This window comes from Phaseolus vulgaris, chromosome 1, assembly GCF_000499845.2.
Source record: "Phaseolus vulgaris cultivar G19833 chromosome 1, P. vulgaris v2.0, whole genome shotgun sequence".
In the NCBI taxonomy this organism is placed as follows: domain Eukaryota; kingdom Viridiplantae; phylum Streptophyta; class Magnoliopsida; order Fabales; family Fabaceae; genus Phaseolus; species Phaseolus vulgaris.
Window position 1 is genome coordinate 21,686,055 of NC_023759.2, and position 72,089 is coordinate 21,758,143.

General features: G+C 34.1%; 3 protein-coding genes across 3 annotated transcripts; 1 reads left to right on the plus strand and 2 right to left on the minus strand.

Moving 5' to 3' along the window:
- Positions 1–10,930: 10,930 nt before the first annotated feature.
- Positions 10,931–16,930, minus strand: LOC137813778 (protein DETOXIFICATION 21-like). Its single transcript, XM_068616201.1, has 8 exons — positions 16,519–16,930; positions 12,576–13,117; positions 12,318–12,404; positions 12,087–12,143; positions 11,755–11,993; positions 11,499–11,617; positions 11,334–11,420; positions 10,931–11,233 (listed from the first exon to the last, which is right to left on the minus strand). The coding sequence occupies exons 1-8, from the start codon at positions 16,768–16,770 to the stop codon at positions 11,156–11,158; spliced, it is 1,461 nt and encodes a 486-aa protein (XP_068472302.1). The 5' UTR covers positions 16,771–16,930; the 3' UTR covers positions 10,931–11,155.
- A 16,724-nt stretch (positions 16,931–33,654) lies between these two features.
- On the minus strand, positions 33,655–34,857 carry LOC137815685 (uncharacterized). The gene has a single exon (XM_068618797.1). It carries the CDS (start codon positions 34,855–34,857, stop codon positions 33,655–33,657), a length of 1,203 nt encoding a protein of 400 aa, XP_068474898.1.
- A 3,440-nt stretch (positions 34,858–38,297) lies between these two features.
- Positions 38,298–39,011, plus strand: LOC137815686 (uncharacterized). The gene has a single exon (XM_068618799.1). The coding sequence runs from the start codon at positions 38,298–38,300 to the stop codon at positions 39,009–39,011; it is 714 nt and encodes a 237-aa protein (XP_068474900.1).
- Positions 39,012–72,089: the final 33,078 nt, after the last annotated feature.

Below are 72,089 nucleotides of genomic sequence, written 5' to 3' on the forward strand. Positions count from 1 at the left end.
AATATTAACTTTTTAAAATAATATACTATTAATACATTTTCTTTATAAAAATCATAAAGTTATTTTAGTTGATTTTAAATAATTAAAATTGCATATTAATTTTATTAATATATTCAATGATTAACATTTTTTAATATCATTTATTTAAAGTTAAAAAAATATTTTTTACATCTACTTTTTAAATTAAAAACCCTAAATAAAAATTAAATAATTAAATAAATTATAAATATTAAAAGTATTTGTATTTATCAAAGAAAAATTAAATACATTTATATTTGAATTTGAATTAAAACTAAAATAATAATAATCATTATTTATTTATTTTTATAAAAATTATATAAAATAATATTATTTATAAGATAATATTTCCATAAAACTTAATTATTATTTTTTTGAAATATCTATATTTATTAAACACAAATTAAATAATTAAATTAATTACAAATATTAAAATATTTATATCCATTGAGGAAGAATTAAATGTAGAACATGGAAGCTTTGATGAACCAAATCTGTGATGAAGGCTTGATGGTTTGCTGCTTTGATTGAAGCTTAGCTCTAGGGTGTTTAGAATTCTTGTAAAGATCATCCTTAATCTTATGCACAAGCTGAATCAATCTGTTTTTAAAGAGAAAAATGTTTTTAAAGAGAAAAATGTTTTTCTAAGCAAAGAGAAAAACAACCGGTTGAATTCACGATATAATCGATTGTTTTACACTTAGCTTGTTTGAAGGTTTTCAAAATTGTTTTTGACTTGGTTGACTAACTGTCAAAACCAATTCAACTGGTTAAAATGACATTTCAACTGGTTGATTGTCACATTTCTTAACAGCTTTTTAAAAACCTGTTAAATCTGTTTTCGGTTGAATTAAAACTGATTTGGCTCATGATTAACTGCCTAAATCGGCTAGATTTAAGAGTTATAAATATGGTTTCTCTTTGTATTTGATCCTGCCTGTTGACCGGAACGCTGGAAACTGCCTCGTCAAAGGATCGACGTGTGCACCGCTTCGAACCTCCGTTCCTCTTCGAGATCCACCTCAAGAACCTGCACAGAAACAGAGCGGCGCCGCTGCGGCCGATCGCACTCCAACGCCCAAGTCAGTGACGGTATCACCAAATACTAAGAGAACAAGAACCGTGCAAATCCTCTCTCACAGTAAGCTCTATCACTCGCAAGCGTAAAGAGTATAATCTGAACGTGCGTACCTCAGAAAGTTCGTTAAGAACTCTTATATACCTGGTGGCTTTCTCTCTCCTGGCAGTTACAGACTTGGACACGTGGCTCGCATCCAACTGTACACGTGCCATCATCTAGAGGCTCCTTGACTTGGCGCTGCTTCTACTCTCATTTTGGCTAAGTTACCTACGCATGGTACTGCCCAGTGCATAGCTAACTTGGGAGTGCGATCTCTACTGGAACTGGCGAGTTAGGGGCCTTCATACACCTTCCCTGTGGTCTCGCCGGCCGCCTTCATAATCTGCTTCTCCTTCATCTTTGGCGATGTGCTTGCTCTGGCGATCTCCAATGACTAGGTCGCCTGAATCTACATCTGGCGACTTCATCTTTAACCTGGTGATCGGAACACGCCAATTTAACAACTGGCGACTACACGAGCCCCCCGACTTCCTTCCCTTCTGCCACCCTGGCGCCTTGCCAACACGCCTATACTGTAGCAGGATGCCACGTCATCACTCCCGACTACCAGGGCGGTACAGTATTCAAAAAATACAGAAAGTGAGATTGAAAACATTTTTTAGAAGAGTTTTGATTCAAAGTTTTGCAAGATTGCCTAAAGGTTGTGCATTGGTTCAAGAACTGATCTTAAGAGCTTTGTGATTCCTGAAATACAAGGTGTAACTTGTTCCTTTCTGATTCTTGTAATTGTTTATTTTCTATACTTGTAAAGATTGTAAACCTGTAAGGTGAGAGGGTGCTGTTGTTAGAATGTATGGCTTTAAACTAGAGGGGGGTTGAATGGTTTAAAGAGGGTTTTCACAAACTTTTGAGTCTAGAATGAAAACACTTCGAGAATAACTTGATTAAGAAATCAGTTTGCTAAAACACAAAGCAAATAAGCACAGCACCAAAAAAATAATCAGTTGTTTCACAGAAACAATCGGTTGTTTATACCAGTTCACAAATATAAAAACTGAATTTAAAGAGATTAAGGATAGAGAGAATGCACACAGAGGTTTATACTGGTTCACTCTAAACCCAGAGCTACATCCTGTCTTCCCAGAAACCACTAGGGAATCCACTAAGCAATCAACCATAGATTACTTACAACACAACCAAAAAAGTGACCTTGATCCCCTCAAGACACACACTTCCTTTGGTTCAGCACAACACCACTAAGACTGTTGATCTTGATCCCCTCAAGAACACACAACACTTCTCAACTATACACACAGAGTTTCTTTCAAAGGTACAAAGGATTACACTTGCTACAGAACAAATCTGAAATCAATACAAGATGAAAATCCTATCTCACACTCTTTGATCAATGCAATCTCTAAGCAATTCTCAACTTTTCAAAATCTCAATCTGTGAAAAACTCAAATCTGTTTTTCTGTATTAAATCAACGTTGTTGTTTGTTACAAAATCTTAACAATCTATTCATTGCATTTAAAGATTGATCAAAGCATTAAAAACTAGAGCGTAAACAGTTAGAAAAACATTTAATGCTCAGTCAAAGCACAAAACAGTTTTCTGTTATGGTCCCAAAACAAACAATCGGTTGTTTCCACGAATCAATCGGTTGTTTTGGTTTGACAGCAAGTCAACCATCAAAAACAGTTTTCAACCTTTCTAAAAACACCTAAGTATAAAACAATCGGTTGTTTCGATAAAACAACAAGTTGTTTTTCACTTAGTTTGAAAAACACATTTCAATTAAAAGGTTTGAGAGTGTTTATACTTTGGATTCAATCAAGAGTGGATTTACATATAAATTGTACCCTAGATCCTATCTAAAGACAACTCAGCAACAGCAAGCACATCCAGCCTTTCATCAACCTTCAAAGGGTTTGGATTCTTCAAAGCTTGAACACACTTGGTTCAACAATCTCCCCCTATTTAATGAAGACAAATCTCTGGTGCTTATGTTAGATCTGATTGAATCTGAAGCAGTTTCTGCAAGACACAGTTTAAGCAAAGCACAATACTTCTGGTATAGGATTAGAATAAAAACAGTATATCAGAGCATTATATCAGAGCAGGATAAACCAGCAGAAATAAAAAGGCTTACTTAAACATCCATACACATTATAGAGTTTTGTAGAAATAAGGATAACGAAAACAACACACGGCATAAATCTCCCCCTATTTGTCTTCACAAATAGACAAAAAGAAGAGATAGAAAGATAAAAGTTTTAGATAATACAGATTGAAATAGCAGAAGAAGAAATAATGATACAAGCTCAAAAAACAATCAGTTGTTCCGTGATATCAACCGGTTGTTTTTCCTCTAATCTTCGTTTCCATACTGGAGTTCAAAGATTTGATTCTGAACAACTTCTATTTGTTCATCCAAGGTCATAAGACGTGTGTTCATGTTGTTGAACCTGTTATCTATGCTCTGGAAGTTGCTTACACACAAATCATTGAGATTTCTCTTATTCTCCGCAAATCCATCAAGCCTATTGACCATGTATCTTTCAAAAGAAGACATGGATGGCATTTCATCTCCCTGATTCCCTGCACTGGTTCCAGCACCTTGATATGTTTCAGGTTGCTCTTCATGGTGAAAATCCATGTCAGCAGCATGTTTTTCTTCATCAAGATCAGCTGCAACACTTGATGAGGCACCATGGTCACCATCTTTGCTCACCCATTTGCCACCTATTTTGGTGAATCCCATCTTGCTAAGAGAGCTATTGTTCATCTCTTGAGTTGATTTAACCAACTCAGATGACTCATCTTCCAGATTCACTTCAAAATACAACAAAAATTTAGAAATCAAAACAGCATATGGATAGTGATAATCACTTAACCTTATGGCCTTTTGCATGTGTTCCTTGATGATGTGGATCCAATTGATTCTGATCTTCTTCATTATGCAGTAGATATACACAAGGTCCTCTTATATAAGAACAAAATGATTGCTCCCCCTTGGAGTAAGAATCCAAGTGACAATAAGGGCTAGCAACCTTTCATCAAGCTTTAGGCCTCCAACCGAACAGGTCCTCACTTGAGCATTTTGATTCTTCAAGCAGCTCTTGTAGTATTGGACTTTATTGAAATCCTCTACTACTCCAAGGTTTCCCTTGTTGATTCTATGGCCAGCATACTTCAGACCCGCAACTGCAGTCCACACATCATAGGTGATCTCCATATCAACCCCTTTCACATGAGATACAAGGTTGTTTCCCTCAAACTTGAGATTGGTGTCGAACACCCTAATCAAATCTGGGTAGATGTTCCCCTTCATCTCCAAGAACTTTCTGAGTGATTGATCTTTGAGCAGCCTCCTCACATTATCTAGCTTTTGGCTTTTCAGCCAATCAAAAGAAACAACTTTGGGGTTATTTATCACTTTTGTGCTAGTTTCAAACCTATACCTTTCAATGAGCTCATTGTCTCCAGAAAACCATCCTTCTAATCTCCCTCCAGACCTCACTGCTCTGGTTTTAACTCTCTTGGAAGTAGGAGGAGTTGATTCCATGACAGCAGAAAAAGGAGTAGAGAAAACTCACACAAGAAGAGCAAGAGATGTCGCAAGAGATGGCTCAATTGGTTGTTCTTGTGAGAGAGAGCAGCTGCAACAGATTTTTAAAGCACAAACAGAACCAAACAGCATTCAAGGACGTGAGTGGGTTTCAGATTTTCAGAGAGAAAAGACTTGACCAGGCCTGCACAGAAAACGTCAGAAAAAGCAAAAAATCACATGGTCATCACATGTGATCTTTGACTAGTCATAAAAGCTCTTAAATTTTCAAGATTTTGGAATATATTCCTTTATGACATGTTGTAACTTCTTTCTGAACGTGATCAGCTTTCAACACTACTTCATTGACCAATGATTCTTTCATAAATGTGATCTGCAACAGACAGAAATTCAAAAAGAATTAAATCCATTCTTTTCACAGTGTTGTAAGACACAAAACAATCAGTTGTTTCGAGGAAACAATTGGTTGTTTTTCTGCAGCAGTAAAAAAACTGATTTTTGAATTTTTAAACATGGGCAGAAAGGATTCAAAACAAATATATTTGAACATTTTAAAAGATATAAATAAGCATGATTATGAACTTTGAACAGGAATAGAGAATAGAGATAAGGAAGGTTTTATCCTTTGTGATGTTCCTTCAATGAGCCTTATGCTTTTTATCAAGAAGCCTCTTTTGACCATTGAGAGCCTTTGGACAGATACAGAACATTGATTCAGCTTCAAAGTTAAACTTTTTCTTCCAAGAACTTGATCAGATGACTCAGTCCCTCCTATTTCTTTAGATTTCCTGCATAAACATAAATTCAAGCGCCAAGGTTTGGTCCCCTTACAAATGTGGGTCCATTTGGTTTCTTTTTCTCTTTTGAAACCTCACAACCTTTAGGAATCCATTCCATGAAGCCTCTGGGAACTGAAAACTTTCTTATTTTGCAGAATCTAACCGAATAGCCCTTTTCATGCAGTAAAAGCATGTAACAACCGGTTGTTTCGACTTAACAATCGGTTGTTTTACTAGCTTTCTTGAAAAAAAAATTAAAAACTTATCTTGTTTGTTTTGTGGATTAAAACCTAAACCAGCCTTTCCAAAAACACAGTTTTGAGATGCCAAGACATTCTCAAAGTTGGATTTTCCTTTAGAAAGTTTATCCACAGTACTTACAAGATAATGCACTTTCTTTTCAAGGTTTTCATAATTTTCACAAATGAGAGTGTCACACTTGCAAGAAGAGTTTTTGAAATGTGTTTCAAAAAATTTAAAATCCCTTTTTGATTTTTCCAGCTCTTCTTCAAGTGCCTTCACTCTCTTTTCAAGCCAGCTGTTAAGATCTTTCAATCGGTTTTTGAAAGAACCAATCGATTAGCTTCATCATGTGTTTCTTGAAAAGCTTCAAGCAATTCACTATAATTTTGTTCATTTAAAGAAGCACATGAACTTACATCACATGAGCTGCAAGATTCATCATCTCCTTCAGCAATCAAACATATGTTTGCTCTTTCTTCTTCACTTGATGATGAACTTGATGAGGATACTTCATTCTCATCCCAAGCTATGTAGGCTCTTTTTGTTTTGCCCTTCTTTTCCTTGTAGCTAGACTTTTTCTCCTTGCCTTCTTTGTTTGGGCAATCTGCCTTTATGTGCCCTAGCTCACCACAACCAAAACAAGTATAGTTATTGGAATTAAGATAATTGGATTTTTTGTTTCCATACCTTTCTTTGTTGTTATCTTTGTTGCGGTTCCTTTTCAAGAATTTGCTAAACTTTCTTGATAGCAAACTAAGGTTCTCTTCATCACTATCATCACTGGATTCTTGCTTGCCTTTGTGCTTGATAGCTTTCAAGACAATACTCCTCACATGCTTGTCTTCGCTTTCTTGAACATTGAGTCGATTCATCTCTAACTCATGTTCCCTAAGCTTGCCAAACAAAGAAGCCATACTCAATGATGTTAGATCTTTAGATTCAGATATTGTAGTTACCTTAGGTTGCCAAGATCTATCAAGACATTTGAGAATCTTGATGTTTAGTTTTTCCTTTTCAAAAATCTTGTCAAGGCTAATGAGATAATTGATGATGTGTGTGAATCTTTTCTGGACTTCAGCAATTGTTTCACCCTTGATCATTATGAACATGTCATACTCTTGGATTAGAGTATGCTTTCTAGCTCTCTTCACCTCATTGGTACCTTCATGAGTTACCTCCAAGGTGTCCCACATTTCTTTTGCTGATTTGCATTGAGAGACCTTGAAAAACTCATCTGAATTCAAGGCAGAGGTTATTATGTTTTTAGCAATGCAATCAAATTTGGCCTTCTTGCTTTCAGAATCAATCTATTGAGACCAAGGCTTTTAATGGAAGATCCATCTTTTTCAAATTTTGGGACAAAAGGGTCATTTTCAATTGCATCCCAAATACCTTTGCCAAGTGATTCCACAAAGATTTTCATTATGACTTTCCAAAATTCATAGTTCAAACCACAAAACAGAGGTGGTCTGTTGATTGAAGCACCTTCTCCAAAAGGTAGTCTATCAGCCATAAAAAAACAGTTTTAGGATCACTCTTGAATAAATTTCAAAAACCAAGCTTTTGATGCCAATTGTTAGAATGTATGGCTTTAAACTAGAGGGGGTGAATGGTTTAAATAGGGTTTTCGCAAACTTTTGAGTCTAGAATGAAAACACTTCGAGAATATTTGATTAAGAAGTTGTTTATACCAGTTCACAGATATAAAAACTGAATTTAAAGAGATTAAGGATAAAAATTCATATGTAATGTGGGCGTCAGAAATTTACCTACGGATAATGTGTCATTGAGTAATATCCACTGACTCCAAGTCTGTAATGTTAGAACTAAACTGCAACAGGTGGACTCGAAGCCAAGTCCATTGAGGAATGTCTATAGAAGCTTTAACCATTACACCACTTAAGTTTTGTTGTGATGTTATGATTATTATTATACTTATGAGTATAATTATCAATATTAATATAATTAATAAAATAAAAATTAATAACAATATTCATATATTTAATATATTATTATTATTAATATTGTTAAATATTCTTAATATTATTAAATATTCTTAATATTATTAAATATTCTTAATATTAATAAATATTCTTAAAATTATTATATATTCTTAGTATTATTAACTATTATTAAATATTATTATTATTAATATTATTAAATACTATTAATACTATTAAATACTATTAATATTATTAAATACTATTAATACTATTAAATACTATTAATATTATTAAATACTATTAATACTATTAAATACTATTAATATTATTAAATACTATTAATACTATTAAATACTATTAATATTATTAAATACTATTAATACTATTAAATACTATTAATATTATTAAATACTATTAATACTATTAAATACTATTAATATTATTAAATACTATTAATACTATTAAATACTATTAATATTATTAAATACTATTAATACTATTAAATACTATTAATATTATTAAATACTATTAATACTATTAAATACTATTAATATTATTAAATACTATTAATACTATTAAACTATTAATATTATTAAATACTATTAATACTATTAAATACTATTAATATTATTAAATACTATTAATACTATTAAATACTATTAATATTATTAAATACTATTAATACTATTAAATACTATTAATATTATTAAATACTATTAATACTATTAAATACTATTAATATTATTAAATACTATTAATACTATTAAATACTATTAATACTATTAAATACTATTAATACTATTAAATACTATTAATACTATTAAATACTATTAATACTATTAAATACTATTAATACTATTAAATACTATTAATACTATTAAATACTATTAATACTATTAAATACTATTAATACTATTAAATATTATTAAATATTATTAAATATTATTAATATTATTAAATATTATTAATATTATTAGATATAATTAATATTATGAATTATGATTTTATAGTTCTTCGTATTATATTAATATTTTTAATATTATGTATATAATTATTATGAAAATGGGTGGTAGGTAATAGAGATTCGTAGGTAATAGTGATTCGTGGGTAATAGTTGGTAGGTAATAGAGATCCATAAGTAAAAGTTGGTAGGTAATAAGATTTGTGGGTAATAGTTGGTAGGTAATAGAGATTCGTAGGTAAAAGTTGGTAGGTAATAAGAGCTGTGGGTAATAGTTGGTAGGTAATGCTGAATTTACCTACGGATTCAGAATCTGTGGGTAATGTCCGTAGGTAATACTGAATTTACCTACGGACTCAGATCCGTGGGTAAAAATCCATAGATAATACAAATTTTTTTTGTAGTGAACAAAAGAAGTGACCTTTATCCCCTCAAGACACACACTTCCTTTGGTTCAGCACAACACCACTAAGAATGCTGATCTTGATCCCCTCAAGAACACAACACTTTTCAGCTATACACACAGAGTTTCTTTCAAAGGTACAAAGGATTACACTTATTATAGAACAAATCTGAAATCAATACAAGATGAAAATCCTATCTCACACTCTTTGATCAATGCAATCTCTAAGCAATTCTCAACTTTTCAAAATCTCAATCTGTGAAAAACTCAAATTTGTTTTTCTGTATTAAATCAAAGTTGTTGTTTGTTACAAAATCTTAACAAACTATTCATTGCATTCAAAGATTGGTCAAAGCATTAAAAACTGGAGCGTAAACAGTTAGAAAAACATTTAATGCTCAATCAAAGCACAAAACAGTTTTATATTATGGTCCCAAAACAAACAATCGGTTGTTTCCACGAATCAATCGGTTGTTTTGGTTTGACAGCAAGTCAACCATCAAAAATAGTTTTCAACCTTTCTAAAAACACCTAAGTATAAAACAATCAGTTGTTTCGATAAAACAACAGGTTGTTTTTCACTTAGTTTGAAAAACACATTTCAATTAAAAGGTTTGAGAGTGCTTATACTTTTGATTCAATCAAGAGTGGATTTACATATAAATTCTACCCCAGATCCTATCTAAAGACAGCTCAGCAACAACAAGCACATCTAGTCTTTCATCAACCTTCAAAGGGTTTGGATTCTTCAAAGCTTGAACACACTTGGGTCAACAGCTCTGACTGTGGTTGTGTGAAAGGAAAAGAGGGTGAGTCTTCTTAGGTTATCAAAATCACCTCTTTGTGGTTTTGTGTGTTTGTAATCTACGATTACTAGTGAAATACCCAGCGGTTGTTCTTAAAACTGGCCCGCGTCTTTTTTAGGCCATTAATTCTAACATTAAAAGTATAAATATATTAGAATATCTATAGTATAAAATATTAATTTAATTTAAAATATTTTAAAAGAAACAAAAAAGACCTCAAAATAAATAAAAAATATTTTAAAATATATAAAAAAAAAGCAGTAAATCGACTGTAAAAAAGACAATATATCATTAATAAAATTTGGAATATTGAAATAAAAAGTTGGTTTGTATACAACCAAATTTTCACCTCTCAACCTTGTGTAGGTGGGAGGGGATGAACAAGGGAATAAAAGGTGTTGTAATAGTTGAAGAGAAGTACAGCTAAAACAAAATAACAACAATTCTATCCAAGCTTGAAAGCCCTTGGAATGTCCTTACAAATTATCTCAACACTTTATGGTATATTTTAGTAAATAAAGGGAAAAAAAGTTAATTGAATAAATAAAAATAAAAAAGTATATTAAAAAGTAGTCGCAGGCTGGAACTTCTGATAAGGGAAGATTAATTGAAATCATTTATTAAAGTTTTTTAAAATCATTTTTGAGTTTATAATATTATAGAAATCAACACATTGGAGTGAGTTAATTCATGAGTGGCATGTGGCTGTCATTTTTTTCAAGAAGTTGGAATGATTAATAGTAATAAGAATTGAGATTCTCGTTCTGATTTGGAATATTTATGTGTTTTAGCTGTCATGTGTCAATGCATTAACAATGTCATTGTCATTTTATGGTGTTTTTCTTCTCTAGTTATTTCTTACAAATGCTAAATCTGATTTATCACAACTTCAACATCCTTATATCCTTTACTTTAAAAATTTAAAAACTTGAAAAGTAAAATTATTTAAATTAGAAAAAATAAATGAAAAACGCTTTATAATGATACAAATCATGTGAGTTTTAATAAATTTATTTAATGAGTATTATTAGCTTTATATGATATCATATCAGTGAAAGAATACAAATTATGTGTAGACAAAGAAGTAAAAGTAGTAGTTGTAGTGATAGATAAATTCAAGGATCTTATCGAAGCAAATTGGCATTCTTACGAGTAAACAACATTTCAACAAAAAAGTACTACAAAACTGAATCCAAGGTTTTGGATTTAACCATCAATAGTAGTTAGATAACCCTAACCAATACCTTCATTTCCTTTATAATTGTAAAAACATTATTAACGATTTAAATTATATAAAATAGTGTTATCAATAAGTTTCTTATAACTAATACTGATGGTTAATATCACTACTAATTATTTGATGTAATTCTTTCAGGATCAGCACTCTCCTTCGACCACCTGTTAACTCGATGACGAGCTATAATTACCTGTGCAGTGACATAATGATTCATCCATCATGTGTATAATTACAAGTTCTTAGGAGACAATCTAGAATTAAGAATCATGAAGAGGTAATGAATCAAATACCTGGTCGTCCCAATTAGTTTTGTATGTTATTATAATTAACAGTAGAGTTTGGATAAATGTTCCGAACAACATTCCGATCCAAATACCCTACAAAAGATGAAATAAGTTTCGTTAAACAGATGAAACACCAATCAAATGCAGCATGAGAATGAGAACAATACCAACCTTGACTTGCAAATGGAGAATCTCACCAAGCACCATTCCAACAGGAATACCTATGACATAATAACACCCTATGTTCACATATGCTACAGAGCTTTGCCACCCTGCTCCAATAGCCACTCCTGTTCAAATCACACAATTTCAAAGTTCAAGATCAACCTTTTCTAACTTTTGCTTTTCTGTCCGTTTTCAGTATTCAATTTTGATTTTTTTTTCGTATGGGAACTCTAGTCTTAAACCAAATGTTGATGAAGAGAACCTGAGAGTACAGGTTGAACACTGTTGAGGAGAATGGAGATTGCCAACAAAGGTGACAAGTCCGCAACAGCATTGGCCACTTCTTCATTTGAGGTAAATATGTATGCAAGCTTTTCCCTTAAGAGTAAGAAAAATAAGAAGAGAAAGAATCCAATGGCTAACGATGTAAGCACTGACACGAGTATAGAGAACTTTGCAGCTTTGGAGCTTCCTTTCCCAAGCTCGTTTGCCACTCGAACACTGCAGATGAAGTTAATATTTCATGGTAAACAAACAACATAAGAATAAAGAGTGTTTGATCAGAACACAAGAAAGAGGAAAGAATATGATTACCTTGCAGCAGCCATGAAACCAAGTGATATCATCATTTCCCATCCAGAAATATTGAGGCTGCAAAAAATGAAAATTGATCTTAAGAAATCAAAGAGAAAAGCTTTTTCAATAATCCTTTATTATTATACAAAATACATAGAAATAACATTCCCCATTTGATGAGTATTAGCGTATCACTCGTAATTTCGTGAATTCAAATGAAGTAAATAATGCTTAATAGAAAATGGATACCATATAGATAGAGCATCAATTTGGACCTCTGCATCATTCAAGTTGCCCGTTAGAAGAACCAATATTGTGTTGTACCACAACTCAAGACTGTAAAACATTCCATAGCTTCAAATTAGGAAGACATATAAATGTTTACGATTATTTTTTCAGGATAAATTGTCTGACAGAAATGTAGGAACTTTGTTTTGAAAAATAAAACCTAGCAATCATGGCATTTGTAAAGAGCTTAACCCAGTAGTTCATAAGAAGAAAGCTCACCATAACATGACCCCAGATGAAAGGGAAAGCTTGACAACAGGCCAAAGATCTTTGAATGCTAAAAATGATAAACCTTTCCATGTATCAGAGCACCAACCACAGGTGATAAATATTACTTGACCAATGTTGGGAATCCAGGATGCCAAAATTGTTGAAAGCATTGCACCAGGAATTCCCAGCTTGAAATTCATTGTCAAAAGCCAAGAGAGTGAAACATGAGTGATTAATGAGAAAGCTGCCAAGAATGCAATGATGGTATTCCTGCTTTGAGATTGCAGAAACGTTTGGGTAGTGAAGGAAACAATAAAAGAAAATAAGATTGGAATTGACCAAAGAGAAATGGTTTCCGCCACTTCTGCTATGTTCTCATCTTGACCCAGGAGCTTCAAAATTGGGCTCGTGAATAAGAACAACGGAAGAAGACAGAAAGCAGTTGAGAATAAAACTATCCATGATCTTTGAAGATACACTCCCATCATATCAAATTCTTTTGCACCGAATGCTTGTCCACAAAGTGTTGACAATGCACTCGCCATTCCTAACTGCAATAGCCAGTTAACACACACAAATAACTGAAGTTATTATCATAAAAATTTATTTTGTAATTGCCATAACAATAAGGTTCCAAAACATTTTTGTTGAATATATTGCATTTGCAGCCAAACTGTTGTTGGGGGAAACACGTGAATATTTGAATATTGTCATAGCAGGTGGTCGCAACCTTCTGCTCAAACTTTTTAATGTACTATAATCCCATTTCAATAATTAATCTACTTGTTTTCGTTACAACTCCTGACTGACTAATTATAATGGTTAAAATCATTAAGGTTGTGATTTGGATTCGGTGAAGATTTGACTGAGTCAATTTGAAATGATTTGAAAGAAAAAATAAAGAAATTGAGGTTGTTTGAATTAAAGTAGGTTAGAGTGAATTTGTTAGAAAAGTTTATTTAAAATGTATAAAATATAAATTTACAAATTTATTCTTATTTTTAAAAATATTTGAATAATATATATATATATATATATATATATATATATATATTTAAGTTATTTAAAATATTTGATGTAAAAAAAATATTTATTTTTATTGAATAATTTTATATTTATTATAAATATATTTTAGCCCATTTTCTACTTCATGAGTTATGACCTAGAAGACATGGTTCCAGACGGGGATGATTTGGAGGTGATATTTGTTGTCACTATAGGGCGGAAGGTGCACAAAGTCTTAGTTGATCAGGGGAGCTAAGTTGATGTAATGTTTTGGGGAACGTTCACTAACTTGCAGTTATCCCCTAACCAGTTGAGGCCATACGATGGATGTTTGGTCGACTTCGCGGGAGATCAGGTAGAAGTGTGAGGGTAGGTTGAGGATGACCTTCTCCGATAAAAGCGGACGATTACCATCAAATACATCATTGTTAACGCGTCTTCTTCTTACAACTTGTTTTAGGGGCAACCTTCCCTGAATAGTTTGGGTGGGTAGCCTCAACAACCCATATGAAGATGAAGCTGCCTTCTCCTGAAGGAGGGGTGATTACCATAAAGTCCGATTAGAAGACGGCACGAAAATGCTACGAGAGTAGTTTGAAGAATCAAAGGAGAACTTACACAATCGTTATCCCGGCATGAGAGCCAGAATGTATTACGGAGGCAGATGTCGTCAATAAGAGATACATGGACCTACTGGAGAGGTTCAGGAAAGGGAGACGCAAGAGAACCTTTTGAAAAACGTGGCATAAAAGAAACAAAATGGACCACCAGGATCCGCACTTGTCACAGCAGATGCGCTCACCCTCCCTACACTCTACGTTTTTTACATTACCCTCGTATCTTTTGCTCATGTTACACCCATTTTCTCTTAACTCTAAGACGTAAATGGGTGGTGTGATAAGAGACCTCTTTTAGAAGCTCTTTTTTGGTCGAGGGACACAATAAACCGTAATCCATTGCAAAAATAGCTAGAACAAAAGCATAAACACAAATAAGATACAAGCATAGTTCAAGCCAAGCAGAGAAGACGAATTGACAAGAAATCACAGTTCAGGCAATGTAATCGGTAAGATGAATAAATATCTGCCAATAGAGATTAGTGGAGGAAAATACATTATATGATGATGGAGGAGAAAAAGTGCGAAAGAAAGAGAGGTTTTTAGAGCACGAGAGTTCCGGGGAGAAGAGAGATTGCGTAGCAAGTAAATGAGGTAGACATGGATTTTTAATTGTTTGAAAGAAGGAGATGAAGTGTTAATGCTTCCTAGTCGTTGATGCGCATGCCACGTGGATGTCTTAGATTTAATGTGGTGAAATGTTTTGTCAAGAAACGCTTCGATAACGCACCTCACCTACCCACTAGGAAAACGTCATGTTAGCCGCCAAATGCTGGTAAGCCTCTTCACCTAGTCGAACTTGACTCGAGCCTGGGGAACTTGTGTTTTGGACAGGAGTGCTCGAGACCTCAGTCTAAACATTTAGGTATGATCAGCTCAGTTTTGGACCCAAAAAACGGGTCATGAGTTCGACCCAGATATTAGTGGTCAGCTCAAAAAAAAATAATTAAAAATAGAGAGAACATTCAAATTGGTTATAATATATATGCTAATTAAATTTAAATAAAAGTTGTTGGGAATAAAGTAGCAAACACCCGAGATTAAAGGTGGCCTACGAGTAGAGTATTTTTTTGTTGTTAGCACTCGAAAATAAATATGCACGTAAGCAAAATGTTTATCTATTATGATTATATGCTTTCTGTTCAGTATATACACTCATCAGATAAAGCTATTGGAGGGATATCTATAAAAAGGGACTTGAGACCCGGGATAAAAGATACATTGTTTCTCCATACTTAAGACTGAAACAAAATATTTATTTTATATGTTCTCACTGACTTGATCGTCGGAGTGTGATCAACAAGTAGAGTTCCCTTTATCCTAGTAGAGTACCAAGTACCTCGAAGGACTAATTGGAGACAAGTCAAAAACGAAAATCGTTCCATTCGATCCAAACGGACGAGAACAATTACTAAAATATTAATAAACATATAAATGATAATAAAAAAATATAAATAATAAATTTATAAAATAATAACAATAATTAAGAAATTATAATTAATAATTAATAACGATCAAAATAATTAAAAATAAAATTAAAATTAATTTATAATATATTTTGTAATTATTAAAAATTTACATAATACAATTAAAAAGTTAAAATTACTGTTAATTTATTTGTATCAAATATTTAATAATATTATTAATAAAAATAAATAATAATTAATAATAATAATAATAAATATAGTTATTTATATAATAATATTATTATTATTAATTATAAAAGTAAATATATAAATTAATTAATTATTTTTATTATTCGTATATTTTTAAAGATAAAAATAAATTTATAAATTTACATTTTATTCATTTTAAAAAAATAAATTTTTTTACACAATTCACAAAATTAAATAAACTTTAAAAATCTACTATAACATAGATCAATCTAAGAAGGGAATTAATAATATTCTATTTAACTTTTGTCTAAACTTATGCAAAAACAAAAGATGGTTACTTACAATAAACTTCAGGTAAACTAAGAACATCTAAGAGTAGGCCCAGTAAATAAAATATAGAATTAGTTAAAATTCATTTTGAAATCAAAACTGTTTTTTTCTTAATATTCAAAACGAACAGAGTGATTATGTTACTGAAATATTAATTAAGTATCCATGTAGAAAAAATAGATAATTAGTGGCAGAGACAACATTTTATTTTGTTGTTTCATTTCCAAAATTAAGTACTTATGTGTAAAAGTATTCACTTCACACCTATCCCCTCTTTCTCTCTCCATCAAACATTTTTTCATCTCCGTTTTTGAAAATTTGTACTTTCAACTTTCAAGATCTATATCCACAACAGTTAGAAGAAGATTTAACCAAAAAACGTACCAGAATACCATTGGCAAAGCGTATGAGAACAGTGAAAACAAGAGCAAAAGCAGCGAGTTCTCTTGAACCAATATGACCAACATAAGCCTGGCTTATAATAGTGACACCAAAGCTTGAAAACCTAGTGAATATGGCTGGTGCTGCCACTGTCCACATCAACTTGCTCTCTTCCCACACCTTGTTCACCAACGATGATTCCTCTTCTGATGTTTTCTCTTTGATGAGCAACTTCTCCTCTTGATCTCCCTCCATTTCTTTGGTTTGGTTCAAGAGCTAGTGTAAGGAAGAACAAAGCCAAAGCCAAGGAGAGAGTGAATGAGTATAGCCTAGAACTTTTGGTTTTATATATAAAGTCTTCACGTGACTTCAATAAAAAAAAAAACAACAAACAACCGAGTGTCTGCTAAGTGCTAAGGTTTCAAAAATGGAACAAATATGAAAAAATAATAATTGTTTTAGAACATTTTTAGGTCTGACTTTTACTTTACAACTTTTTTAATAATAAAATATTATATTTAATTAATAAAATAAAAGCAAATAAAATTTTAAAATAAAATAATAATATTATTGATTCTTAAGTAAGAGTGTAAAAAAGTGATAGTATTAAATAGTATCGTCTTCCAATGCAAATACTTAAAGTTTGAGCAGATACTGCTTCACGTCGTTTTCAAGTCATAAATTTTACGTTACGTACGTGTTTGATATAGGCGCCACTGGAGCACATGCGACGTGTAAGCCATGTATGCATATAATTTTTTTTCTTTTTTACAATTTATATTATTGTTCAAAATTTACATTTATCTTACATCCATTTTTTATTATAAAATATTTTAAAAAAAATTGTAGGATAAATATAAAAAAGAGAGAGCAGTCTCGGTGTATAATCACTCTTTTTATACAACCCAAGTATACAATCGAAATGAATGGTAAAAACAAGGGAAGACGTGATAAAATTGAACTTCCCTATTTTGTTACAGTTTTATAATTTCATCCTTTAAGATGTTTAAATAACTTCTAATTAATTTAACGTTATCGAAGTCTTGTAAAGATTTAAAAAGCTGCTTTCTATGTAAAAGTGTGGTATATTTATTATTAAATTAAATATTTTCTTAATCATGAAGAAAAATAAAAATAATAGAGTTGGGTTGAATGGATAAGAAGGGTTTTACGTGGATCCCTAAGAACCTATTATTTTATCAAACTTCTCAGTTTGGTGTGATACAAACACAGGTAGAAAGAAAAAAATGAAAATATTTTAAAAGAACAGATGGGATATTTTTCATATACAGTAAAATATTTCCAAAAGTCTACTTAACAATAATTTAATAGTGTATTTTTATGTAATTATACAATAAATATTTTAGTTTTTTTATATAAATATCTATTATTAAATCATAATTTTTAATCAATTTTCTTTTAATAACTTTCTAATAATAATAATTAATAATATCACTAATGAAAATAAATAATTATTAACGATAAAATAAATATTAATAATGCAAAATAATTTTAAAATTAAATACACTAAAAAATATTTTTATTTTATTTCCCTTTTACTTCTTTTAATTAAATAATGTCTATTTTTATAATCTTTCATATTTATTTTTTAGCAAACCAACTTTTTTTATTCTTTTTTGTCATTCCATTTTTTAATTTTTTTGTTGCGCTCAAGCTTAGTTAATTTGGACAGAAGTAGGGGTTGGCAGGGTGGCTGGTCAGACTACAAATGTTGGAGGAAATGTGAGACACGCAAACAGTAAATTTTAGCTAATTTTTTAAAAGAATTTAAAGTGATAAGCAAAACCTGTCTTATGAATTTTTGGCCGAATTGCTAAAACAAAACGTCGTTTTATTATTTGTGTTTTTCTTTTTTTAGTTTGGTCTCTCGCTTTTTAAAATGAATTTTAGTACTTCATTTTGTTTTTTTTTTACAATACTCCTACTCAGCAAGTTTAAACAAAATGAAATTGTTTGATAAATTTTAAATTTGTGTTTAAATCTTAAACCTTACATCCTAAGAATTGAATTAAGATTCTAAGGTATTTGTTTGAAAATGGTGATTTGAAAAGGTGGAAGATTTTTCATTAAGGGTTTGACGAATAATGGTATTGGAATTAAGGTTCTTCGGTTTCTACCATTTAAGAAAAATTAGAAGAGAGATGATATGCAAGCAATTTTCATAGCCATTTTTTAATCAATGTTTTACATTTTATGTTCTTTTTTTTGTTAGTTGGGGCATCTTTCTGCAGAAGGAAGTGAGTGTGTATTAGTATTTCCTATTTGAATCAGCAGACGGAGAAGGGGGAGGAAGGAGAAGGGCGGGAAAGGAAAGAAGTGAATGAAAGGAGACTGAAAGTTGTTTGTCACACTCCACATTTATTATTATTTTTAAACTATCCACTGCACTTACAATAAAACATAAAAATATATAACTAAAATTATTAAAAAAATTAATTATACTAATAATTTTATAAAATTTATATAATTAATTATAATAATATAATTTAATTATATAATATAATAATAAAATAAATAATAATATTATAACTATATTATAACAAGATGTATTAATATTAATAATATAAATAATTAAATATTAAAATAACAATAATATTTAAAATTAATTTATAAAATAATAATATTAATTAAAATAATAATACAAATTAAATAAATTAATAATAATTAAATAAACTTATTAAATAATATTATTATTAATAATTTTTATTTTAATATTTTTATTTTTATCAAATATTATATTATTAATATAATATAATAAAAATAAGTATAGTTATTTATATAAAATAAATAAATTTTATAATAATTTTATTATTAATTATAAAAATAAAAAATAACTTAATTACTTTTTAAATATAAGAATAAATTTGTAAAAATAATAAGAAACTTGTATTTTTTTTTAAATTATTCAAAGAGAATAATATATAAAGTTTTAATTAAATCAAATCTACACAAAAATATTTTATATTTCATTATTCAAATATTTTTTTTTAAAATGATAAATTTGTAAACTTACATTTTATACCTTTAAAAATAATTCAAAATACTCTCACAACTATCAGATTACTCACCTATTTCAATAAATTTTCTTCTTACATCCACTCTAACATACCTCAATTCAAACACATCAAATTTTCTTTACACTTTTTTTCAAACCCTCACTCTTCCACTCCCTCACACCCTCAACTTTTCACTCTTTAATTCAAACAAAGCATGAGAGCAATCTTAGGAATGAGATGATAGAAATTGATAGAATTAACATCTAAAATATAAGCGATGGAGTGGTGATTTTTGTTAGTGAGAAAAGAGAAAGCCACATATACATCAGTGTTTTACCATTGTGCCCTCCCTTTTCTTCACTTTTTTTTCATTGATATCAGATTGTTGCCATGCATACACTGCCATGCACCATAGTGATTCCATTCAAAGATTCCCGACTTTGGCACATGTAATCTCTTTGACCAAGTTAAACGTGATGAATGCATGTCTAGATAGGTTAGGTCATAGATAACTTAGATGATTCACGAGACCTGTTATATAAGCATGCTTCTATGAAACACATGTTGCATTAACACACATCTGCATTCAAACATACATATGCATGCTTCAATGACCTTGGAGAGTTTCGTGAGTTAGTAGAGTGCGAACGACACTAAGTTGAAATTGCAACTTCGATATCAGGTTAGCCATGAGATGATTTTTTACGTTGCCTAATCGATTACCATTGAAAAATCATAGGACACTTAATCGGTTATGTCATGAGAAATAGTTGATAATCAATTAAGTAGAATACATAATCGATTATGTGCTATTTTTTAGAGTCTAATCGGTTATTTGTGGTGTGTTAAATTGAGCTTAATCGATTATGTTGTAAAACTTATGTACATAATCGATTAGGTTTGTTTTGTAATAGAAGGCATAATCAGTTATGGTGTTGAAAACTTTGACTATTCGATTAAGTTGTGTTTTTAAGGCATAGCATAATCCGTTATGTTCATAGTTTTTTTTCTTCAGATTTTGCAGGTTGTGTTTTTCTTGATTGTTCCTTTGTTTTTTAATAAAATGTGGTGTTTTCAGGTGTTTTGTTGGTGGAAATTGTTTAGGCAGAACTTCTTCTTCCTCCCTTGTTGTGTTCTTGTTCTTCTCTTCTCCAAGTATGTTTTTTTTTTCAATTTATATTTTGTTTATGTTTTAAATTCGTAATTTAAATTTATACTTTGTTTTTCTTTATTTATTATGTGTTTATTTATTATAAATTTAATTTTTTTAATTTATTTTACAGTTGTTTATGTGAATAAGTTTGTAATTTAGTTGAATATGTTTGTAGTTTAAGTTGAATGTGTTTTTAATTGATATGTTTTAAAAATTATTAGTTGATATATATTTAAATTTGAAGTTATATTTATGTATTGAAAGTTAGTTATAATTTAAATTAATTACATATTTGAATTTTGAGATGAAAATATTTCATTTCAAATTGAATAATTATATCAATAAATTAATTATCCGAGGTTAAAAATTGTTAGCTTATTTTTGTTATTTATTATCTATTTTTTTTAAAAAAAACATGATTAAATATAAGTTTTTTTCTTACATTATTTTAGATTACATATCTGAATACGTTTTTCGAAATTATTATTGGTAAAAATTAATTTTGTCTTATTAATCAAAATGAATAAAATACATTATTTAAAATTAAAAATATTAATATAGTAATTACATTTATGTATATCTTAAGATGTGTGATGGTGAAAAATCTATATGAATAAGAAGTTGTGCTATGAACAAGAAAATATTCCTATATATCACATAGGTGAAGTTCCATAATTACACAAAACCATGAGTGCAGTATAACAACAATAACTTTTCTCACCAAATGCTGCTCAACTAGTGCAATAGCAGTAGTTACTTATGAGGAATTATTTTCATTAGCTGAACTTGTAAGTGTAGTCAATAATAAGTGTCATAATTTTGTAATATTTCTTGAAAAAAGATAGGCACATAAGGACATAAGGACTTTAATTGTTAATAGAATTATAATTCAACCTCTAATTTAAGAATTTGAACCTTTTTACATATCTTTGGATTATATGATGAGTAGAAACGATTTATTCAAAATTTGTTTCAAAAATCTAGAGGAAGATGGAGACAAAAGGGCTAAAGGAGAATGGACAAGTTAAAGATAATATGAAAAGATAACATTGGGCTTTTTCTCGTGAAATTCTTCTAAGTAAACAATTTTTCGCTTAAGCGAGATGTCACTTAACCTAAACCCAATTAGGTTAAATAGAAGACGTGAGACAAAATCCTAGACATAATTGGGAGAAACTAAAGGAAGAAAACCCTAAAAAAGGTTGTTGTCAAGGAGAAACACTTTGGATATTCAGTTCTTTGGGATTGAAAGTAATTTGTTCAAAATCTTATGTATTGAGGTGATATTTATCTATAATATTCAGTTCTTGCTTGATGATTTGTATTATCATTTTATTCTTAAAGCTTGAAACTATTCATGATTCTGATCCTTAGATTTGATTGGAAAGTACTTCTAAGCATCTAACCTAAATGGTAATGCTTAACATATTTATAACATTTGTTCGTAATGATAAAAAGTTTTTATAAATATGCGAGAAATCAATATTTCAGAGTCTTTTTTAATAATTTTGTATGCGAAGAATCGATATGTGTACTGGACCAGAGCGCTTAGAGCTCAGTGCTCGCTGGTCGGAGCTCAGCATCTGCATTAGACAGGTCAGCTCGGCTTTTGGGCAAGTTGATGGTCCATGTGATTTGGCTCCAGATATGTGTGTTAACTCTCTTTTGTATACTTAATGTAACCCTTCGTGTGCAAGGCCTAGGCGGCCAGCAAGGGGTAGTAATGGACCTAGGGGTGCGCTTAATGCATATGGGTCTAGTACAAGTAAAACGTTCTCTCTAAACCTGAGCCCATGTGTGTTAGGGAACGATAAGCTAGGTTGCATGTATGATGTGTAGCGACACGCTGATGGTGCCTATGTGAAACAGATTGGACCCCTGATGCTAGTACATGAGTTGGTACCCTGGTGGTTATTTTGTTATGATTTTATGCACTCTAGTGAGGAAAAATTGTGTTCGATTGCGATACTAAGAGAATGTGCTCTTGAACATAATATTTTCCTATTGAGTACGCTTTCAGTTGAGATGAGATTCTCGTCATAGAAAGTTGTTACAAAAGGTAGGCTATCAAAGAGACTTGAGATCCCAGTTTAAAGGGAGGTTGTTTCTAAGACTGAAACTAGTTACTTCTTGTTTCTTATAATCCATGTACTAACTTGATCGTCGGAATGCAATCAACAGGTAGGGTCCCCTCTGTCTCAACGAAGCCGCATTCCAACGTAACAAAGGGAAGACTAGATTCTAACAAAGATAGACGAAGCTAGAGCTTGTCTTCGGAGTCAACCGGCAAGAACAATATGAATGACTTTTATATGTGTATCGATGTCAATAAAGATGAAATATTTGAAGTTAGAAGCACCATAAGTTTCTAATTTAACCGGTTGTTTAGTAAATAAAGTTGTTTTTGATTTTTTGAACTCAAATATGATTTATTTATATTCATTTACTTTGCATGAGGACAAGCAAGATTTTAGGTTGGGGGAGTTGATAAGTGTCATAATTCAGTAATATTTCATGCAAAAAGATAAACCCTTATGAGCTTCAATTGTTAATAGTGTTATAATTCAACCTCTAATTTAGGAATTTGAATATTTTTACATATTTTTGGATTATAAGATGAATAAGAATGATTTATTCCCAATTTTGTATTAATTTCATGAATCTAGGGGAAAATGGAGATAAAAGGACTAAAGGAGAATGGACAAGTTAAAGACAAGATGAAAATATAAAGTTGGGCTTTTTCTCGTGAAACTCTTTAAGCAGGCAATTTTTCGCTTGAGCGAGATGTCACTTAACCCAAGCCCAATTAGGTTAAATAGAAGGCGTGAGGAAAAAGTCTAGACATAATTGGGAGGAACCAAAGGAAGGAAACCTTAAAGAAGGCAACCGTTAAGGAGAAACGCTCTGGATCTTCTTTTCTTGCGGTCCATGCTTATAATGGAGAGTGGCTAATTATTTTCTTTACGGTTGGGAGTAATTTGTTCAAACTCTTATGTATTGAGGTGATATTTATCTATATTATTTAGTTCTTGATTGATGATTGATATTATCATTTTATTCTCAAAGCTTGAAATTATTCATGAGTTTGATCCTTAAATTTGACTGGAAAGTACTTCCAAGCATCTGACCTAAATGATAATGCTTAACATATTTAATACTAGGAAAAAATTTGAAATGTTAATTGCTTTATAACATTTGCTCGTAATGATAAGGAGTTTTTATAAATATGCGAGGAATCGATACTTAGGAGACTCTCTTAATAATTTTGTATGTGAGGAATTGATATGAATGATTTTTATATGTCTATCAATGTCAATCAAGATGGAATATTTTATGTTTAAAATTACATACGAGTGAGAAGGATTAACCCCATTCCCAATTTTCTTAATTGAAATCTTTTACTACTTTACTTTTCTTTTATTTAATTTTCATGCAAACTATTGTCATTATCAAATCAAATCAAATTATTGTACATATTCTTATACTTAGTGAATGCTATTATTAGGATTTTAAATAATGGTCCTTGTGGGTTCGATATCAATCCTTAAGGACAAATTATTACTTCTCACTCAGTACACTTACTGGAGTCTTTTCAGTATTGTATTGAGATTGTTTTTGTTGGAGTGTTTATTGTTGGTTGTTTTTGCAAGAGTTGATGAGGCAAAAATCTTCTTGAGTGATTAAAGAGTGGATAAGGCTAGATCCTCTTGAAGTAGTTCAAAAGTGGATAATGCATATATCCTCTTTGTTATCAAGAGTTGATTGAGGTTGATATTCTCTCGGTGTTTGTAATTGTTGTGTTGCTTTATTCAAACATTTGATTAGTAGGAACCAAATTTTTAAGGATGAAAAACTAAGGATTGAACTTGAATCTAAAACTATATATATATATGTGTGTGTGTGTTGTGTGATCTTTCTCTTGCTTTATCTCTTTCTTTGTATTGTTTTCTAATTCTTATATCAATTGGATTCTCAAATTAATTGCATAGTTGAAACTGTTTTAAAAGAAACTTAAATAAGAGAATTTTTTTATACTACAACCAATTCTTGTTTCAGTCTTGTTTCAACTAATAATTGCGTTCAATTTTTATATCTTAAAGAAGTTATAAATGAATTTCAAGATAGGAGATTTTTTTGAAAAAGATTTTAAAACCAATTCACCCCTCTCTTGGTTTAATGAAGTTATTCCTTATTTAATGACACAACACTCCTCTATTCCTCTTTTACATGAGGAATGGTTAGTTTTTGTCATCCAATTTATGTATGAGTACCTACAAAATAGATCTAGAGAACATACACTATCCATTGTACCATTGTAACCTCTCGCCTATTAGCCCCCTTATACTTTACTCCTGCTATATCAACCCAAATGATTATATCTTCATGTTCACTATACCTACATCAAACCTCATTTACTACATCTTCCTATTTTTAGTTTTTTCACACTAGCTTACCTATCTAGATCATATATGGACTTGTGCCCTAATGTTCATTTCTAACACACAACTTTCTACCCGTGCAACTTAAAAATTAATCCATCGTAGGATTATATGTTTTATTCGTTTATAGTAAGATCCTCCATTTAGCACTATGTCCTAATATTATTTTCCAACTCACTCCTTGTTATATGGTTTTCCTTACATAATCAAACAAGGTCTTACTATAGAAAGATGTATTTAACTACACAAGTCCTTATGACCCTTTAATTCTCTTGTATGCTATTTCAATTATTCCAAACACATAATTGGACATTGGTACCATATTGTCAATGAAAAGGTTGCATTAAGAATTTGTGACACATCCATACACAAGCGCTCAATTGGGCCATGTAAAACATCTCTTTTGCACCAACTTTCCCTTAACTAAATAACACATTGTTTCTTTAGTACCATATACTCCAAATAATAAATATCAACATAAACCTCCTAAACATGTTTCTTCTCTCACTAAGGCCTAATAAGTAAAAATGTTAAAATGGACTCGAGGTTAGTTAGAGCGTATTGTATTTATCCTACCCACCTCTCACACATGCTCCAAACTTTATGAGTTATCCTATAGAAAATGAAAAGGTGACTAATGTAAGAATTGATGGCTTAAACAAGAGAGGGGGGGGGGGGGTGAATTGTTTGTCAAAGATTTCACAAAGATTGATTAAGAATGAACCATTTTCAAACAATCACAGATAAGCAATTAAGGAAAGCAATCAACCAATGATTCAAAATTTTAACCGATTGAAATTGCGTTTTAATCGGTTGTTTATATCAGCAGCAAAAACAAAATTAACACAAACAGTTATAAGGAGATAGAGATAAAAATATTTACACAACAATTTTATACTGGTTCACTCAACCTTGAGCTACATCCAGTTCTCAGAACAACCTCTGAGTTTCACTAGTAATCAAATCCAGATTACACCAACACATCACAAAAAGGTGACCTTGTAAACCACAAGACCCACTCACCTTCTTTGCAACACCACACACCTCAAGTCAGAACACTCTCTACTTTCCAGGATTTCACACACTTTACAAGTTAATGAAAGTACAATTACAAAAATCTTGAAAGGGATAGAAAACACCTGAGTGTGAACATTATACTATCACTTAAAACTCCCCTACGTATAAGTTTTTCCTTTGTTGCCACCCTATATAGCAAGACCTTCTAAGCAAAGTGTTGTGGACATGGGAAAACCTTAATGTTGTAGAAGCTTTTTACATATCAATGTATTCCTCCCTATGATTGTCTTTGTAATTTTTCATATGAGGATTTGAGTGAGTGCCCTTTTGAATCGTCATCTAACCATTCCCAAGTGTTCTTCCTTTCAATAAAATTTTTCTTCCATTTTTTGATTAAAACCAATTCCTTCTCCTAGATAAGTTCCATACCCAATTACCATCACTACACCTCCCTAGCTCTGTAATTGTTGCTTCTTTACTGGTCAAGTTTAAGTATAGCCTAAGGAACCTATCTTTAAGTGGTATTTCTCCAATCCATTTATCCTCCCAAAATAATATATTAGCCTTTGATCCTAATTTTCACTATATATTTTCATCAAAATAACACCCAGCTTACACCCACGTACTTCTTTGAGGTCCTTCTATCACAAGATTCATATTTTGGTTGTGGTTGTGGTGTTTAGGTTTCTCTTACAGGAAGTTCTTTCTATTCTCTTAATGATTGGCTAACAAAGTGGGTATTTTGATGTGCTTGTGATGTTATAATAATGTGAGTTATAGCATTTTGTCTTGATGTCCTTGAGTAACTTGTTTAGTTTAAAGTCTAGACACTAGTTTAACAATATGAAATGCAAGTTATCCTTGTTCAATTGAGAAGTCTATATGGTGGTCTAGTAGTGTGAAATGTGAGTTATGTTTGTCAAAGATTTTCGCAAAGATTGATTAAGAATGAACCATTATCAAACAATCACAGATAAGCAATTAAGGAAAGCAATCAACCAATGATTCAAAATTTTAACCGATTGAAATTGCATTTTAATCGGTTGTTTATATCAGCAGTAAAAACAAAATTAACACAAACAATTATAAGGAGATAGAGATAGAGAGATTTACACAACAATTTTATACTGGTTCACTCAACCTTGAGCTACATCCAGTTCTCAGAACAACCTCTGAGTTTCACTAGTAATCAAATCCAGATTACACCAACACATCACAAAAAGGTGACCTTGAAAACCACAAGACCCACTCACCTTCTTTGCAACACCACACACCTCAAGTCAGAACACCCTCTACTTTCCAGGATTTCACACACTTTACAAGTTAATGAAAGTACAATTACAAGAATCTTGAAAGGGATATAAAACACCTGAGTGTGAACATTATACTATCACTTAAAACTCCCCTACGTATAAGTTTTTCCTTTGTTGCCACCCTATATAGCAAGACCCTCTAAGCAAAGTGTTGTGGAGATGGGAAAACCTTAATGCTGTAGAAGCTTTTTACATATCAATGTATTCCTCCTTATGATTGTCTTTGTAATTTTTCATATGAGGATTTGAGTGAGTGCCCTTTTGAATCGTCATCTAACCATTCCCAAGTGTTCTTCCTTTCAATAAAAGTTTTCTTCCATTTTTTTGATTCAAATCAATTCCTTCTCCTAGATAAGTTCCATACCCAATTACCATCACTACACCTCCCTAGCTCTCTAATTGTTGCTTCTTTACTGGTCAAGTTTAAGTATAGCCTAAAGAACCTGGTATTACTGTTCAATTGAGAAGTCTATATTTTTTTTTATCAGCAAAGAATGAATATAAATTAAAAGGATACAAAAGGGGTATCCCAACCCTTTTACACTTAACACAACATCCCACAAAGGGAAAATATGCAATGCTGATAATTACAGAAAACTAGAAGCCTTACACTAGTGATTGGCTCTATCGAACAACTAAAAAGGAAAACAACCAATAGCATGAAAGACCTCCAACGCTCCCTCATAGTATCTTCCTCTATGATTTCCTGTAACACGTTGTTGGATAATGATTCCACCCTATACAATCTTGCTTATGTTCACTTCACAAAACCAACTGGTGACCACGCTAGAGTGTAGGCACCTGGGTATATCTTCACGGCCAATTCCAATGTTTCGCACATCAAGACAAAAATAACAGCAACTCCCTGCTTCTGTTGTTCATCAGTTGCTGCTTTAAATTCGAACCAGTCAATTGGAAACCAACCATCAAGAACTCCAACACCAATGCAATCAACCAGCTTACTATTATCAGTGTATCAATTCTTCTTTTTCCTCTGCATTCCTTCAGGACCCATTGTTGCGTCATCCTTCTACCCTGCCCAACCCAAAGTTGGCATCACACCATATGCACCTTTCGTATACCCATGCTCCTACCTCGTATCCACTAAGTCTAGTATGGCCCTTGTATGCAACATGTGGTTACTCACCCTACTCCAGCCAGCACAAACCCCATCCATAGTGAACAAGCAAACTAATAAGCCACCTATCAGCAACAACGAACCCAAAATCTGTTCAGGTACTGTCCAACAACCGCCCCTGCATGGTTCAGTGTTGCTACAACAGGGTTGGTGATATGCATCAACTCTCCCTTAACACTCCTGCACCTCACCACGCTGCCACGTTCATGGTTTCAATTAGGTGGCATCCTCCAAGACCCATTAACCATCTAATCCAACGGAACTAGCATCCCACTTTAACACTTGCAGCCTTATCAGTACCCAACCTTTGCAACAACACGAAATTTTTATTCCTTCATTCCTTACGTATTGCCAAAGCTACAAAAGTAAAAGCACTTCCTTGTCGCTTCTTCACAGTGACTACAAAAGAACCCGAGCCAACGCAGCTTTGTCCAGTCTGTAATTCCACACCTGTAGCCAAGAATATGTATACCAGAACAGCAGTGATAAGGACCACCTTTTTTTTAGTAAGAAACCAGATACAAGCCTCCCAACACAGAGTAGACCAGCAACCATCTGATTGTTCACCGACCCCTTATCTTGGGATCCCTATTATTTATAACTCTTGATACAAAGCATTGGATTTTAGATCCAATATGTGAAAGAGTAGTTAAACCTGTGAGCTTTATTCTTCATCCAAAGCCACGATTTGAGTTGTGCTTGTTGTAATACCTCTTCTGCGTCTACTACACTTTGTTTGAAGACAACCGCATTCCTATGTTCCCAAATGCATCATACAAGAGCTGCCCAAATTCCTTTCCAAACCATATTTTGCTTTTTGTTAAGCTGAACCCGACAGAAGCTTTCAAAATGGTTGTTCAACACATTATGCTGAGCAGATAAGATGCCAATCCACCTATAACATAACTCCCACACCCGCACAACCACATCACTCTCCATAAAGAGGTGTTGACAAGATTCGACCTTGATTTGGCAAAGTACACAAAGGGTGGAATCCAGCGTCACTCCTCTCCTACTCAAGCATTCTCTAGTTGGTAGTCTATCCAGCAAGGCCCTCCATGCGGTAGTTAAGACATTGGGAAAGGCCTTAGCCTTCCACAACAACTGGAAAACTTCAACACTACGACCACTACCTCTCTTGGCTAAAGTCGCATAAGCTGATTTCACAGAAAAGCACCCCTGTTCGATATTCCCCCACACCCTAGTGTCTTGCTCTTCCTTTTTCATAGTAGTCCTAGAGATATACACTGCAAGATCCATTTCCATCACCGATTTCCACTCGAACCTGGCACGCCTCCACCTTAGATTCCATTTCTGTTCAGACCCTTCCCACACACCTACCTCTGCAACCTTCTGTCCCTGATTACTAGAAATTGAGAACAGTCTAGGGAAGACAGTTTTGAGATTAGTGTTCCCAACCCATACGTCCTCCCAAAATTTTTCTTTATCACCACAACCTAATCTCCACCCAATTTCTGTTTGGAACCAACCTTCTCCTCCTCCCTCCTTACACACTTTATCAAGATCCCTCCATCACCATGACTACAATTTTAGAGCTGATTGTGTGACCTGTCTTCCTTCTCCATATTTTGACTCTAGAATATCCTTCCATCTCCCTTCCTCCCACCTCCACCTCCACTTGGCTAGTAAAGCATAATTAAACTCACGAATGTCTGTAAGACCTAGCCCTCCCTCCTCTTTTGATTTACATATGACTTTCCAACTCACCCAAGAGATCGGTTTCTTCTCTTTCCCCCATCCCCATAAGAACCTTCTTTGAATACTGGTACTGTTCTTGCAGACCGATTCTGGTGCTCTGAATAAAGATAGGTAGTATAGAGGAACTGCTGTGAGAACCGATTTAATTACACAGATACGCCTTGCCAGTGATAGGTACCTCCCTCTCCATGTACTACCTTCCAGCTTTTTAATAACCGGTTCCCAAAATTTTTTCCTCCTTGGGTTGCCTCCCACCTCGAGCCCCAAATACTTAAACGGTACTACCATCTGAGCACAATTCAAAGTCTTTGTGTAACATAGGAGATTGTTTCTATGCACATTAATTCCAGCAAGCTTAGACTTGTGGAAATTATTCTTTAAGCCTGAGGCTAACTCAAACCCCCTGAGAATAGCCTTTAAGGTTACTACATTGCTGAATGAATCCTCACAGAGAAACAAAGTGTCATCAGCGAATTGAAGGATACTAATCTCCACCTCTTTTCTACCAATCTTAAGCCCAGAGAGGATGTTAGCCTTCTTAGCTTGCCTAACTAAATCGGCCAAGCCTTCGGCTACAATCAAGAAAAGAAAAGGAGCAAGCGGGTCACCTTGTCTCAGCCCTCTTTTTGGTTTGAATTCTTCTGTCGGGCTCCCATTAACTAGTACTGAGATAGACGCACTTTCCAAACAGCCTCTGATCCAACTAATCCACTTACTATGAAATCCCATCTTCTGTAACATATCATATAGGAACTCCCATTTAACCGAGTCATAAGCTTTTTCAAAATCCACTTTTAGGCACAGTCCACTCCTTCCACCCCTTCTGATATCCTCAATCACTTCATTAGCCATCAACACACTGTCTAAAATCCCTCTGTTCTTCAAGAAAGCCGACTGACACTCGTCTATGACCAAGGGGAGTACTTTCTTGATCCTTCCGGCTAGCACTTTGGATATAATCTTGTAAATGGCTCCCACTAGAGAAATGGGTCTGTATTGGTCAAGATTGACAGGATTTCTTACTTTAGGTACAAGTGCAATGAAAGATGCATTGCATCCCTTCGGAATATACCCTGTTTCGTGAAACTGCTTCATCACTGCCATAACCTCTTCCTTCACAAACTCCCAACTCTTCTTAATGAAATTGAAGTTGAATCCGTCAGGTCCGGGGCTTTTTGAACCTTCACACTGCCACACCGCATCCCTTATTTCCTTCTCGGTAAACCCTTCTAGCAAACCCAAGTTATCTGACTCAGATAAGGACTTAAATTCAACCGCATCAAGTCTTACCCCTAAGTCCTTCCTTGCTTTAAACCTATTGTCAAACAACTTTTTTGCTTCATAGCGCACTGTACTTGGTTCCTCACTCCATAAGCCCCCCACCTCCACACCTTTAACTTCGTTCCTCCTACGTCTCCATCTCAGAGTTGAGTGAAAAAACTTTGTACAAGAGTCCCCGTTCTTAAGCCAGCTTATTCTGGCTTTTTGGCGGAATAGGGATTCAAGCTTTTTATCCGTTTCCTTCAGACAGCTAACCAATTCCGCCCTTTTTATCCTTTCGGTTACCACTAGGCCTTCGTTGCAATCTTGATTATCCAGGACCTCAATTTCCTGTAGAATCCTCTTTTTTGTACTCTCAATATTACCAAAGACGTCCCTGTTTCATTCTTTTAGATCGCCCTTCAAGCGTTTCAATTTGTCTTTGGCCTTCGTAAAGCTACACCCCTGACCTGGATACGACAACCATCTTACCTTCACCATCTCCAGAAAACCTTTCTCTGACAGCCAAGCATCAATGGTTCTAAACGGTTTGGGACCCCAATCCTTCTCCACAAACTTTATAACCAATGCACAATGATCAGAGACTTCCCTACGTTGCACATACTGTTTGCACATGGGCCAAACTTCCATCCAGTCTTCAGTTACCAGTGCTCTATCAAGCCTACTCTTGGTCGAACCATTGGAATTAAACCAAGTGAATTCCATTCCAACAAAAGGTAATTCAAACAAAAGGTTAGCTTCGATGAACCCATTAAAGTCTCTAATCTCACTTGATTGAGTATCCCTTGCCCTTGCACCTTGCCTTTCAGTTACCCTTCTTACAACATTGAAATCACCGCACAAACACCATATCTTATCTTGGGATACCGATTTAATGCGCGTCAGTTCCCCCATAAGACCTTCTTCTCCCTCAAAGAGCATGCGACATAAATGTTAGCCACCACACACCTCCGATTTGTTTTGATATGCTTCCCATAAACGACTATAAACCCCTTCCCCATCTCATGGCTTTCATATGAGAAAGCGTCTTTGTGCCACATAGATAAAAGACTTCCACCCCCATTATCACCTTCAAAATGCAACCATCCAACTTTGTTCTCTCCCCATAGTGAGTAGCATCTGGCATCCGAGAACTGTATTGCTTTGGTTTCTTGAATGCATACAAACATCGCTTCCTCTCTAGCTATGATATGTCTCAGATACTTAGCTTTTGTTCCTCCCCCCCAACCCTCTTATGTTCAGATTTATAATTAACACGAGGGACCATCCTTATCACCCTCCTGCTCCCCTTTCACAATCTCCACATCTTTGTCCTCCATACACGTGTATTCTTTAACCACTTCCCCTTCTTCCTTATGGCATCTTAGCCCTGCTTCCTTCCCAATTTCCCACAATTCCAGTGGTTTAACCCTGATGCCTGTAACACATAACCGATGATTGCAATTATAAATAACCCAGAGATTGAGGAGGAGCAAGTACCTTCTCACTTAGTCGCGCGGATCGCCGCCTTTGGAGTGTGGATATATCCCCCAGATCAACGAGTCCCTTCTCCTTCCTCTGGCGACATGGGGATTTAGGCGGACTTGAGATGTGCACACAGGGATCTTCTTTGTTGTTTAGCCCCGCTCTCGTTGTAGCTTTGGTGCTCGGCTAAATCCTCACCTTCGTTGTTCTCTTCCTTCTTCGGCACCTCATCCTTCTCCGTTGACGATTTGCCTACCCAATCCTCTTCGCTTCGTCCACTGTTGCACTCCTTCCCCTCTGTTTGGTCCCCTAACATCTCCCTCTCTTGCGAATCGGTTCCTTCCTCCCGCTCACCAGATTCCATCGTGGGCCTTGGCCCATCCTCGTGAGACTTGGCAAGAATGGGTTCCCATCCCAGCCCACATTGGGCCTCCATAAGACCCCCATGACCTGACCCGGGGTGATTGACCTTCATAGCAATATCAGACTCAACATCTACAACTATTTTGGCCATCTCATCAAGTGCGGGTCTACTAATGTAGGTAGGGGTGCATGCAGAGGCAGATAAGACACCTAAGTCAACGCCTCCCCTAGGCTTCTAACTCCTACATTCTTCTTTCGTGTAAGAGAAACAACTAACCCCTTTATCGTCTCTGCTTTTTGTACTTGATTCCTTAAACACCACTTTGGACATACTTATCCCCAATTTGCCCCTGTCCTTTGTCTGGCCATCGGCCTCCTCCCAGTTTGGCCAGAGGGACTCCCCTTCCCCTTGCCGGTTCACCTCCTCGCAGCTCTTAACAGATAACGATGTTTCATCAACATAAGTTTCGGATGAAGATATACTATCCGATGAATCCCAGCTATAACACTTACATTTGCCTCCCCCATATGTTAACATCAACTCCTCCATAACAATGCTATACATAACATCATTAATCTTCATGTTTTTCATCCACCTACAACTTCGTCTTTGTGGAATGCGTATTTGCAATCTAGCAAACTCAAGGTTTTCCCATGCTAAAGTATCTTGATCAATAGACACCACCGATGTCTCCTCTCCCAACACCTTCGTAAAACAGTCCTTGTTCCAAAGAGATAGAGGCAATCCATAACACCTCACCCATACATACTTGTGATCTGCTGCAAATTCTGGCGTCCAAGGCTTAAAGTTGTAGAAAGTACTATCAAACCATTGTTTATGGCACAAGATGATTGCATTCATGTCCTCCCCTTCTATCGGGGTCAACAAAGCAAAATTATCCCCGAGGTATCTCACTCGTACCATGTTCAAACCCCCTTTCAGAAACTCCTCCCCCAACTGTTCGAAGCTTAAGTCTTCTTTAAACTGGCCAATGATGCTTCTTTCCATCCAAGGGAGAGACTTTTGTAGTGTTTTGACAATTAGACCCCTCCATCTCCCTTCCTGTGCTCCTTTTACAACTTCAGCAAAGGTCTTGTTTCCTTTCTTCTCCACCCAAACCTCCTTTTCGTTCCTCTTTTGTTGTGCCCCATAGTCATTTTTTGCCTCCACCCCTGCATCCTTCGAGCACCCCGCTTCATATTTCCTCGGCTCCTTTCTCTCAAAACTTTCTGCTTCCATCTGCTGTCTGCGATATTTTGGCACATTGACATATAACTTCTTGTTGCCAACATAAAGTTGGTCTAACTCGCTCTCCAACCACTTCACATTTCTCACGTCGAAGAAACGCACGAACCCAAACCTTCTCCCCCATTTGTTTAGCCTGCGGGACACGAAAACCTCTTTCACCCTGGCCCAGCTTTGAAACACCTTAAACATCTCCACTTCTCCGTACTCATTGGGAAAGTTGGAGAAGAAGAATGTAGTGAAGTTTTGAGACGCACCATGGTCTCCATGCCATTTGCTTCTACTTCCTCCTTCACGACCTCTCCATAACCTCTCCGCAGCCCCTCCGTACCCTCTCTCCGCAGTCTATATGTTCATTCATTCATTTCATTGGAGGTGAATTCTAGTCTTTATGACGTCTCTCTCGTCTTTTACCTTGATCTTTGAAGTTTTGTAGTAAGAGATTTTTTTTATATGAATGAGATAAATATTATCTCGACTAACTTATAACAGATTACATTATATTTAACATATTCCTAGATTATTTCTTATGCAAGTATTTTATGCCAACATTTGAGAATTATATCACATATGATTTTAGAGATAAAATATTAATGTATTTGAATTAAGAGTTTAAGTTGTGATTGAAAGTATGTTAGTTTTTTTTATATTTGTCCGTCTTTAAATATGCGCAACTTTTTTGTGTTTAACTATGTGTAACTTTTTTATGTTTCTTTAATTATATTTCTTATCTTTTTATTTGTATTATTTGTTTGAATGAACGTTGGATTGAATGTCCATGCAGATAAAAATGAGATTGAGGGGGCATAGAGAGATTTTTGGAGACAAAACTTAAACTTCATTATTATTATTTTTGGATGTTCTGATTAGGTATAACATCAAAGCATTAAATGTTTATTTTTTTTAGTTTTATCTTAAATTAATGTTTTAAAACTAATTCTTTTAATTATTAAAAAATTGGAAAAGTCTTTTTACTTTTTAGTTTTTTTAAACCTCTATTTCTTTATTTGAGTTTCATTTAGAGAGGTGATATATGTGAATTATTTTATTTTTTATTTTTCATATTTTAGCGTTAAGATAAAATATTTAAGGTGGAAGGCCTCACATTTTTTTTAATTTGTTCAAGTTTTAAAAACAATTATATTTATTAATTTAAAATTAAGAAAACAGTCATTATATTTTAATTATTTTCTTATTTAACTTGGAAGTTATACCAAATAAATAATAGTAAAATTCATATTAAAAACATAAAATAACTTAATAGAAGTAAGTATATTAATTACATTAATTTAATGTATGCATTTTTTTTTCATTAGTGTAAAAAAGCAAAACGAGTGCGGCTATTTTACATTTATAAGGGCGACTATATAACCGCATTTATAAATCGCATTTACGAGAGACGTTTAGGGTTCTTTTTTTTCGCTGTTGATTGAGTTTCTAATCAATGTTTTCAACTTTGATCTTTTATGAAGAACATGGTCATTATTTTAGCATTTCTTTTGATCTCTTAGTGCATCCATATTATACATCTTCATATTTCATCTCAATGGAATTCCAAAAAATGCAAATAAAAATTCTCCAATAAAACGCAAATATATGACGGAGCAAGGCGGCAACAACGACGAGGAAGGCACAACAGAAAGTGCAAACAAAAACCTTCCCAAGCATGACCTTAGCAATGGGATAAGACAAAACATAAGAGAAACACAAAACATACAAAAATCAATGGTGAAGAAGAAGAGAGGAAGACAATGCTTACTGATGGCATGAAGACAATGCAAAGAAGAGAGGAAGAAAAAAGGAAGCATAGTTAAATGGAGGAAGCACATAAGAGAAACGAAGCGCGAGAGAAAAGAGAGTATCAAAACGTAAGTGGCGTGTTTCTGAATTAGGGTTAAAAAAGTTTTAAGAAGGCGGCTATTTGTAAAGCCGCATTCGTAAATCAAGCGTTTTGATTTACAAGGGCGGCTGTACAAATAATCGCCCTTGTAAATGAATTTAATTACAAAAATGCCACCGCGTTTTTTACGAAAGCGTTTGAGCGTAAAACCGCACTAAATAAACTGCACTTGTTTATACATTTTGCATTAGTATCTCAGAATGAGGTCTCAAAATGAGCTGAAAAATGAAGTTTTAAGTCAAACATAATTTTATTCTTATATTAAGATGCATTATTGATTAAAAATATTACCATTCATTAGTAAAAAATGAGAATCAATGACGATTTAGTATGATAAGTTTAATATTCATGTCATAATAAATTTGGTGGTGGAAACATTGTAAAAAATATGAAATTTACTATGTTATTACAAATGATATAAAAAAATGCTTCTGTTGGATCTAGTTAGACCTGACATAATAAGTTTTTTTTTTCTTTCACAATCCCACGTTGTTTGGTCTAGGGTTTCACAATCTCCACAAGCACTACATGTTCTTTATCCATTGCTCGTCTCTTATTGGGTTATTCGCTCCTTATCTCCCATAATACATTTATTCACACTAGCGGAAATATAGGCGTTGTTCGCTTGTATATCCATATTTTTCTGTTTTACTCAATTTTCATGATGATAGAAATTTAATATACATACAAAAATAATCTTACATACATACATAAATAATTTTGGATGAGTCGTAATTGAAAAGCAAAAAATAACATATAAAAGAAAAATGGTGAATTGATTAAACAAACTCTTTTCTTCTTCTCTGGTTTGAGTCTCTCTTATTCTTCAAGTTTTTTCTCTTGTGTGAGAGTATGTTCTCTCTTCCCATTGTCGCCTTAAAATAAGAAATTAAGGAAAGAGTGAAGAATCAACATATAAAAACGGTACATTAATATTAATTTAAAAATTAAAAATTAATTTTATTTTTTAAGTAATTTATACGAAATGACAAAATAATTCATTGTATTAATAAAATGAGATATATTAAATAAAGATAGAATCGGAAAAAAATTGTATACACCAAAAAAACAGTTATAATGGGGAATCTTTTTTATATATAGGTATAAATAACGAAGTCACTTTCACTTTTTTTTTCCCTTTAATGATTAAGATTTTTGTGGCTTAGATTTTATTTTATGCTCATGGTATTTAGTTCTCTCTTTCTGCCCAACACCTACCAGGATGTCGTTATCAGTGGCACCTTTGATCGATTGCATGCCAACAACTATGGAGGTGCATGTGCGAAGTGGGTTCGGTGCGATAATGGAATGGAGCGAGAAGTTGAAGGATGAGAGAAACAGGAGATAATGGCTTTGCCAATCATTGTGGCTTCCTTCTTCTCTTATTCTTTTCTTCTCTTTTTCGTTCTTCAATTGTTGTTATTGTGACACCAACATTGACACATTAAGATTGCATAAAGAAGAAGACCATGTTTCTTATTGTCTTCATTTTCCTTTATTCTTTTAATTTTTATTTTCATTTCTTATTTAAATAAAAATGTGAAAGTTTGAAACTTGTGTGCAGGCTTCTATGGAAGTGGCAAAGTGCCAGATTGTAATTGGAGTTTGCGAAGGTCCCGACAAAGAAGCAAGTATACCTATTAATTGGAGTTAGCGTATCAGATTTGAGTGGGAGTCCCAATTGGAAGCTGATCTTAACTTGCTCATCTCCAGAGTCACACTAAAGAAGAATATGGAGGACATACAGGTGTGGGGGAAGGAGGATTCTGGAATGTTTTCTGTAAGTGCTGCCTACGAATGCCTAACCAAGCATAGTGCAGATCCGCAATCCGAAGTGTATAACATTTTATGGAAAACAAAGGCCTTTCCGAACGTGTTAATGACAGCATGGAGGGCGTTGAGGGGGAGAATGCCCACTAGACAATGTTTGAGCAGAAGAGGGGTGTCGATGAACTCAATGCTATGCCCTATGTGCCAGCTAGAGGAGGAATCCAGCCAGCACATTTTTCTACTTTGCAAATATGCCCAACGGGTATGGTCAGAATGCTTTAAGTGGGTAGGTACATCTACAGTCCAACATAACGACCTTAAGATGCATTTTCTGAACTTTTATTTGTTCCAAGCCACAAATAAACAAAATCTGATTTGGAAAGGTGTTTGGGTGAACGTGATCAGATGCATTTGGGACCAACGGAATTTAATCGTATTCCAGCAAGGGGTAGTAGATGCGGATGAGATTTTTCAGAAAGCCCAGCTCAAATCTTGGCTCTGGCTGAAGCACAGGACGCATTCTTTTAACTACTCGTTTTCTGATTGGGTCCTTAACCAGTCATCTGTCTTAGAAGTGTTAAGTAACAAGCAGGCTGTTGTGTTCATCCCATGGATGATGCAGAGGCAGAAGTATGGTTTAATGCATAGTAACCTTGGCTTTGTTGGAGAAGTTTGATGATCGCAGGTTCGGTACGATAGAGTTGAATCTTGGTGATGTTTCGTGCGAATGGCTAAACTTTGTTGCTAGCTAGGATTGAGCTTAGAAGCAAGGTTGGGCTGGTACTGTGTGACGCAAATGAAGTCAGGTCCTACGGTGTAGGAGTGGAAAATGCTGTTATTTATGCCCACTGGCTATCAAGAGGGAGGAAGGACCAGGGGCGTGCTTATGATGGAGTGGTTGGTTGAAGGAGCTTGCGTCATTTACAAATTCGGAGGATGCTGTTATGGAATGAGAAACAAATGGTCATGATGATGTGGTTTTGAATGGTAGAGAATCAAATGAGAATGGTGTCGACAACTCATGGAGGGGCTGCTGTCGAAAAGCACAGATGGTTAATCCTAAAGCAGCTTAGTAATGGCAGGATACACATTACAGCAGGGTCTCCTTGTTGTAGCAGTAGCTTGTTTTTGCAGATAGAAGATTTATATCTTCAATATGTTTGTGTAAGAGGGTTGGGATACCCCTTTGTATCCCCTTTAATTAAATTCTATTCTTTGCTGATAAAAAAAAAAAAAAAGCTTTTCACATTGAATTGTTTCTTATATTTTTTTATTTATTTTTGCTAATTTATATTTAGACACAACCTCTTAGCAATTATATTGTTTTTTAGGTTTTCAACTAAAACTGCAAAATGCAATTCGTTTTATAGTCCAACCAATTCGCTACGTCATTGATTATATTTATATTCCACTTTTGCGTACTAGTAGAATTGTTTGGCTGTTCTAAGCCATTTTCTTGAATTGTTGAACTCTAGAGTAAATGTGATTATTAGTTTTGTGTAAAAAAGTGTTATCTGAAGATGCTGAAGGGAGAAGGTGTAATAATTTATACATTCATGACAAATGGAAATGAAATAGAAGATTTATACATTTAATGTTTTAAGGATTTGAAGAAAGACAATTCAATAATTCATGACTAATCCATTGGTGCAGCAGGAATTATATATATATTAGATGTTATTTTGTTTATTTTCCAGTAATGATGCAAATGTTGAATGAAATTATAATGAGATGATGAAGATTGAAGGGGTTGATTAGAAGGTGACAAATTAGGTGAGGTGGTGATATTTTGTTTTAGTGATATATTTGTTTTAAAATTATATTAACATGTAACTTATAATTTAATTCAACACCTTTATTATTGAGATGAAATGTAATGTATTTAATGTATTTTTATATTTTATAATGCATTTTACTCACATGTTAGTAACATATTCAAGTTCTTTTTTTTATGTCATAAGGATATTTGTGAGATTGTTACTGGTACTGATTATTTATCTATATATGTTCTACAACTTTGGTTGTTGTAAGTATACTTTCATTAACCTTTAAAATAGTTGAATATATTCATACTTTACTTTAACATTATTTTTCAATGTTCAAGGTATTTACACCACCTCTGCATCGAGAAGAAGAATGCTTATATTTATGGATTTATTGACCTAGTTGCCATTCAGAGTGTAGGGAATAAAGCGAGTGAAGTGCAAACATACTTAATAAAGACATTTCAAAATGCAGACAAATAAGTGTATTTAGCACCTTATTAGCATCAATAAGTATATAATTTTAAATTATAGTTAATTAATTTATAAATTATTTATTATTAATATTATTAAAACTTGTAGGAGTCATTGGTAGTCAGTGGTCATTATTTCTCGTCATTTCCTTCTGGTTCTCTTGTGTTCATTGCATAAGAAAACTAACACTTTGGCCATCAAACATTTACTAGACGCGCAAGTTTTTTTTTTATTGTACTATATTTCCTACCTTAATGATTAATATGAATTAACAAGTGTCTATTTTTTATAGGGCTCTCGAGGCTCATTCAAGATTGCAAGGCCTTCCACATGTAGCTAAGAAGAAGATACAATTAATTGTTCCTAATGTAACTTATTTGTCTCACCATTATTTAATTATGATATAAAATATATCTTATATTTGTATTTTAATTTACAATGTTCACATCAATCGAGAAGTTATGAGTGTGAATATTATGTAATGAAGCACATGCACATAATCATATCTGCAAACATTACTGACTCATGGAGATAGGTAATACAAAATTTACTCAAATACCTTAATTATTTAGTTGTGAATTTCACTTTTTATTGATTAAGTCATTTTTTTTGTAGTTATTCAATGATCCATCTTCATTCAAGAATAAAGATATGCAAGACATTGGAATGCACTAGACTTCATTCTTTTTAAGTGTTTCTAATAAGATATAAAATTCGTTAATTTATTTAAATATACAATGAGTGTTATATTTATCTTTTTTGCACAATGTTGATGGGATATATCATTGAATTATCAATGAATGAGTTTGTCTGAAAATTGTATGCAATTATTTGGATAACATTGATATGCAGGTGATTGCTATTAATGAATTCGGGAAAATTGATCAATGCATATGTTTGTTTGTAAATTATATGCAGTTGTTTGGATAACATTGATATGCTGGTGATTGTTATTAATGACTGGAAGAAAATTGATCAATGAATGAGTTTGTCTGAAAATTGTATGCAATTATCTAGGTAACATTGATATGTAGGTGATTGTTATTAAATGGAGGAAAATTGATCATTGAATGGGTTTGCATGTAAATTGTATGCAATTGTCTGGATAACATTGATATGCACGTGATTGTTATTAACGAATAGAGGAAAATTGGTCAATGAATGAGTTTGTCTATAAATTGTATGTAATTGTTTATATAACATTGATATGCAGGTGATTGTTATTAATGAATGAGGGAAAATTGGTTAATGAATGAGTTTGTTTGGAAATTGTATGCAATTATCTAGATAATATTGATATGCATATGATTGTTATTAATGAACAGATAAAACAAACATTTTAAAAAAATAACAAACTTACTATAACGGTTATTGCAATATATGACATAAAAGTTTGATTTACTATTCGGGTGGTAGAAAACCACTTATTATGACGATTCTAATGAGAACAATGAACTAAGTCACATTTTCTTTTCTATGACTGTTCTAGAAATACCAGTCAAAGAAAGTTTCATCTGAACATACTATGACAAATATTTTGGCACATTTTATGATAGTTTATATACAATAGTTATAGTAAGTCAACTTACTATGTCAATTTTTCAACTGATATAGAAAGTGCAAATTTTTTATATCACTTGAATCTATATCGCCATCAGAACCAACATAAAAAGTCATGTAGAATTGTCATAGAAAGTCCTTTTTGCACTAGTGATTGTATTTATTTAAATTAGTTTAATATTTTTCTATATCTTATTTAGTTTTCGTTGAAAATTATTAATGACTTTTCATAAGAATGAATTCAAGTTTAATTTTTTTTTACAAATAGATGAATGATTTTTCATTAATGAATGTCTCCTTTAAAGTAAAACAAATTTAAAATTCAAGAAATGGTCAATGTAAATGTTGTTTACTTTTTCCATTATCATATTATTTGTACCGACCAGGTCATCGGGTGTGATGACGTGGACAAGAGAAAGGTAGGTGGTCAAGAAGTCAACGTAGTCGTCGTATGTAGAAGCGGCGTTCTGCAGTATAAATAATCGATTATCGCGAGATGTGTCGCCGCCAAGATGGATCACCGCCCATCGCCCAAGAGAAGCATCGCGCAGAAGTAAGACGTCCCCGAGTGTAGACATCGCCCCAAAGTAAGACATCGCCCTAAAGTTGGGTGGCGGCACTGTGGGACCCTCCGCACAGAATAAATGATCGAGTCAAAGGGGCACCCACGGAGTATGATGGCGCGAGAGATACAGCGCTCAAGTTAGAGCCCAAGTGGCTGTACCGACCAGGTCATCAGGCGTGATGACGTGTCTTGCACGCGCTCGAGTGGGGCGCGCTCAATGGAACGCGTAGGCTAGAAAAGATGAATGGCTCGGAAGTGGGCATAGTCGCCGATCGGTGTATTGGCGTTCTCCGATCTCTATTGTGCGTAACCGGCGGTCACCAGAGTGGCGTCGCAGTCGCAGTATGAGAATGACTAGGAGATCGGGTGGTTTACACACCGCCACAAGGAGCACGTCGCCGGGTCTCCCAACGAACTTAGTTAAGGCTGTCGAAGGCTCAGAAGGGTAATTCCAAGCGTGTAAGTTCAGTAAGACGATGGTGGCACCAGCTTGGGGCATGAAAGTCGAGTGGGTTGGGGGAAACACCTTGCACATCAGCGACAGGATTCCCAAAGTGGACATTCGTTGGTGGCAGGGTTTCCCCAGCTAGAACATGCATGGCGTAGTAGTAAGGAGGGTGCCATTCGCCATGAACGATATCATAGAGATGATGCACCTTGTTGCATCCGATACTCACCTTGTCGGGTGGTGTTTCACAGCGCATTACGTGATAGGTTGCTCCTTGAGTTGAGGACTTAGCTGTGCGGCTGGTTACTACACAAAGAATGACGCTCAAGTTGCCTTAGCTCAGATGACGACACGTGTAGGGCTGGGCGCTACCTTCTAGCCCAGCCCAGATGGCGACACGTGCAGGGCTGGATGCGAGCCACGCGTCCAAAAGCATAACGGCCTGGAGAGAGAAGAAACCTAGCTATAAAGGTAACCTCAACAGAATTTGCAGAGGTACACTTTCATAATTACACAGAACACTAAACCCTAGTGGTTCTTGACGGCGCACCCAGTTGTGAGCACAAGGCAATTAGGGCAACACAGTTTTAGTCCTTCAGTACAGTTTTCGACCACCCTCAGAGCATTCGTTCAAGTGCTCCGATACGGGGGTGCGTCACCTTTGATGTTTCTCGCTGGCTGACTTGAGCGTCGGAGTGCAAACGGCCGCGAGGGCGCCCCTTTGTTCTTCTTTTTCAGGTACTCATACACAAGAGGGAACGAAGGTGCTCTAGCTCGTGAGTACAAACCACTCGTAGAGACGACCTAGGTCAACCGGCCGGAACATTTGGCGCCCACCGTGGGGCACGATATAAAACATCAGTCCCACCACACAAGTTTTTCAGTTTCAGTTGCAGTTTCCAACCTAGTTCCAGCCCTCGAATCGTAGATAGTCAAGGGGGGCTTCCAGAAACCACGAACAGAGACCCACACGCACTAGGAGCGAAGAGATGACCATACAACAAATCGTGGAGAAGCCCTCCAATCAATGAATGAAGAAGCCAAGGCTGACCAGTTAAGGCCATTCCTTGAGCGCGGAATGTGGCAAACCTTAGTTGTATTTCAGCTAAGATATTCGTGCTTAATGTTTTCTCTTTGAACAATGTGTGATAAATTTGTTCTTGGAAGATGATGCATTTAACTTTGTTGATTTATCTTAATTGGCACATGATAAGTTGACCTAGCTCGGTATAAGTACGAGCATAGACGCTCTGTGGAATTAATCTGTTTGTTGATTTGTTTAAGCACAACACAGGTAAAGTCAACCTAGCTCGGTGTCAGTGCAACCACCCGAGTATAGCCGCCCCGTGAGCAAATGGTTACCTAGTGCCAGGTAAGATAGGGGCGTGAGCACCATGCAGGAGAGCCCGTCAGCTCGACCCAAGGGTTCGGGGGAGGTCATCGGTGATTGGGCACAAGAGGTGAGTCGTGAGCTCAACTCAGATGTTGGTCGGCCCAGAAAAGGGTCATGGAAGTGTTGGACGACGAAGCCTGTCGATGAAAAGTCAAGCCATCAGGACAACTCCTCTAAAAGGTACATTACGACTCATGTGCACTGAACCTTGGCTCAGAGACAATCTGGACATGGGCACCCTAGATCGCAGCTCGCCACCGGTGTGGTTCGAGCCTTTGAACAGACGGAGATAGAAGGGCTAAAGTCTACCGTCAGAGTCAACCAGCAAGAAGAGGCCTCGGCCAGTCGAGATGTGGCTTGAGAAGGAGATCAACGACAAGACGTTTTGAGTTGGGGAAAACTTTAGACGGCGAAACACAAGACCAGATCGCCAAGGTAATAATTAGAAGTAATTTCAGTTAAAGCAGTTTTTCAAGGGGCACTCTTTAAGAAGTAGTTTCAGTTAAAACAGTTTTATCAAAGTTTCCAAGTTATTTAAGTTCGCATGCTTATCGTTTTAAGTTTTCAGAAAAAAGACCTTATCGCTTTTACGAGATTTAAGGCAACAGTTTAAAGATTATGGCATGCATTCAGTACAAGGTTTTAAAGCATAAGTTTTAAGTCCTCATCGCCACTCAGCGATCGTAGGCACTAGTATAAAGTTTTAAGTCCTCATCGCCACCTGGCGATCGCAGGCACGAGCATAAAAGTTTTAAGCCCTCATCGCCACCTGACGATTGCGGGCACGAGCATAAAGTTTTTAAGTCCTCATCGCCACCTGGCGATCGCAGGCATGAGCATAAAAGTTTTAAGTCCTCATCGCCACCTAGCGATCGCAGGCACGAGCATAAAAGTTTTTAAGTCCTCATCGCCATCTGGCGATTGGAGGCACAAGTAAAGTTTTAAAGTCCCCATCGTTCTTCGGCGATCGGTGGCAATAGTTAAAGTTTTAAAGTCCCCATCGTTTTTCGACGATCGGTGGCAATAGTAAAAGTTTTAAAGTCCCCATCGTTTTTCGGCGATCGGTGACAATAGTTAAAGTTTTAAAGTCCCCATCGTTTTTCGGCGATCGGTGGCAATAGTTAAAGTTTTAAAGTCCCTGTCGTTTTACGGCGATCGGTGGCAGTAGTTAAAGGTTTTAGAAACCCTCATCGCCACCTGGCAATCGGAGGTGAAAGTTAAGTTTTAAGTCCTACTCGCCTAGAACGAGTATAGGCGAGAACAGAATAAAAAGTCTTACTCGCCTAGAGCGAGTATAGGCGAGAACATATCAAAAGTCCTACTCGCCAAGAACGAGTATAGGCGAGAACAGATTAAGAAGTCCTACTCGCCAAGAACGAGTTTAGGCGAAAGTTCAGAGCCAAGAACGAGTATAGGCGGGAGTTCAGAGCAAGATGACAGGTATGTCCAGTATGAGTTAAAATCCGGGCGCCTAGTCCTTGAGCAGGGGTTAAGGGATTCCTTCGGGACGCCCCCTCCTCAAGTATGAATAGCTAGCCCCGGTACCAGATAACAGTTAAAATCCGGGCGCTTAGTCCTTGAGCAGGGGTTAAGGGATTCCTTCGGGACGCCCCTTCCTCAAGTATGAATAGCTAGCCCCGGTACCAGATAACAGTTAAAATCCGGGCACCTAGTCCTTGAGCAGGGGTTAAGGGATTCCTTCGGGACGCCCCCTCCTCAAGTATGAATAGCTAGCCCCGGTACGAGATGAGATTAAAAGTCCTCAGTGCATCCAGGGGAAGAGGAGATGTAACCCCTGGGCAAGTTGAGGCACCAGAGAAAGTCCTCCTCACCCTCGAGTGAGTTTAGGAAAAAGTCCTCAGTGCATCCAGGTAGCCCCTGGGCAAGTTGAGGCACTAGAGAAAGACCTCCTCACTTCGAGCGAGTGTAGGCGAGAAAAGATTAAAAAGCCCTACTCGCCGTTGCGAGTGTAGGCGAGAAGAGATTAAAAAACCCTACTCGCCGTTGCGAGTGTAGGCGAGAAGAGATTAAAAAGACCTCCTCGCCTCGAGCGAGTGTGGGCGAGAAAAGATTAAAAAGACCTACTCGCCGTGAGCGAGAATAGGCGAGAAGAGATTAAAAGTCCTCCTCGCCTTGAGCGAGTTCAGGCAAGAACAGATTACAAGACCTCTTTGCTTAAGCAAATTGAGGCAAGTTTAAAAGTCCTCAGTGCATCCAGGGAAAAGGTAGCCCCTGGGCAAGTTGAGGCACCAGAGAAAATCCTCCTCGCCCTCAAGCGAAGTTGAGGTCAGTTAATAGTTATCAGTTAAATCCTCCTCGCCCTCGGGCGAAGCTGAGGTCAGATATCAGATAAATCCTCCTCGCCCTCGAGCGAAGCTGAGGTCAGTTAAATAGTTATGAGATAAATTCTCCTCGCCTAGAGCGGGTGCAGGCCAGAACAGAATGCAAGACCTCTTTGCGTAAGCAAATTGAGGCAAGTTCGAAAGTCCTCAGTGCAGAACCAGGCCAACAAAGTTTTAGGCGATGACCTAGAAATACACATTTCACTTGGCAGATCAGGCAAGCAAGATTTCAGATACTAAAAATGACTCCCGCCTACTGCTCAGTAAGTAATTTCGTGTCAAATGTTATTGCTATGGACTAACCGTTTGTTCAAGATAAGTTGATTTCCAGGAAATTAAGCATCAGTTTATGCTAAGTTAATTGGGTTTAGTAAAAACCAACCAAGTTATCAGGTGATCGCACAACAGATAAGTTATCAGGGTGGAAGAAGTCACAGGGTGGCTGAGGTAGGTTCGTAAAAGACACCTCACTACTGAGATCAAGTTGTTTCAGATTAAAGGCTCAGAGAAGGCAGAGGGAGGTCCGTTAAAGGCAGCTCTCCTCCCAGAATGAGCAGAATTGATAGCTCAAGGTATGAGGCCGCTCCCTAGAGGACGCCTTAGCAGATAAAAGCAAAACCATGCGCACATTTATATGTATTGAAGAAGAAAATGAAACGGTGAACTTCTTAGTCTTTTTGCTGAAAACAAGTTATCAGCTCAAGACTGGGGGGCTTGTGTACCGACCAGGTCATTGGGTGTGATGACGTGGACAAGAGAAAGGTAGGTGGTCAAGAAGTCAAAGTAGTCGCCGTATGTAGAAGCGGCGTTCTGCAGTATAAATAATCGGTTATCGCCGAGATGTGTTGCCGCCAAGATGGATCACCGCCCATCGCCCAAGAGAAGCATCGCGCAGAAGTAAGACGTCGCCGAGTGTAGACATCGCCCTAAAGTTGGGTGGCGGCACTGTGGGACCCTCCGCACAGAATAAGTGATCGAGTCAAAGGGGCACCCACGGAGTATGATGGCGCGAGAGATACAGCGCTCAAGTTAGAGCCCAAGTGGCTGTACCGACCAGGTCATCAGGCGTGATGACGTGTCTTGCACGCGCTCGAGTGGGGCGCGCTCAATGGAACGCGTAGGCTAGAAAAGATGAATGGCTCGAAAGTGGGCATAGTCGTCGATCGGTGTATTGGCGTTCTCCGATCTCTAGTGTGCGTAACCGACGGTCACCAGATTTGCGTCGCAGTCGCCATATGAGAATGACTAGGAGATCGGGTGGTTTACACACCGCCACAAGGAGCACGTCGCTGGGTCTCCCAGCGAACTTAGTTAAGGCTGTCGAAGGCTCAGAAGGGTAATTCCAAGCGTGTAAGTTCAGTAAGACGATGGTGGCACCAGCTTGGGGCATGAAAGTCGAGTGGGTTGGGGGAAACACCTTGCACATCAGCGACAGGATTCCCAAAGTGGACATTCGTTGGTGGCAGGGTTTCCCCAGCTAGAACATGCATGGCGTAGCAGTAAGGAGGGTGCCATTCGCGACGAACGATATCATAGAGATGATGCACCTTGTTGCATCCGATACTCGCCTTGTCGGGTGGTGTTTCACAGCGCATTACGTGATAGGTTGCTCCTTGAGTTGAGGACTTAGCTGTGCGGCTGGTTACTACACAAAGAATGACGCTCAAGTTGCCTTAGCTCAGATGACGACACGTGTAGGGCTGGGCGCTACCTGCTAGCCCAGCCTAGATGGCGACACGTGCAGGGCTGGATGCGAGCCACGCGTCCAAAAGCATAACGGCCTGGAGAGAGAAGAAACCTAGCTATAAAGGTAACCTCAACAGAATTTGCAGAGGTACGCTTTCATAATTACACAGAACACTAAACCCTAGTGGTTCTTGACGGCGCACCCAGCTGTGAGCATAAGGCAATTAGGGCAACACAGTTTTAGTCCTTCAGTACAGTTTTCGACCACCCTCAGAGCATTCGTTCAAGTGCTCCGATACGGGGGTGCGTCACCTTTGATGTTTCTCGCTGGCTGACTTGAGCGTCGGAGTGCAAACGGCCGCGAGGGCGCCCCTTTGTTCTTCTTTTTCAGGTACTCATACACAAGAGGGAACGAAGGTGCTCTAGCTCGTGAGTACAAGCCACTCGTAGAGACGACCCAGGTCAACCGGCCGGAACATTATTAATGTGCATTTTAGATATAGATTGTAGGAGATAAAAGAAAAAAACTCAAGAATTTATATAGGTTTAATTTTACATTAGTGCTACATCTTGTTATTTCACTCTAATTAAGCCTATCCATTACTTTTCAAATTTTATTGGATTCACATAACTATATCTCCTAGTCTACTTGTAAAATCGTATCACAAACTAACATCATTGAAACACTTAACCAATATCTAAATACTCATTCAAAATTAGACATTTGGACATACTTCAATTCAAGATATAAAAAGAAAATGAAGGTAATCCACTATCCTATTAGCCTAATCAATGATCTTGAAACCCCTATTTGCTTGAATAATTTAAAGAAGTCTTTTTTTTTTCACTTCCAGAGGTTATCTCAAAATTTAGAAAAGTTTCAAAACCTTTAAATGGATTATTTTAAGATTGTTTAACTAACTTTCTTATATAACTATTATTTTTAATGAATTAAATTTTTTAATCCATTGAAATAAACTCTAGTGCATTGTTTAAATTTTTTCATTTTAATCCATTAAAATCACTCAAATGTGAAATTTAAATAATTTTAATTGATTAAAATGTCAATTTAATCAATTAAAACATCAACTTTGATTAAAACATTAATTTAAAAGGAATAAGTGACATGATAAAAATATTTAAGGTAAAAACTAAATAGATAATATTATAATATTGGTTAAGTACAAAACAATAATTAGTTTGTTTATTGAGTAAAAATAGACCACTAGTATAAGAGTTTGTATAAAAATGTTTTAAGATAAAAACCAAATAGAAATTATTATAATATTGGTTAAGTAAAAAAAATAATTAATTTGTTTATTGAGTAAAAATTGAACACTAGTACGAGAGTTTGTACAATGTATATTGTTAAATTTCATATCATATCATGCTTATAACAACACACATAACAATGTTCATAAAATGTTTATAACAATGTTCATTCAAAGATTTTTTAGGTTTTTATTGAAGATAACAATGTTGATACAAAGATTTTAAAGTAGAGGAGGATTTCACTAACATTTCAACACTTTCTAATTTGTTCATTTTTTTCTTTTTCTTGAAAAGTAGCTTTATATAGAGTGTAAAAGAAAGAATCATTGTAAATCATTTTCTTGTTGTTGAGAGTTTCACACTCAGATATAACCATTTTTATGTGTTAGAACTAACGAGAACGTAAATATGCATTAAATGTGCTCTATGTGACTTTAAATGCTTATCTCATCTTCAAATAACATTTCAATAGTTGACAATACTTATGAGACCTAGTCAGATACATTGTTACCCAAATAAGGGTAAAAGTGAAAATCATACGCGCAATATAGCTTTGTTAGAGTTGACATATGCTTGTATCAGGATGGTAGTTGATGCAAAGCAGTTTTAGGTCATATCCCAAAAACTTATAATGTTAACATAAGCTTTAGCGAATAATCTCGGTAGACTAATGACAAAAACATTTCACATAATAAGTTTGGAGAATATATTTGTTAAGTACACCGTCAACTTAATATTGTGTTTATCATCTGATCAAGATTTTGCTTATCAAACAAAGCAAAAAACTAGAAAGTATTATACTGTCTATCAGAAAAAAAAACATTTGTGTCTTATATTATCTTCTTGCTTACACACACATATATTATTGCAAAAGAGAAGACATAAAATTTTATCTTTAAAAATATCATAAAATAGTTATTTAAAAAAAAGAAGTTTCTCCTTACACCTTCAATGCTTCTCCCCATACCTCCATATATTTTTATAATTTCAATCCTACCCTTACCAATATATGTTAGGGTTTTAGTTTTGTGTGTGACTTGTTTTTCATTTTGAAGGTGTGTTGGTTCATTGTGGTGATTGTTTGTGGGTGCTTATGAGTTTTGGTGGTGGTTGATAGTGATGAATGTTGGAGGTTGTTATAAGTTATGTGTTGTTTTGCACTATTTTCTTTTATGTATTTTTTTTTCATTTTGTTCGTCTATACCAGATTGTACAATCCGTAACACCTTCATTGTGTAATATACGTTTAGAATTGTACAATCTGAAATACATTTTAGAAATACATTATGCCTTGTACAATTCTAAAGGTCATCCTGGATTCAGTTATACCTTCCAGATTGTACAATCTGGTATGTTATTATAAAATAAATATCGGATTGTACAATCTGGTAGGTATTACTGGATCAGGATATACCTATCAAACTATACAATGTGATATCAACACAACATAAAATACAAGGTGCAAAAATAGTGCAACAATTCCAATACAAAACAAAAAAAAATAAACTTGTCTTCCAGTACAATGCAACTCTTTCAACATGCTTCAACCTCTCTCAAACAACGAAACTCTCTCTTACATAAATGCTTTTAGACAACCATAGAGGTGTTACCCTCAGGAGAACTAAGATGATGCATCAACTCCAAAAAATAACAAAAAGTAGGAATGTGATGTAAAATTAAAAAAGAATTACAATATTTAAAATTTTTAAAAAGTAAAAAAATGACATTTCACATTTTATATGGAGATATTGAAGAAACCAATGAAAATATAAGGAAAATAAGCCTTTAAAAAATATAAATAATTTCTAAACAAGTATTTATTAGATAAGTAGATGAAAAAAAACATGAAAAAAGTTTTTTAATTAGACAACCATTTTTGAGTTTTGCCATCCTGTAAAGGCTTCTTATTTTCAAATACAAATCTATCAGATATTTTACTTTTGTGTGAGTAAATAGTTGGTTTATAATGTTATTCAAGGGACACACCAATTAATGCTAGACATGGAGGAGAGAGTGAGAAACCTCACTCATGTGGACTGTTATTTACCAACTACTATATCTATTACCGTTAGATATAATTAATTCTTGTTAAAGCTACATAAAACATTTTATTTAGTTCTAAAAAGTTAAATTTATAAATAGTTTTATTTTGTTTTTCATTTTAAAAAGATGTTGTCAAATAAAGATAGAAAAGAGAAGCCATTAGTTCAACTAACCTACTTCTAGTTAATATATTTATTACACTACCAAAGAAGCAAAGCATGTGGCTGGCATTCTCGTAATAACTGCCTAGGAGTTTGATAAGAAGCCTTAAATTGCAAAAACAACTTCTTTTAGCTACTTAACATCTTATTTATTACTGGTAAATAATAAAACTTTTATTTATTTTTATTCTTTACTAGTTCAATTCTTTACGAAACCCTTTTTTTACGGTTTATTTTATTTATTTTATTATCAATAAAAATAAATAAATTAAAAAGAACAAGTATATATATCTTCTTGATAGTATGCATATCCACATTTTTATAACGATAAGAAATAGTTAATGCAATTAAATTTTGATATATAATAAAACATAATTGTTAAAACGTAAAAAGTAAAATTATAATAAAATATGTGTAAAAACAATTTATTTTTATTAGTTGTTATAGTTATACTGTAAAAATAGTTTATATCTTTTATATCATTAGAGATAGTTTCTTATAATAATAAAAACTAAAAAATTGATTGAGAAATAAAATAAATTGTTCTAAAAATTAATTTTCATAATTAATTGTTTTGGTTGGCGTGAATAGTTGAGGCACATAAGGATATATATGGCACTAGATATTGACAAAACCCATTATTTCGTCGACAAAGAACTCAAACGGTTTCATCCTTCATGACAAGTTCCTATGAAGGGCAACTTTTTTGCAAAATTATTAATTTGGAAAAATCTAAATGTATATAGATAATTTGTTTTTGGATGAAAAAAGTATTCCTAAACACAATCTTATTTCTTTTTAATTTTCATATTGAAGTTTAAAATATTTTAAAAATTAATGTAAATTTGTATTTTTATTTTTTAAGTTAAGTTGAAGTAAGTTTGACTTTGGTTTAAATTAACTTACATAAAGGTGTGCCTACAAATATAATTTCAATTTCAATTTAAAAAACTAAAGTTATGAATTTCTACATTAATTTAAGAAAGAAAAAACTAAATCAAGCTAAAAAAAACACGATTATTTCTTTGTAAATTTATATCTTATACATTTATATTTTCTAAATGTGATTTATTTATTTAGACATTTTTAAAAAAAAATTATTCCAATCGGTAATTGTGGAGAACAATATTTTTTTTAATGGTTTGGGTTTGTTATTAGAAGTTTTTTAGGATATTTTTTTAATGTATGAAAGTGTGATGATAGAAATAATAAGAATATTCATGCACAAAATCTTTACATAAAAGGGTATGCTATAGAATGAAGAAAGTACAAAAGTTATTGTTGTTGTGGACTAAATATTGAAACAAATTTAAAGGATAACAAATAAGTATTGTAATACTTATTATAAATCACACTCCGAAGGATTTTGGTACGGTTAGAATTTGTGTGGGTGATCGTTCGTTCTCTAGTTTGGTGGTGGACGATGGTGGCACAGGGGTCGTGGTGCTAGTTGTGGCAGCGCGACAGTCCGTTGAGACGCTGGTTGTGGTGTGGTGACTATCTACGTCTACATCCAAGGTGTATTCTTTCCTTAAATTTTTTCTTGGAAATTATATTGCACACAACCAAAGTTGCCACCTTTTTCATGTAGTCAATTCTAATTTGTGGTAAAGTTAAGATTTTTATCAAAATTTGCGGTAAAGTCAAGTTTTTTTTATCAAAATTTGTGGTAAAATCACGATTTTTATCGAAATTTGTGGTAAAATCACAGTTTTTATCAACATTTGTGGTAAAGTCAAGATTTTTAGGTGGTGCGGCCAGTGGGACGTTGGCGACTGGAGTGAGCTGTTGTTAGCCTTTTGAGTATGAAGGAGGGCTCTACGGGTTTCCTCATCCCATGGGCTTATTTGATGGACCGAGAAGAGTTTCCTAATAAGAAAGCGTCTGTTATGCCAGGCCAAAGTAAGACTTTTGCTCAGCCTTTGGGAAATACATGTGACATTCCTTTGTCCAAACTACCTAATCCTTGTATTAAGGGATACATGGTTGTTGTCCCCGTTGATGAGGCAAATTACTTGGCTGGTCTTGAGGATTGCAAGACCCATTTGCATGGTCGGATTATTGTATCTAAGGGGGATAAACCTCTCACACACCTTGACTTGACTAAATTGTTGCAGCCGGTGTGGAAGGCTCTTGGACCGTGGAAACCAATCCCTCTTGGGAAGCATTTTTATGAGTTTGAGTTTGCTTCTTTAGAAGACATGTGATGGGCCATCAGGATGAGTTCATTGCAGTTATCTCATAATTTCTTGAGATAGTTTGCCTGGACAAAAGACTTTGTTCCAGCTACTAAGAAGAGTACTAAAACTCAGGCCTGGGTTAGAATCTACCATTTGCCTTTGGATTATTGGAGACCAAGGGTGATATTTTCCATCACCAAAGGTCTTTGTACCCCTTTGTCTTTGGATGATCATACCATGAGAAAGAATAGGGTTTTGTTTGCTAAAGTGTTGGTGGATATTGATCTGTTGTCCCATTTTCCCGATCACCTCTTGGTTGAACGTCCATACTTTGCTTTTGTAGTTGATGTGGAATATGAATGGCTCCCTCCATTTTGCTCTCATTGTAAGATGATTGGGCATGAGCTTTCTCAATGCCGCGTGATTCATGATCAATGTCGTGTTCCTAGACCTCAAGATAAACCTTCTCAGAAGACAACTCCTAATGAATGGGAACAGGGGAGGGTTGCAGTTCCTAACCAACGTAAACAATATCGAAATAAAGATCTACAATCGAAGCTCGTGGAAGGCCCTATTGATAAATTGACAATTGATGCTCCTGACGAGACTAATGCAGGGTCACTCCTAGGTCACCTTGCTTTCTAATAAAATATATGGTGGGGAGGACGATTTTTCAATATGCTTCCTCTCGAGGATGCCTCGGATCATGATAGGTCCTCACCTAGGCAGGGGTTGTTCACTTCCACTTTGAATATTTCATAACCGGGGATGGTAAGGAATTCACCTGCTGTTATACAAGCCAAGGGCTTAGAGTCACAACTTGTAGTACATTCAGTTACGACTTTATTGATGATCATCATGTGGAGGTCTCAGTTGTTGTGGTTGTACCATCTTCGTCACGTCCTACCTCTCCTAGGAGGGCTAAATCACCTGGGGATACTAAAGCACCAATTAAGACTCCTATTGATGGTCATCATGTGGACGTCTCTGCTATTGTGACTGTAACATCTCTGTTGCGTCATACCTCCCCTTGGAAGGCTAAATCTCTTGAAGATGTTAAAGCACCACTTCCCAATAATAATATGTTGGTCCTGCAAAATCATTTGTCCTCTCTTGATGGTTTGAAAACTACAGATGTGGGAGGTGATCCTCATATTGATGCGTCAATTATTTCGACTGCCATTGTTGAATTTAATTATGACCATATCACTTTTGAAAATCGGGTTGTCTCCAAAATTTTGGGTTGATCCTAATGAGATGGAGGAGCATGCCAATGATAATAGGGAGGAAATAGTTCGTACTAAAAGAAAACCAGGAAGACCACCTAAGGGAACTAGTAAATCTAAAAAAACTGTTAAGGAAGTTCTCTCTACAACGTCACAATGAAGGTCTCTTCATTTTTCTGGAATATTAGAGGACTGGGAAATCACAAAACTATGGTAATGTTGATTAGTTTACTTAAACTACATAAACCCTTCTTGGTTTTTCTTGCTGAACCTATGATGTCGTACACTGATGCTTTCAATGTTCTTTTCAAATCTATTAATATGCATTTGGTGGCTACAACTTCTATTGTTAATAAAGCTGCTAAGCTTTGGTGTTTGTCAGTTCCTTATCTTGTCTAAAATTTCTTGGTCAATGATCAATTTATTTCTGTAACTTTCCTTCTACATGATAAATGCTTTACCTTTGTAGGTGTTTATGGTGTTAACACATACTTGGTTATATGGTTTTTGTGGAAGGATCTTAGTTTCTTCACAGGGCCTAGATGTATTTTGTGAGATTTTAATGTTGTGCTCTCGGTGGATGATTGCAGGGGGGGTGGCTCCTAATCAGGTTTCTTGTAATGAATTCCTTGATTGGATTAATACTAATGATCTTTCTTGTATGCCTTTATTGGATCTTGTTATACTTGGTGTAATGGAAGGAGAGGATTGCATAGAATTCATAGAAGACTGGATAGGGATTTATGTAATCGAGTGTGTCTAGATGAATAAGATTCTTGTACTTATTAGGTTCTTGTTAAAAATTGTTATGTTCATTCCTTTATGCTTGCTAGTCTTGCTAGTAATTCTTTAAGGAAGGTTAACAATTTTGGTTTCCTTTCTATGTGGCTTCAGGACACTTCGTGTATGAAGCTTATTCATGATTCTTGGACTAATAAGGTTGTTGGTTGTTCTATGTTTATTTTGCAACATAAGTTAAAAAGGTTGAAAATTGAGCTCCGAGACTAGAATAAAATTTCTTTTGGTAATGTTCACAATGCAGTTCTTCTTAAGCAGGGTCTTGTCCTTGGTATTCAACAAAACTTAGAGACTATTAGCTTGTTTGATATTGATGGGCTTCTCTAACGAGAAAAGATTGCCAAAGAGGAGCTTGATCATGCTCTTCAATGTCAATATTTGTTTTGGAAACAAAAGGCTAAGGTGTTATGGTTTAAAGATGGGGATTGAAATACTGCTTTTTTCCATGTTGTGCTCAAGAGGAGAAATAATTCTAGTGGGATTCATCGTCTACGAATTGATAAATAAGGTTATTGAACTCATTGAGGATTATATTTTGGACTTTTATAAAAATCTTTATGCTGAGTCTATTTCTAATGTTCCAGATACAAGTAATATGAAATATTTTATCGGTACTTATATTCCTGAGCTAGTTTCCTTTGAGGAGAATATGATGTTGATTAAATGTCCTGATTTTTTGGAACTCAAGAATGTTGTTTTTATTGTTAATGGTAATAGTGATCCTGGTCCTGATGGTTTTGGTGGTGTTTTCTATCATTCTTGCTGGGAAATTATTGGGATAGATGTTTGCAATGTTGTTCAACAGTATTTTAAAGAAAACTGGGTTCTCTTTGGAATAAACAGTAATGTAGTATCTCTTATTCATAAGATTCAGGGTGTTGACTGCATTAAAAATTACAAGCCAATTGTTGTTGCTAAGTTCAAATTTAAGATTATTTCCAAGTTACTAGCGGATAGGCTTGCACTTGTGGCTGCTATAATCATTTCTCCTAATCAATATGAGTTTGTGTATGGTAGACAAATTCAGGATTGCATTAGTATTGCTTTTGAAGCTATTAACATGCTTTCTCAAAAGGTTAGAGGAGGTAATGTGACTTACAAAGTTGATATTCATAAAGCTTTTGACACTCTAGGTTGGAAGTTCTTTTTATTAGTTTTAACATGCTTTGGTTTTCACCCCTCGTTAGTCGGTTGTATTAGTACAATTCTCCGTTCAGTTATGCTTTCTATCAGAATAAATGGCAGTTTAGTAGGTTTTTTTTTTTCCTTGCAGTAGAGGTGTCAGAGAAGGTGATCTTTTGTCTCCTTTACTTTTCTGTCTTGCAGAGGAAGTTCTTAGTAGAGGTATCTCTAAGCTTGTGAATGATAAGAAAATTCTACATATGGCTAGTCCGCAAGGTTATCTCACTCCCTCTCGTATCTTATATGTTGATGACATATTTGTTTTCTAGGAGAGATAATAAGTCTCTTAGAAGTTTGAGTATATTTCTTTAAAACATATGGTTATTTTTCTAGTCAATATTTTAATAATATTAAGAGTAGTTTTTTCACCATGGATAATTCTGCAAGATTTGTCACCAAAATTCAACGTATTCTTTCTTGTAGTCATGGTTGTTTTCCTTTCAGTTATTTAGGAGTGCCTATCTTTGCTGGTGCTCCAAAGTTTTGATTTCTTCAACCTTTGGCTAATAAAGTCAAATTGAAGCTAGCATATTGGAAAAGTAAATCTCTTAGCTTGATGGGTTGGATTCAATTATTTAATATGGTGATTATTGGATTTCTAGCTTATAACTTTAATATGTATAAATGGTCTGTTTCACTTTTTAAGCAAGTTGAGCAGTGGTGTCAAAATTTTATTTGGATTGGTGATATTATTAAAAAAGGCATAGTTACCGTGAATTGGGATATGGTTTGTTCTCCTCTTGAGAATGGAGATTTGAAGATTATTAATCTTCATCATAAAAATAATGCATATCTTCTTAAGCTTGCTTGGAACTTTTCTTATAGCAACAAAACTTGGTCTTTTCACCTGAAAGTCAGGGTTCTTAAATCAAAATACGAGTTTATAATGGTTTATAGATCCTCATCTCTTTGACCTGAAATTAAGTAGTTTTATTCTATTATACTTTATTATACTTCTTGGACTGTTGGTACAAGTACTTTTATTAATTTCTGGAATGATAAATGGTGTTCTACTACTTCTTTAGCAAATATTCCAGGGTTATCTGATGGCGCTAGCATTCCGGATACAATCTCTCAATTTTGGACAGATTGTGATTGGAATATTCCCTTGTCTTTACAATAGATGCATCATTTGTTTTAATCATATCATGGTTATGAAGGAATATGATATTCCCTTGTCTTTACAACAGATGCACCATTTGTTTTAATCTTATCATGGTTATGAAGGAATATGATATTCTTAATTGGATTCTAGATGAGTCTGGTTGTTTCACTTTTAAATCGGCTAGGAATTTTTTTTGGAACAAGGAGTTCCATGTGGTTGGGGTAAATTCATTTGGTCTTCATCTATTCATTCCGCTTTCCAGAACTCTAGTACTCTAGAAATTTTTTCATGGGTGGCTTCCTACAAATCAACATATTCAGAATAAAGGTCTGCAATATGTTATATGTGTACGCTTTCTGAAAAGCACGAGGAATCTATTCAACATTTATTTTTTGAATGTTCTAATGCTTTGCATATTTGGAGTTAGGTTTGGCAGATTTTTCTTACTTCTCATTTATCTAATAAGGATGATCTTTTTTCTTTTATAGTGATGGTAGTCCTTTGATTAAATTGATTAAACTTATTGTGATAACTTTTTCTATTTGGATGATATGACGTATGAGGAATTATACTAGATTCCAGGATAAGATTGATGTTTTTAGGACTATTTCGGTAATTAAAGATTTAACTTGTCTAGTGGGAAATTTGTCTAAAGCTTCAATGAAGAATGATATGTTGGATTTCAACGTGATTAAGTTTTTTTGTATTTGTTCCCGCCGGTTGACCGGGATCGTCTTTGCGCGTGGCTTGTCCTCGCGAGCTAGGGCACCTTCGTTTTGCTCCGTTTGTGAGTACCTGAAAAGAAGTGAACAAAGGGGCGCCCTCACGGCCGTTTGCACTCCGACGATCAAGTCAGCTAGCGATAAACATCAAAGGCGACGCACCCCTGTATCGGAACACTTGAACGAATGCTCTGAAGGTGGTCGAAAACTGTACTGAAGGGCTAAAACTGTGTTGCCCTAATTGCCTTGTGCTCACAGTGGGTGCGCCACCAAGAACAATTAGGGTTTGTGCTCTGTGTGACTATGAGAATTAGGTTAAAACTCTCCCCCTTTTCAAATGCTCCCAAGGTTCCTTTTTATACACCTCTCATCATTAAAGCGCATTAAAGCACATTGAAAGCATATAAAAACATTCCTTGGAATATTCGAATCTTAACTGAATTAACGCGTACCTTGGCAAACTTTCACTGAAACCTTTAATGAGCACGTATGCATTGCCACGTGCCCCTCTGACTTGATCGTTATTCTGTGCAGAGGGTCCCACAGCGCCGCCACCCAACTTAGGGTTTTTCCATCGTGTGAGCCCTCTTTTCTGCGAAGTGCTTCTGTCACGTGGGTTGACTTTTTGGGTGCCAACTCATGCGTCCCAATCACTAGTCACTCGCCCTAGGGGTGTATCTACCTTTCTCTCGTATCATGCACGTGGTTCTGCCCTGGTCATGGCCCTCTCATGGGTTGTATCTGTCCCAGGGTCTCCTAGCAGTGGCGTGATACTTCACGAGTCAGGTTTACCCCCTTCTGGTACTAGAACTTATGGCCTTGAAGCCACCTTTCTCTTCTCCTTGCTACTGTTCTGAACTGTCGAGGCCCGATGTCTTTCTTGGGCGATGCCCCTCTTGGGCGATGTCTCTCTGCTTGGCGATGTCTTTACTTAGGCGACGTCCTCGCTTGGGCGATGTCTTCGCTTGGGCGATGTCTTTACTTAGGCGACGTCCTCGCTTGGGCGATGTCTTTGCTTAGGCGACGTCTTTCTGGGCGATGTCTTCTCTTGGGCGATGCCTCGAGCGGACGACCTGCTGACTTTTCCTTGGGTCCCTTGAGGGGTCCCACCATGTGTTGACTTTGACTTCTGGGCAACGCCTGGGAACGGGACGGTACAGTATTAATACTCGTACTGGTAAAGTTCTTCGCCCTCTTCCTGTTATATGGGAGTTCTCTTCACCAGGCTGGGTTAAAATTAACATTGATGGGACTACTAGGAGATATCCTGGTTTTGCTACTTGTGGAGGTATTTTTCGTGGGAGTATGAAGGAGTTTATTGGTGCTTTCTTTGTGTTTCTTAAAGTTCATATTGCTATGGTTGCTGACTTTTATGGAGTTATACATGTTATGGAAGAAGTTCAAAAGATGGGGCTTACTAATGTATGACTTGAATGTGATTATGCTTTGATTTATGTTGCATTTACTACTAGAACTAATGTTTCGTGGATGCTTCGTAATCGATGGAATAATTGTCTTAATTACTGTGGGAAAATCAAGTTTAGGGGTTACTCATATTTTTCGTGAAGGGAATGCGTGTGCTGATAAGTTGGTTAATTTACGATTTATTCATAGAGAATCATTTCATTGGTATAATAGACTTCCATATAGTCTGTTCTTAGAATTCTTTATGAATATGTATAATCTACCTATATATTTTTTTGTTAACATATGAATTTTGGTCTAGTGCTCCCATATTTTTTTTCTTAATAATGCTTTTTTTATGTGGTGACAGATAATTGTTGTTATTTGAGGTGTCAGACTAGCAGAGATATCAAGTTGCATAATGATATCTAGGCAATTTCTCCCTCCACCATATCAATTTAAACATGCACCCAACCAGCTCTAAAAAATGACAAAATTATCCTTTCTAAATGACGAAAATAACCTTACACAAAAATGAAAATTATTTTTGAAACTTTTATCTAAAATATTTTGGATTTCAATTTTCCAAACATATTTTTAAATTCTGAAATTTTTTATCCAGAATGTATTTTTAGTTTTGTGTTCAGAATTTTTTTTCCAGCATGTATTTTTTTATTTCTCAATTATAATTATTATTTTCAATTCTTTAATTTAGAATAAGGGTAGTTTTGGAAATTTTAAAAAATTGATATGGTGGAGGTTAAAATTGATATGGTGGAGGAGGGTAGTTTTGGAAATTTAAAAAATTGATATGGTGGAGGTTAAAATTGATATGTGCAGGAAGAATTTGCCTGTATCTAACATAAAATATTTTATAAAAAAAAAATCACACCAATAAGAGACACAAAACAAATAACATAAAATAAAGATAAATAACTATATTGTTTATTAAGAAAATAAGTTTTGCATATTGATTGTTGATTTTTATTTCACAACAAGTAAAAGTCACTCTCAAATAAAATTACAAAATGGTTTCATGGTAATTAGATTATACGATTTACTAATATCTAGAATCACGAAACAAAGTAAATAAAGTTTTGAGTTATAACAAATATAAACAAATCATCAAGTGTTATTATATGATATCATATTATGTTTATGATCCTCTTAACTGTGTTCTATGAAGTTGTAGTACCATGAGACCTTATAAATATAAGTTCAAATCTAATATTTTTTCAATTTTATTTATAGTTGTTTGTGTATTATTTCTACATAAGAAAATACGAAAAAATATAAAGCGTGAGTTTTTTTTTTTTTTATTACATATGTTTAACATAATCCTCAATGTGTAATCCACTACTTTTTCATATAAGAAAAATAACAATTTCAATAACGTTAAAAAATATTATATTTGAAAACAAATTATTATAAGCAAATACAAAGTTATTTTTTTAAGATTATATTTCATATACTTGAAAAAAATATAAAATCTTTCTATAAAAACTAATTTTAAAGACAAAAAATAATTAATAACTATGTTAATTAAATTATATATTATTTTAAAGATTAAAAAATTATTAATATTTAAATTAATTTTTATTATTAATAAATAATTTTTAAATTAATATTTAATTGACTATAAATATTATTTATTATAAATAATTATATAATTTTTATTATTAATTATATATCCCAGTTTAAAACTAATTTCAGTAATAATAGAAACTATTTAAATATTAATAATTAGTTTAGTTTCTAAATTATATATAATAATTAATTTTTTATTTAATAATTTTTTTAGTATTATCATTATTATGCATAATATCGTGCCTATAAAACTTATAATAAATTATTTTTCATTACGATTCAATGTAATTTCTAAATTCATAGTTAATATATTTACTATAACTTGACTAGCATGACAAAAACACAATCTGAAAGATAAAACGCGAACAAATGTCTCTGATTACTACTAATTAATCTTATTCGTAGACATGAAGCTTATAACTTCAAATGTTTTCCACTCTAAATGTCTTTGCAAAATTCCTAAATAAGATTGCTCGTTTGACGAACTAAACTAATAAAATAATATTAAATAATATTATTAATAATAAAATTTAATAATTAATAATGTATATAATTATTTATAATAAACATTTAAATTTATATAATAATAATAATAATGATTATAAAAGATAATATAGTAATTTTATTTTATAAATATATTTTGTATATTAAAATAATTTTAAAATATATTAACTTTTTTATAATAATAATTATTTATTATTAATATTATTATATGTATCAAATATATAAAAATTGTAATATCCCTATTTTTAACCATAATTGGTAATATATTATGCATCCAATAACTAATTAACATGTAAACATATATTATTTTATCATATTTGTATCTCAAAAAGATATCCCTATTCATAAGGATTTAATATATACATCAAAAGTATAAAAACAAAAATAAAAAGCATTCAAAAGTAAATCTATCCAATACAACAGTGGCTCATTGAGAAGCTCTATTACCTGAAATCTCATATGCTTCTGTGTAAAACACGATCATCACAAATAAAGAAACAAACACAAACGAATAACAAGGTAAACTAACTATAATTTTTTTTTTATATAATTTCAATGTCAAATTAATCAACATAATTCATCAAGTTTTATACAATTTCTCAAACCATCAAGTGTCTATTAAAATTTCATAATTCATCTTTCACATGTCAGACTTCTATCGACTCATAACACATAGACACTTGACTCTACTTCCAGAAGACTCGTGCGTTGACTCAGACTTAGAGATCTGCACCTGTCATACTATATCACTGTGAAATCCACACAACTATGCGCATAAATAATCTCAATATCTTCTCTCTACTAGTATGACAGGGTTAACTCATATTACAGGTCAAGTTAGTTATCTTTCAAACAACTAACCCATTCATATGAACCTCCTTCGACTCTCACGACCTGAATAACTTCATCTATATGATTCTATTATCTCAGTAGAGTCAGGATATCTCCTTCTAGACGAATTCCAAGTCAATGCACATCCTAAACAATCTTAACACAGTATTTTCTTTCCTGAAAATACTATGTCTTGATTAAAATTCATATTTTGAACCTCACAAAAATCCAACATCAAAGAATCAAATCATACAAAATTTTAGAATTTCCAAAGCATACCACATTTCATCTACTAATCATATAAATGTCTAATTAAAGAGATTTTCAATTAAATATACATGAAATAAAAGTCTATATAATTTATGAGTATACAAAAAGAAATAAATCAACCTTTTAAAAAATATTCAGAATTTTTTTTAAATTATTTTTAGAGAGTCTAGCTTGAGCTAGAATTTGCTAGCTTGAGCTAGAATTTGCTAGCTTGAGCTAGAATCAACCCAAGAGCACCCAAAATTTTAGATTGAGCTAGAATTTGCTGGCTTGAGCTAAAATCAACCCAAGAGCATCCATAATTTTAGCTTGAGCTAGAATTTGCTAGCTTGAGAAAAATATGCAAAAAATTCTGCATAACTTGTTATACCTGTTAGATTCTAAATCAACATTTCATTAAACTCATAAATTTATAAATCTACACATTACATTGACAGTTCTTGCTCAGCATGATACAATCACCCTCATTGAATCATTGAGTTATTATGTCCATCTATACATATATATGGTTTCTAAATCCAAAACCATTTAAAATCAAACAATCAATTCTCAATCACAACACTTTCAATTTCAATCAAACTACCATATACTCAAAGCAAGAAATCCTGCAACAAAAATTTGGAATTCACATCCAGATCTTCTAACCTAGGATTCTATTGACAATTTAAACTAGCTTCCCTTCCCTTTACTTGAGCAGATGCTCACGAAGAGCTTCAAACCTACGAAAAGCTTCAAAAGTAGCTTAACCTACACCATAGAGTGCTGATAAAAAATCTAACTATATCTCTAGGACTCTAATCTAACAAAGACTAATCCTAAAACTAAAAGAGGTACATGCATAAACTTAGATCGGGACATACCTACAAGTTAAAAATTTGACTGAGAGAAGAGTAAAAATTGAACTTACTCTATTAGAGATTCTGATCAGGCAGTCTTGTAGATCTCATTGCCAGGAGTCTAATGGTGGACTCCGCCCGTCAAACTGATGAGTGAGAAAGTTATAAATTTGTTGAGAAGGCAGAGGAAAAGAAAAGGAAACTTATGTTAGAATAGATGGCCTTAAACGAGAGGGGGGGTGAATTAGTTAAAGGGGGTTTTGAAAACTTTTTCAGCTAGAACAAAAATCCTTTGTATGAAACTCAATCAGAAATTCAGTTAGCCAAGATATAAAGCACAAAACAGTAAAGCACCAGAAAAAAAAAACGGTTGTTTCTTCGAAACAATCGGTTGTTTATACTAGCAAAGCAATAACAACTGAATTTAAATGAGTTTAAGGGAAGAAAAAGATACACAATCAGTTTATACTGGTTCACTCTTAAACCAAGAGCTACATCCAGTTCGCAGAAGCCACTAGGCAATCCACTAAGCAATCAAAACAGATTACACACAAACCACCAAAGAAGTGACCTTGAACTCTTCAAGAAACACACGTCCTTTGGCACAACACACACCAAGAATGTTGATCTTGACAACCTCAAGAACACACAACACTCCTTGGCAACAACACCCGAAAATACAAAATGTTCAGAATGAATTACACTTGTTTACAGAACAATCTGAAATCAATACAGATGTAATCCTATTCCACATTCTCTTGAGAAAACCTAAAGCTGAATGTGAATATTCACAAACTTGAAAGCAATCTTTCTCAACTGAAAAACTCAAATATGTTTTTTCTTGTTTGTTATAAAACATAAACAAACTATTTATAGCTTTCAAAGATTGGTCAAAGCATTCAATAGAGGAGCGTATTCAGTTGGAAATCATTTAAAGCACACTTAACTAACAAAACAAAATTCTGTTAGGATTTTCAAACAAACAATCGATTGAAACCACGAAACAATCGATTGTTTTGGTGTGACAACAAGTCAACCAACCAAAACAACTTTCAACCTTTTCAAAAACACCTAAGAGTAAAACAATCGGTTGTTTCGATAAAACAACAGGTTGTTTTTCACTTAGTTTGAAAAACACTTTAAACTCAAAAAGGTTTTAAACACATTAGCTTTAGATTCAACAAAGAGTGAATTACACAAATAAACTATCCAGATCCTATCTTAAACACAACAACAACTCCAGCCTTACATCAAACACTTGGATTTGGATTCTTCAAAGCCTTTGATCACTCTTGATCAACAACTTCTAGAGAGATGGTGGTTCTTTTAAAATGAAACTTGAATTACTGAATTTTCTATTTATATGTCATTTTCATTTTAATAATAAAATATTCAGGAATCATTTAAAATATACTACTTCTACTCTAAATTAATTTTCTAGATCCTTACAAAAATAATATTTATTACTATTATTATTAATATAATTATATATATACAATATATAATATGTAAAATTAATATATTATATTACATAAATTTATGTAATAAAAATATTTAATTATACTATTAATAACAACATATAATTATAAATAATAAAATAAAATTATAATACTAGTAAAATATATATTTATATAAAATAATATAATTATACATAATAAATAATAAAATAAAATATAAAATCAACGAAATATATATAATCATATAAAATAAAAAAATATAATAATAATAATTTTGATAAATTTTAATATATTTAATAACATTATTTAATTTAATATAAAATTATTTTGTATTATATTTTTTAAAATTTTAAATATTTCAATTATCTATTTTTATGTAACAATTTTCAATTTTTACATATATAACTCTATTTTTTCATTCAAAAATATTGACAATTCTAAATATTTAATAACAAAGACAAATCTATAAACTTACATTTTACACCTTTAAAATAGTTTATAAATTATTTCCTAATTATTACATTATTCACATAACTTTCAATAAACAATCCTTATAAATCTCTTCTCACATTCCTCTATTCAAATAACTTCACACATCATCTCAAATCTTTACACATCATTACAAGAAAATCATGAAATAGAAACCAATTTGTAGAGACTAAAATAATTAGTTACAAGTAACTAAATTAGAGACCATTTTAGAAACTAAAAAAAAAATTGGTTTCTAAATTAGTTTATTATTGTTAAATAGTTTCTAAATTGGCATCTAATTAGCAACCAAGGTTTTAGAGACCAAATGTAGAAACTAAATAATTGGTAGTTAAAACTTTGGTTGCTAATCAGATACCAATTTAGAAACTATTTAACAATAATAGAAACTAATTTAGAAACCAATTTTTTTTTTAGTTTCTAAAATGGTCTCTAATTTAGTTACTATTGCAACTAATTATTTTAGTCTCTAAAAATTGATTTCTATTTCATGTTTTTCTTGTAATGCTACTCCTTCGAATCTTTACAAATCTCCCTCTAATCCAAAGCACCCTAAAAGTGCACTTACACTTACTATGTAAGTTACAAATAAAATTAAGATTGTAAATCTTGACTATATTAGTTTTAATTACAACGAACTAAATTTATCATTTATTAAAAAATAACATTGTGTCACTCATTATGATAAATGGATTATACCTATTATAGTTTTTTAAAAAAATGAAAATTTATTTTACATCAATATGGAAATTGATATCTTAAAAGGTTTGATACATCAATATTAAAAAATTATACGCAACATGTTTATTAACATAAAAGAAAATGAAAAAAAGGAAACTTTACTAAATGTTTAGGAAATATAAATAAGTTACCGTGAATAAACCTAGATAAGAATTGAATAAAAACATTATAATTACTAAATAAAGGAATACAACATTCAACCCTACATCATCAAGGTATTGTGAGTTATACATAATCCCAATATCTAGAAAATTAATAAGATAAAAGAGATTTAACAAGCACATCCAAACAAAAAATCTTAAAAGACCTGTGGCTGTTATTTTGAACATGAGATTCAATGTAAACCTTTTCTTTTTCTCTCATATGCCATCCAGCTACGTGTAAACATTTTTGTTTCAAGGAGGTTGGACCAGCAGTTGGATAATATATGGATAGAACCATGAAGATTCATTTCAACAAACCCAAGTATCATCGACATGAGTATACATTGAAAACGTCAAGCAACATAATAATTGAAGCCAAAACGAGGATAACTGAAGGAAACCATAAAAAATAACGGTGATACATAAAAAGGAATAGAGGAGAAAAAGGATTGCACAAACATATGCTCAAGTAGTAAAAAGGGTAGTATAGGAACGTGGAGTCAGATCAAACGTGACGAAGAATAGAGTTCAAAATAGCTACATATTGGGAGAGTACGGAACATAAACACTATGGAAACAATACATGAAAGCTTTATCTTGAATGGTCTAAACTATGATGCTCCATGAACAAAGTTTCCAATTCTATGAATCCTAATTTTTAAAATTAAGAATTTATAAATGACAGTTTTATTTTTAATAATTAAATTATTGAAAAAAAATATAGACTACATAATTATTCGGTTAAGGTATAATTTACGAAATTATTATATGATTAAGATGTAGTTTAATTTATTTGGAGATAAGATTTTTTCTCTGTTCTCTTTTCTCCGAAGGGTTTTGGTGCGGTCAGGGTTTGTGTGGGTGGTCATTCATTCTCCAGTTTGGTGGTGGATGGTGGTGGCGCAGGGGTTGTGGGTCGGTGGCAGTTTGCCTAGACGCTGATGGTGGCGCGACAACTCTCTACGTTTGCATCCAAGGTGGTATTCTTTCCTTAAATTTCTTCTTGTAAATTCTATTGCACCCAACCGAAGTTGTCACCTTTTTCATGTAGCCAATTCTAATTTTTGGTAAAATCACGATTTTTATCAAAATTTGTGGTAAAGTCACGATTTTTATCAACATTGGTTGTAAAGTCAAAAAATTTAGGTGGTGCGGCTAGTGGGACGATGGAAGCTAGTGTGGGCAGGTCGACATCTTGTTATCCTTTGGGAATGGCGGAGGGCATTACGGGTTTCCTCATCCCATGGGCTTGTTTGATGGATTGAAAAGTGTTCCCTAATAAGACAGCGTCTGCTATGCTAGGCCAAAGGAAGACTTTTGCTCAGCCTTTGGGAAATATATGTGACATTCCTTTGTCCCAACTACCTACTCCTTGTGTTAATGGAGACATGGTTGCTATCCGGGTTGATGAGGTAGATTACTTGGTTGGTCTTGAGGATTGCAAGACCCATTTACATGGTCAGATTATTCTATCTAAGGGGGATAAACCCTCACACACCTTGATTTAACTAAAAAGTTATAGTCGGTGTGCAAGGCTCTTGGATTGCGGAAAGCAATTCCTCTTGAGAAGGGTTTCTATGAGTTTGAGTTCAGTTCTTTAGAAGACATGTGATGGGCCCTCATGATGGGTTCATTGCAGTTTTCTCTTGGTTTCTTGAGATTGTTTGCCTGGACAAGAGACTTTGTTCCAGCTACTATGAAGAGTACTAAAACTCAGGCCCGAGTTAGAATCTACCATTTTCCATCACCGGAGGTCTTAGTACTCCTTTGTCATTGGATGATCATACCATGAGAAAGAATAGGGGTTTATTTGCTAGAGTGTTGGTGGATATTGATCTGTTGTCCCCTCTTCCCGATAACCTCTTGGTTGAACGTCCAAACTTTGCTTTTGTAGCTGATGTGGAATATGAATGGCTCCCTCTATTTTACTCTCATTGTAAGATGATTGGGCATGAGCTTGCTCAGTGCCACGTCATTCATGATCAGGGTCGTGTTCATGGACCTCAACATAAACCTTCTCAGAAGACAACTCCTGATGAACGGGAACAGGGGAGGGTCGCGGTTCCTAAACAACGTAAAGAGTGTCGGAAGAAAGATCCACAGTCGAAGCTCGTGGAAGGCCCTATTGTTAAATTGACAACTGATGCTCCTAGCAGGGCTAATGCATGGTCATTCTTGGGTCACCTTGCTTCTGATAAAACAAATGGAGGGGAGGATGATTTTGCTAATATGCCTCCTCTCGAGGATGTCTCGAATCATGATAGGTCCTCACCTAGGCAGGAGTTGTTCACTCCCACTTCGGATATTTCAGAATCGGGAATGGTAAGGAATTCACCTGCTGTTATGTAAGCCAAGGGCTCAGAGTCACAACTTGTAGTACATTCAGTTACAACTCCTATTGATGATCATCATGTGGAGGTCTCTGCTACTGTGGTTGTACCATCTACGTGGTGTCCTACCTCTCCTTAGAGGGCTAAATCACATGGGGATACTAAAGCACCAATTAAGACTCTTATTGATGTTCATCATGTGGAAGTCTCTGGTATTGTGACTACACCATCTCCGTCGCGTCATACCTCCCCTCGAAAGCCTAAATATCTTGAGGATGTTAAATCACTACTCCCAGATAATGACATGTTTGTCCTACAAAATCACTTTTCCTCTCTAGATGGTTTGGAAACTACAGATGTGGAAGGTGATCCTCATATTGGTGCGTTAATTATTTCGATTTCTATTGTTGAATTTAATTTTAACCATATCACTAGTGAAAATCGTGTCGTCTCAAAATTTTGGACTGATCCTAATGAGATAGAGGTGCATACAAGTGATAATGGGGAGGAAATAGTTCGCACTAAAAGAAAACCAGGGAGACCACCTAAGGGGACTAGTAAATCCAAAAAAACTGGTAAGGCAGTTCTCTCTACAACGTCACAATAAAGGTCTCTTCATTTTTCTGGAATGTTAGAGGACTAGGAAACCACAAAACTTTGGATATGTTGATTAGTTTACTTAAACTATACAAACCCCTCCTGGTTTTCTTTGCTGAACCTATGATGCCGTACATTGATGCTTTCGATGTCCTTTTAAAATTTTGTTAATATGCATTTGGTGGCTATGTCTCTTATTGTTAAGAAAGCTGCTAAGCTTTGGTGTTTGTCCGTTCCTAATCTTGTCCAAAATTTCTTGGTCAATGATTAGTTTATTTTTGTAACATGCTTTCTGCATGATAAATGCTTTAGCTTTGCAGGTGTTTATGGTGCTAATACATACTTTGTTAGACGATTTTCGTGGAGGAATCTTAGTTTCTTCACAGGGCCTTGGTGTATTCTGGGAGATTTTAATGTTGTTCTCTCGACGGATAACTGCAGAGTGGGGTGGCTCCTAATCAGGTTTCTTGTAATGAATTCCTTGATTGGATTAATACTAATGATCTTTCTTGTATGCCTTTTACTGGATCTTGTTATACTTGGTGTAATGGAAGGAGAAAGTTGCATAAAATTCATAGATGAATGGATAGGGCTTTATGTAATAGAGTGTGTCTGGATGAATGGGATTCTTGTACTTATCAAGTTCTTGTTAAAAATTGTTTTGATCATTCCCCTATTCTTGTTAGTCTTGCTACTAATTTTTTAAGGAAGGTTACTAATTTTCTTTTCTTTTCTATGTGGCTTCAAGACATTTCATGTATGAATTTTATTCATGATACTTGGGCTAATAAGGTTGTTGGTTGTCCTATGTTTATTTTGCAACATAAGTTAAAAAGGTTTAAAATTGAGCTTCGAGATTGGAATAAATTTTTTTTTGGTAATGTTCACAATGTAGTTCTTCTTAAGCAGGGTCTCGTCCTTGGTATTCAACAAAACTTAGAGACTGCTAGTTTGTCTGAAATTGATGGACTTCTCTATCAAGAAAAGATTGCTAAGGAGGACCTTGATCATGCTCTTCACTATCAATATTTTTTTTGGAAAGAAAGGGCTAAGATGTTATGGTTTAAAGATTGGGATTGAAATACTGCCTTTTTCTATGCTGTGGTCAATAGGAGAAATAATTCTAGTGGGATTCATCGTCAATAGATTAATAATGAGGTTATTGAGGATCTTAAACTTATTAAGGATCATATTTTGAACTTTTATAAAAAATTTATGCTGAGTCTATTTTTAATGTTCCAGATACAAGTAATATGGAAAATTTTATTGGTACTTATATTCCTGAGCTAGTTTCCTCTGAGGAGAATATAATATTGATTAAATGTCTTGTTTTTTTTGGAAATCAAGAGTGTTGTTTTTAATCTTAATGGTAATAGTGTTCTTAGTCCTGATAGTTTTGGTGGTGTTTTCTATCATTCTTACTGAGAAATTATTAGGACAAATGTTTGCAATGTTGTTCACCCGTTTTATAAACAAAACTGGGTTCTCCCTGGAATGAATAGTAATGTGGTATCTCTTATTCATAAGATTCAGAGTGCTGACTCCATTAAAGATTACAGGCCAATTGCTGTTGCTAATTTTAAATCTAGGATTATTTCCAAGATACTAGTGGATAGGCTTGCACTTGTGGCTGCTACAATCATTT

Bases quoted from the DNA above. Each gene is read 5' to 3' on its own strand.
- LOC137813778 (XM_068616201.1), bottom strand. From the start codon at position 16,770: ATGGAGGGAGATCAAGAGGAGAAGTTGCTCATCAAAGAGAAAACATCA. The intron at 13,118-16,518 runs GTACGTTTTTTG...TGGCTATTGCAG, and splicing joins GCTTTGCCAATGGTATTCTG to TTAGGAATGGCGAGTGCATT. The intron at 12,144-12,317 runs GTATCCATTTTC...CATTTTTTGCAG, and splicing joins ATTGATGCTCTATCTATATG to CCTCAATATTTCTGGATGGG.
- LOC137815685 (XM_068618797.1), bottom strand. From the start codon at position 34,857: ATGTTTAAGGTGTTTCAAAGCTGGGCCAGGGTGAAAGAGGTTTTCGTG.
- LOC137815686 (XM_068618799.1), top strand. From the start codon at position 38,298: ATGGAGGACATACAGGTGTGGGGGAAGGAGGATTCTGGAATGTTTTCT.